The 52,107-nt window shown below is 44.5% G+C and overlaps 1 long non-coding RNA gene across 3 annotated transcripts; it reads right to left on the reverse strand.

Moving 5' to 3' along the window:
* Positions 1 to 22,548: 22,548 nt before the first annotated feature.
* LOC108398228 (uncharacterized) lies at positions 22,549 to 45,617 on the reverse strand. Of its 3 annotated transcripts, none has more exons than XR_012128702.1 (6): positions 45,417 to 45,617; positions 44,736 to 44,779; positions 43,697 to 43,873; positions 31,539 to 31,622; positions 23,264 to 23,357; positions 22,549 to 23,169 (listed from the first exon to the last, which is right to left on the reverse strand). It is a non-coding gene; the product is annotated as an uncharacterized lncRNA (long non-coding RNA). The 3 variants fall into 3 exon arrangements; XR_012128701.1 differs by having other exon boundaries at positions 23,264 to 23,483; XR_012128703.1 differs by lacking the exon at positions 44,736 to 44,779 and having other exon boundaries at positions 23,264 to 23,483.
* Between the last annotated feature and the right edge of the window lie 6,490 nt (positions 45,618 to 52,107).

A 52,107-nucleotide genomic window follows, 5' to 3' on the forward strand; every position in this document is an offset into this window, starting at 1 on the left:
TTGTGTGTGTGTGTTGGGGGGAGGGTATATATAAAAGTCACCATTGAGTTTTTTTTGTCATAGATTATTTTAAAGATATTATCTAAAATTGGGCAAAGAAATGCCTAGGTGTGGGAAAAGTAGAAGTGTTTAAAATACATAAATCTAAAATTTCAGAATATAGGACAGTAGCAGCTTTCATTTGTGTAGAGTTCAGTGTATTTTCTTTATTGTATTTTTATATCCTTTATATATATTACAATTTTGTATTTTACATTTTATATATTATGTGTATTATTTTACTTATAATACTTTTTACATTTTATATTTATACACTACATATTTTATATTAAACCACATAGTGTTTTAGATGTGTTTTAGAGTAGACTGCAAAATTCAAATACATGTTTTTGAAAAAACTCCAGATTTCAAAGAAGTATTACATTTGCAATGGATGTCCCAAGAAGTCAGCCACTCAGATACTACACTATAAAAATAAGATTAAAGTAAGTGAAGAAGCAAAGGACAAACATGAATAGAACATACATGCAATTTTGTAAAAATGGAAAAATATTATATTAGCATATATATATATGGTTAGTCATCTTTCATGGCAGAATTGGGTGATTTTAATTTTCTTCTGTGTGCTGTATTTTTATTTTTCACATTTTCCACAAAGAACATTTGTATTACTTATATAATCAGAAGAAAAGTACAATTCCCTGTAAAGTTTTCCATACAGTTTCCTATTTACTCTACTTAATTACATTTGTAAATCTATTTTCTACATGATATTATAAGCTCCTGGTTTCAACAACACCTATTGCCAAGGGCACACCATTTCCCACCTCCAGATCTGTCATTATGTTCCTACTTACCGTCTGGCACTCAGATTCTGCTTGCGTTGTCCCGGCAGACACTCCTCTAGCTGAGAGAGCGTTCAGGTGTGCGTGACTCTGTCATCATGCAGTGAGTAATTGGTGTTAATTCCAGGGATCTTTTTGAGACAGTCTCGGAAATATTTGCTCTAGTGTTTCGAAATAACAGTGTTTGATCTCGTTAAGCTTCCTACCATAGAGTTCAAGGGTATGTCTCCCTTGGCAAGGTTTGAAATGTGAGCTCACCCAAGGAGTAAAGAATAGTTAATAAATTGCAACCTAAAAAATTCTGGTGCCTGTTCATCTGGTCAGGTGCCAGGATCTGATTTTCTACACATAGGGAACTTGCTAGAAGCAGTGGTGGTGGCCATACTTAACTGTGGTGTTATAAAGTTACCACCAGGGACAGCCCCCCACTTTGGGAAAGATGGCTAAAGTCAACTGGAAAAACAAATTCCTTTTTACCTCCTCTTGAGAATTTCATTAAGAGTGTTTATTCTTGAATGATGGGGATTAAGGGAAAAGGTATTTCAGATGTTGGTGCAGGGCTGGAGGCTGAGATGCTGGCTTTCAGCTTGTGATGAAATAATGCACACCTTTGTAAGAGCTGCTTAATTCCTCCTAGTTATGGATCTTGCTAACTAAAACCAGGCTTCCTTATTGATACTTGTGAATATGCTTTAGTAGTCTTTGCTTCACATTCTCTCTCTCAAAATTCTATCAGGACAATTGCTTCCAGCAATTCTTCACAATGGTAAGATGAGAAAGATAAGGATTTCCTCCCATTGGGAGGGGATGAATCCAAGCACCAAAAGGGGAGATGAGTTTCTAGGAGCCAATGTACAGTCAGATATGACAACTTAGAGGGCAGGTCCCCCTTCTCTTTCCAGACACTGACTCATACCACTGCATGCCCACCACATCCCAACGCAGCCAGATCAGAGTGCTTGCACACTGGCCTGAAGTTTGCTGCAATGGCAGCATTGCCAGTGTGACCTGGGACCAATCTTTTTCCAATTTCGAGTCTCCCAAGAGGGGAGAGGAAACTGGCTCCTCCTGGGGATACCTGTTCTATGAGAGGTTCATACAGGGTGTATGATATCTTTCATTTCTTCCAACCTGTCAACTTGACTTCAAGGTTTGCATTAAAGGTGAGTGAACTGAGGCTCAGAGAGGTGCAGGGAAAACCCAGTCAGGATTCAACCTCGGTATGTTTTGAAGCCTGAGCTTTTCTCTACATACCACGCTACTTGCTTTTCTAAACTTGTCTTTTAAATAGAAATAAAAGGAAACTAAGAGAAGGTGAACCCAAGAGAAGTGTTCAATGGGCAAGATAGTTCCTCTTCCCCCTTTCTAAGTTAAGAGCCTTAAACAGAGTGTGAATGTATTGGTCATATCTAGGCCCAAACTGTACACATACAGGACCAGTCCAAATTCAAAGCAGAGGAATCATTTCCTCATCTGTAGGTAAGGATGGCCTAATCCTTATCTCATGTTATCAAGTTCTCTCAAGACCAAGCCTGGAACAGACTTGCTGATTCCTGAGGACGAGAGTTTTTGTCATCACTATTGTTTTTACAAGTCTTGGCCTTTGCATGGGTGCAGGGAGAAAGGCAGCCAGGATTTCCTGTACACAGCTTAAGAGTGAAAGAATGCATTATCTGGTTTTATTAAGTCCTAATTAGTCAAGACACAAAATACACATCTGGATTTTTTCAGTGATCAAATGTGCAAGTAATTAACTTTTCATTATCTTACAGCAGAGATAGCTAGATGAAGTTGAACAGAAAAATGCAGCAGCACTGAATTCCTCAACAATCCAGTCTTCCACAAGAACACAGAACCCGGGAAGAGGCTCTCCAGCTTAGCTTTTATGGCCATGCCACAGTCTGGACAAATCTTTATACAGCCACACACATCTTTCGTCTTTCAGGATCCTGTGTAGAATCTGCATGGGGACAAATGATACACTAAACATGCTGGGTCCTGGGAGCTGAGGCTGGGTGTGGGAGGGCAGACGTGTTCCAGTGGGCTGTGTCAGAAAGAAAAGAGGCTGAGAGAGAGATGGAGGGCCTGGGGGATGGGTGGATTCTGAGAGGGAGGTGGAGAGAAAAAGCCCTACGCAAAGGCACAGTCTAGAATCAAGAAGACACCAGACTAAGCCAGAGGGTTTCGGGCCACCCAGAGACTCACCCTGCAGAGGGACAGGAGCACCACCTGCCAGATCTGCAGCCTGGACAAGATGATGGCCAGGCAGCGGGCAGGAACTGGAGAGAAGTACGTCCTACCACTGCAGGGAGCTCCCCTTCATGAGACCTGAGCCGGGGAGCACCAGGCGGCAGCCTGTCCCCCAGAGCCAGCTGGGGTTGCTGGGAGGACAGAATGAGCACAGCAGGCATGCTGGCCAAGCACAGTCCAGCCCTAGCCCTTCTCACGTGGCCCTTCTGCTCCTGCTGCACCTCTGCAGCCAGCCCATGGAGGCCCCCAAGAGCAGGGGGTCCTCTGAGTCATTGGCCCCCAGAAAGGGGCAGGCCCTGGCCTCAGGGCTCAGAGGTCTGAGGATACCTGTAGGCTTGATGCAGCTCCCCTAGCAGCTGGGCCCTGAGCACCCACCTGTGATGCACTTACTCCCTGAGTGGATCCCATATGATGTCACCATGGGGAGACCAAGATGAGTAAGTCTACTTACCCTGAGTGCATAGCCCGTGGGAGACAGAGACCCACAGACCGGCAGTGCTCATGAGTGTGGCCTGTGCTCCCCTTCTGCCACAGGCCCGGCTCTCTAACTGTCCCTGCAGCAGGCTGGGGGTGCAAGGAGGTCCACCAGACATGGAATAGCAGAATCTTCAGGTGATTTGGGGGCAGGAGTGGGGGTAGTTGGAGGAGCCAGTAGCATCAGGCAGAGGGCCCAGCATAAGTCAAAATGCAAGGGCACAGCCTGGTATGGGCGATTAGCTTCTAGAGCCCAGAAACTCAAAGCCGGGGGGAGACACCAGAAGTAGAATAATGTAGAACTCGTATGTGTGCCCTGCTCCCATCCCCATGCACTGCTCCTGTCTTACATGGGCAAGTCTTGTCCCTGCAATATCGCTCACTGCAGAGCAGCATGACTTGAGGCCACCCTTTGGGGAAGCCGGCCATGGAGGACCCGCTCTGCCCAGACACAGAGACAGCTTTGCAAAGAGCAAACCTCCTGCCCTGAAATAAACCAGCGGTTTCAGAACCCAAGCACGAACTCGTGTGCCCTGAGCGGAAGGTCTGGGGTCTCAGTTGTCTGTGCATCCAGTGGAGGCATCAAATACAAACACCCCTCATGTCTGGGTATTTGGTGACAAATGTATGCTGCTACCACTTTTGAGGTTAAAGAATATATATGTCACTGTGTCCACTTCAACTGAAGGTTTAGGAATACATATACTTAACACAATTTTTTAAAGCATCTCAAAATCTACTGCTTTTTCATTTCAAGTATCAAATTCTCATCTGACAACTACCCCACATGCAATTTCAAGGACAGCTGCCAAAAAGTTGGTGTGCTTTTTCAAAGCTTAGAGGTGGGTTAGACTTTTCTATTTATTCATTCACTCATTCATTCAATGACTCATTAAACACATTCTGTATGCCAGGCAGCAGGCAGATTTGGGGGGATCCTGCAGTGAACAGGACAGACAAGGTTCTGGCTTGAAAGACTTGAACTTGACCAAGAAGCAGGTGGAGATGAAGGCCCGTGGAGGGTGGAGGCCCCCTGCCAAGATCCCTCTCTGGCCCAGTTTCCAGGAGCCAGGACACCAGTCATCCTCGGTACATCAGAGTCAGGGAAGTTCATTGTTCTGGGGCTTATTAGGGCCAATTCCAGAGCCAAAAGATCAAATCCTCAGAACAACAGGGAAGTGAAGAAGAAATGAGGGAAATCACAGAAGGAAAAGCCATGCACCAGCCCAGCCCTTATGAGACACCAGACAGAAGGGATGGGGTGGGCATCTCCAGCTCGGACCCTGACAGGCTCAGGCGTTTTTCTGAGGAAGAGCCTGAAAACGTGTCCCACCCTGAGCTCCTGGCTGCCTCTTCCTCAGCTACGTGTGTGGCCTGGAGGCAGCTCTGCAGAGGCCAAAGGCACAGGATGGACCCTGGGCAGGGGAGTGAACCCCCAGGGGCCTGTTTCCTTCTCTGCAAAACAAGCACCAGAATCCTTGTCCTGCAGGGTTGCCAGACGAGTGAGAAGTCCCACCTGCATGTGACCTGCACACCGTGTCCCAGAGGGTGACTGTCAGTGCCGGCCAGGATCATGGGGCCCGGGCACAGGGAGCCTCAGTGACACAGGTTCTCTTTATCTAAAATTTTGCTTTTTGTTCATCATGGATTTTCCTTCCTTAACTTTGATTTTTTTAAAATATTGCACTCAAATTTAATCTTGATTCCTGAGTTGTTTTGGTACTCCATAAATTTTTTACTATCATAAAATATATATAAATTTGCCATCTTAACTATTTTTCAGTGTAAACTCAGTGGCACTAAGAACATCCCCATTGCTGTGCGACCACTGCTAGTCCTCTCCCAGACTTGCTCATCTTCCCAAACTGCAACTGCACCTGTTAAAAACTCGGGTCCCTTTGCCCCCCGCCTCCAGCCCCTGGTAGCCTCTACTTTACCCTCTGTCCCTATGAATCTGAGTACTGCACATACCTCATCAAGTGGAATTCTATGGTATTTGTCCGTTTTTCACTGGCTTATGTTCCTTAACATAATGTCCCCAGCGTTTACCCATGTCATAGCATGGGTCAATGTTTCATTATTTTTTAAGTCTGCATAATATTCCAGCATGTGGGGATGCCACCTCTAGGTCACCCATTTGGCCACCGATGGACACTTGGGTTGTTTCCACCTTTTGGCTATTGGCAATAGCGCTGCTACAGACATTGGTGTGCACGTATCTGTGTGAGCCCCTGCTTTCAGTTGCTTGGGGTGTATACTCAGAAGGGGAATTTCTGGACCCCACAGTAATTCCATGTTTAATTTTTTGACAAACTGCCAAAGTGTTTTTCACACTGGCCACGGCATTTTACACTCCCAGCAACAACGCACAAGAGTTCCAATTTCTCCACATCCTTGCCAACACTTGCTACTTTCTGCCTTCTGAGCTTGGCAGTAGCCATGGAGTGGGCGTGGAGTGGGCACCCCTTAGAGTTTGTGTCTGAGGGGGGCCCCGTCCCCTCCCCAGTCACAGTGCTCCCAGTGGCATGAGCAGCCTGGGGAGGAGCCCCATCCCTGTGTGGAGTGGGGCTCTCCTGATGAAACTAAGGGGGCCGTCCTGTGTCCCCATGTGGACTTGCTGGCTTTGCTTGGTGCCTTGGCTAAGACCAGGGTCTGTGTCCCTGGGCTCAGAGAGCAATTCCCATGGATGTGGGTAAATCACTGCAAAAGTGGGCAGGACTGGGGTCTCGCAGGGCCAGTCCCGACCATAGAGAAACCTCAGTTAGTCAGCCTGAAGTGGCATCTTACAAACAGAAACTGCTGAAAACCATCCCTCATTTTAAAAACCATTTAAATAACGTCATCCTGTACATCCTTTTCGGCAGGACTCGGGGCAGCATCTTCCTTGGGCAGTCCTTCATGTGGATGCAGCTCCAGTTCATTCCTCTCGAAACAGAGCAGTCTGTGCATGAAGACCCCACGATCCAGCCCCTCAGGCAGACAGGCTGTTTCTGTGCCTGTGTGTCATGCCGGGCCCACCCTGTCTCTGCTTGGAGGAATTTAAGAGTGTTTCCTCTGCAGACCCTGAGAGTCCCATAGGACATGGGGACACCCCCAGCCAGACAGGAGAGACACAGGGGTGCATTGTTACCTCAAGCTCATCCACACAGCTGTGCAGTCTGCAAGGAGGTGCGTGATCACACCGCACACAGCCCCAGCTCGCACTGCACACCAACTCCTGCTCACATTGCATACCTACCTCAGATCAGACCACACACCTGCCCCTGCTCGCACTGCACACCAGCCCTGTGCAGGGATGGGAAGATAGCAGAGAGAACTAGAGCGACAGATGGGAGGGGAGCAGTCAGAGCACTGGAGTGGTTGTGGGAGTTCAAGAAATCACAGAGCCAGGCTCCAAAGGTAGCCCCACTTTTGTGGGCCAGGCAGAAAGGGAAGCAAGACCAGGGTCCAAACATTCCCCTGAGAAGTGGGCCTTCCTCATGGCATGGCTGTCAAAGTGTTTCCTGTGGGTTCCTGGGGGAAGACTTCAGAATGACCTGGGCCGTCTTCCTAAGGTTCTCCTCATGCCGTGCCTGAAAGGAGACACCCAAGGCCCCTTGGGGTACCCTCCCCCGGGGAATTTAGGGTCCCCATGGCCCCCACTGCCCAGGGCCCTACTGCCCAGGGCACAACTGCCCCCTGACACCTCCCCCCTCATCTCACTTCATGGGTGTCCACCTGCTTGTCCTCCAAGGATGGACCCATGTGTCCTGCATGTGCAGCCGCCTGGGAGCGAACACGGGGTCTGCACGTGCAGGCCAGGGTGACACCTGCAGGTGGACTGGTGCTTCTCCAAGGTGGCACACACCTGCTGCTCCATCTCCTGACTCCCAGCCAGTGCCAGTCCCCGGGGCTGCCCACACACCCCTTGGGCCCCTCCCAGTCCTGCCCCTCCCCCATTCCGCTCTCCACAGCCACAGAGACCTGCACAGAGCTCACATCACACGGGGGCCCTGGCTGCCAAGCCTCCCCTCGGGTGTGGGTGATCCTGTGCCCCTACCTGCCCTCAGGGACACCTGTGCAGTGGGCCTGCTCCCCACCCCTCCCCTCCATCTTTGCCCCATTTGCCCAGCCCCACAGGCCCAGGCCCGGGGCCTTTACCCTCCCTGCGCTCTGCCTGAAGCCCTCTGGCCCGACCTCCCTGCTGGCTCCTCTTCCCTTGAATCCCAGCATCAGTGTCACCTCCTGGGTGCCACCCAGTCAGCACGTCACCGGTCACCCACTGGAACTGTCTGCAGGGCAGATGCCACCATCCATGCCTCTTGTTCTTTATCATCCGACCTGGCCCCTCACTAGAACGCAAGCCTCGCCGTGGCCCCGTGGGGCTGTTTGTCCTCCACGGCCTCCCAGACACCTAGAATGGGGCTGCACACGCGGCAGGCACTCCGCAGATGCTGACTGAACACATGGATGCCAAGTGACTCCTGAGCCGCTCACAGGCACACGGGGTCAGAGAGGGGCAAGTGTGCCGGCCGTCCCCCAGGGTTCCTTGGGGCCCTTGTCTGCCTGCCCCGCGCCTGAGGCTGACTCCCCCGCCTGACTGCAGGCCCAGCAAACGGGAGGACAGGGGGACAGAGGGTGGGGACAGCTTCCTGGTTCCCCCTGGGAAAGCCCCTCCCTGGGCTCAGATGGCACCACTCCCCTCCTCCCTCCAGGCCCAGGGGTGGGGGCAGCGACCCTGTCGCCAGCACCTGGGAGCCCCCAGCCCTGCCCTTCCCTCCCCCGGCACCCCCCTCCGCAGCTCAGGACCGGCTTCATCTCAGTCACTGAGATCAGGGGCACCCCTGGGAGCAAGCGTTTCTAGCTGGGTCTGGTCTGCTGAATCAGGCAACCCTCTTTCCTGTGTATGTCATTTAGGAATCTTTTCTCTTTATACAAATTACACGTACACATTTTTTTCTTGTCATTTACTTATTTATTTGAAGATATTTAAAAAAATTTGAACTCTATTTTTTACATTTGAGGCACTCACAAGATAACTGAAGAGCCAAGTATCTGCATTGTGGTGTGTGTGTGTGAGTGTGTGTGTGTGTGTGTGTGTGTGTATTTGCCATCAAGAGAAAATTTATTTCCACTGCATAAAATTTGGAAATGTTAAACAACAAACAGTATCTTAAAACAACAAAGGCTAAGAAAAACTACCATACTAGAAATGGTTGCAAATTCTTAAGTTTTCTTATCTATGCATTAAGGACTCAAATACTAAAAATATCTTGTAGTTTAGACAGGGTGTTCTTTTAGATTGGGGGTTTTTTACAATATTTTAAAAAGCAATCAAAATTTATTCAAGTAAATGTTAAGTTACTTCTACATATTTGTAAATATAGCCATAGCATACAGAAATGGTCTTTATTGTTTTTGACATCGCCACCCACATTAAATTTACAGACAGGTTTAAGTAATAGTGGGCATTTAATTTAAATCAATACATAATACTTGAGGGTCTAAGGGGAAATTATATATTCATGAGAATTATGTTAATGGATTTATACTTAAATGACACACCAGTGAGTCATAATGCAGTGTGGTAAGAACAAATGTGGCTTCAGCTCGGCAGGAGCAGTGACTACAGAGACCAGTAGAATCCCTCAGACAGAACCCCATGCAGGGGCTGTGCAGGGTGGCAGGTGGAGGGAGCTATGGGTGCTCAGGGCCCGGCTGCTGGGGGAGCCGAGTCAAGCCCACAGGTGACCCTGAACCCCTGAGCCCTGAGGCCGGGGCCTCCCCCTTCCTGGGGGCCAATGACAAGCAGCTGTTATTTGTCTCCAGCACTGTGGTTCCCTCCTGCTCCTGAGGTGGCGCTTTCGTCAGGAGGCTGGCTCTTCTGTGCCTCTCCCAGAGGGAGGACAATGTCCTGGGGAGACAGCCTGCCCAGGTCCGCATTCAATGCTAACAGCACAAGGTTTAATGGGGGCGGACTGTCCTCCACCCCGGGTGGCCTGAGGGCACCACTGGCTTGTGTCTTTGGTCCAGTAATGTCACTACCGATTCCACAGCCTTCACTGCAGGCACAACACCTTCTGCCCAGCGCCTTCCCTCCTCTTACAGTGGGTGTCTGGTTGCCATCAAAACCAGCACCGCAGTCTAAGCCAGGGTATCCCAGGAAAATGCATGGAGACCTGGGGCCTGCCCCCCATTGTCAGCAATTGCATCAGAGCGCCCACAGGTGCTCCAGGATCGGCTGGAACGTGAACCGGGAGGCATGTGGCAGGCCCTCCATGGCTGCAGGGGCTCCCCAGCTCGGCTTCCGAGTGCCAGTGTCCCATGGCCACAGCTGACCACCCAGAACCCTGTGAGTGTTCCATCTCCAAGGCCAAAAGGTGTCGACCAACAGGGAAGGTCAGCAGGTGGGGGAGGGGAGGCCAGCCTGGTTCCAGAAAACAGCTCTCTAACTTGGTTCTGACACAGAAAGTGGTCTCACGTGCCCAGGCCCTGGGAGAGGTGGGAGGGGCCCACCACACCTGGAGTCTGGCCCCTGCAGGCCCACCTGGCCCCACAGCGAACCTAAGTGCCTAAGCAGGGCCAGGCCATGTCCCTCTCTGGGTAGGAGAGCCAGTCAGGGCAGGGGCTGGGCCTGTCCTGGTGGGGCCCTTCTCCTCATGTGAGGGTTCCATCTGCTGAGGGAGGCGTGGTGCTGCCCACAGGGCCTGGGGGTCTCCTCCTCGGCGGCTCCCTCTCTCCTTGCGCTTGGCTCCTGTGGGTGGGCAGGGGCCCAGGACAGAAGGGTCTTCCCGACGGTGCTGAGCCCAGGTTTCCAATCCTAACAACTCAGGACACATTAACTGGAGCTAGCAGGTCCCATGATTCTGTGGACTCTGTGGCAACAGCGTGTCCCTGTTCAGTCCCTGTGGCCCTGGAAGTGGGTGAGTTGTCCTGGGGTGACCCTGTGACCCGAGCTCATTCCCTGGTGGCCTCTGTCTTGGGCCTGTGCCTCCCAAGGTGGCCCTTGAGGCTCTCGTCCACCGGGTCGTCTTTAGAGGTGATGCTCTCGGGAGTGGGTGGGTCCTCTTGTGACTCAGTTAATTTTCCACCTTTAGTCTCATTGAACCACATCTCACCCTCCTGGTATCTCTCTGGCAGAGCCGGGCTCAGAGCCTCCTTGCCCACCCCCTGGGACTTGGCCGTGAGAGGCTGATCCCCAGGCCCCTCTCCTGAGGTGGGAAGGGGGCAGCAGTCCCCAGGGCTGGTCTGGGCATCCTGGGGGGCCAGACTGCAGGCCCCCACAGCCCCTGGATGGAGGGAACAGGCTTGCAGGTGAGGGAAGGAGGTGGCCCACGGTCCTTCCTTTCCCTTTTTAATTATACTTCATTATTTTTTTAGGTTTTAGAGTGGGAAGCATTGAGAGTTCCCATGCATCCCCTTGCCTCCCCCCATAAGACTCCCTACTACTGACGTCTGGCATGAGTGTGCTGTGTCCACTGCAGCTGATAAACCAGTGTCGGTGCAGGATCAACCCAAGTCCATCACTGACATCCGGGTCACTGTGTGTGCTGCCATGGACTCACGTGTAACGTCAGCTGTGCACCATTACAGCACCGTGGAGGAGGCTCCTTGGGCCTGGTCGCCTTCCAAGGAACAGGAAAGGCCCGATTGCTGGCGGCACAGGGACGTGAGTCAGCCTGGGTTGTCGGTCCCCTCGGTGTGAGTCCCACCCCCAAGGTGTCTCATCAAAACACGTTCCCACTGGGGCTCAGGCCCGGAGCCAGGTGAACCCGGGTGACTGTCCTCAGTGACCAGGACAGGCAGGGTGGGGGGACTGGGTTATTACAGATGACTTCAGTGCACTCTCAAGCTTTAAGTCTCTTAGGGCAAAGCCTAAAATACATTCCAGTTGAATCCTGGTTGAAATTGCAGTCCAGGGTCTCTGCTGCTGGCCTGAGGCTCAAGTCCAATAGGATTCCGAGTCCTTTTCTTTAATATTTTCCTTTTTTATTGAGATATAACACCTCTACTGTAGGTGCTGAAATCTTAAGGGGTACTATGCAGGGACCCTTTACATATGTCTGCACCCATGTAACCACCTCCCAGAGCCACAGACCATCCAGGCTGGCGGGCACCCTTGTCCACACCTGGTCCCCACCCTCGAGGTGACCACTGTTCTGAGCTCCAGCCCCCCAGGTTATGGAGCCTCCTGTAGGTGGGATCATACAATCCACCCGCTGGTCTGCTTTGTCGCCCCAGCATGGTGCCTGGGACGCAGCCCTGCGTGGAGCAGGATGTTGCTGCTGTGCACCCTCCCATCACGGACTCCATGCCCACCATTTCTTTATTTTGTTCCACTGCTGATGGACACGGGGGTGGTTTTATGTCACGGTCTCCTGGTGGCCGTGGCCCTGATTTCTCTTGAGTAGACCCCCAGGGATTGCTGACTGTGGAGGTCTGTGCACACTGGACCCCACCTGACTGCTTCCCAAAACTGTGCCACGTCACATGTCAGCCCTCAGTGCGCGAGAGTCCCCACTGTTCCCACCCCTGCCAGTACTTCCTGTTGTCGGTCTGTTTAATTCCAGCCATCCTAATGGGCGTGCAAGGACATCTTCCTGCAGGTTTAGTTTGCATTTTCCCGGGTAACAGTGTGGGTACCTCTCTATATATGTGTTGCCCCTTGGATTTCCCGTAACAGAGATTTGCAGATTCTTCTATAAGCAGCTGTCAGTAAATATCTTTGGCTTCCAGGCCGTATGGTCTCTGTCCCAACCACTCAGCCCTGCTGTTGTAGAGAAGAGCAGCCATACATGATTCACAGAGATGTGAATGAATGGGCAGGGCTGTGTTCCAACAAGACTTCATTTATAAAACAGGCTGGGGGGGTTGGATTTGGCCTGCGGGGCCTTAATTTTTGGACCCCTGTGTTTTGGTAGAGAACCTGCTCAAGACTTTTGCCCATTGTTAAACTGATTTGTTTTCTTTGACTCATTGACTTGTACAAGTTCTCTGTAAGTTCTGGATCCAGTCTTGTGTCATTAATCATCTATCATGTTATGGAAATTAGAAGAAATTACGGTATTATTTCAGGCCATTACTATAGCTGTGCCCTGGATGTTTCTACCACCAGGTTCCTAAGGATGAGATGCCTGAGGTCTCAGGGAGCCTTCCTCCTGACACGTGGACCCACATTGGCCCTGAGCAGCGGAAGGTGCTGCACAGCCGCCCAGAGCCCCAGGTCCCCTGTACCAGTCTCACCATGCCAGGATAGGCTGCATGAAAAATGGCCCAGAACTGTTAAAATGGACACATTTTCCCAAAGGACCATAAACTTAGTATGGATACTGAATGTACATGCCACCAGGAATTTTTTCCACTTGACGGAAATTTCCCGGTCCTTCAAAACAAAGATGGCCAAAATGCAGAGAGCTGCAAGGACGCCCTTTCCACTGTTGGTCAAATGCTTTCCAGACTGGGCATGGGCTGACGGTGCAGTTGAGGAGAGATTGCCCAATATTTTGGTTGCTTTGCTAAGGAAATGATCATTGTCTTTGGCATCAAATAATATTTTTCATATGGAAGTGCCCCCAGGGGCCAAAGCCAGGTATGAGGGCATGCCAGGAGCCGTCGGGGTTGCTCTGCCCATGGCATCTCATTTGAGCAAACGTTACTATCTCATTTTGCAGCCAGGAGACGGAAGCTCAGAGTGTTAAATGACTTGACTGAGATCAGAGATTCAACAACTGCCCAACTGAAAATGCCCCCCTCCAAAGCCCACTCCCCTCCTGCCAGCCCGCGCTCAGATGTCCCCTGATGAAGGTCGGGCTGGAAGGGCTGCTTTGGAAATCTGGCCAAGTTCCACCCACGGTGCGCTAGAGCTCAGGTCTAGAGCGGGTCAAAGGGCTCAGCCCTCAGGTTCCCCAGCCAGCCATCCGCCAAGCTGGGATGAGAACCCAGATGGGACTCTAGGTCCAGAGCCTTCTCACAACTTTTCTTTATTTAAATAATTTGACATAACCATGTGAGCTATATCACTGCCTCTCAAGTCTCCACTTGAGACAGAGAGAGTGGTTGGATGCCCAAACATCAGCCAGGACCTTCAGAACAAAGATGGCCAGAATGCAGAAAGCTGCGAGGACGCCCTTTCCACTGTTGGCCAAATGCTTTCAGATCGGGCACGGGCTGACGGTGCAGTTGGGGAGAGATTGCCCAATGTTTTGGTTGCCTCGCTAAGGAAGGCCAGAGGAAATTCCCATGATCAGGCCTCTTTTCCTTGTATATTACTAAAATGCGAAACACACAATAGTGTGTTTCCCTTACAGATTCTCTAATGACCAAGAGGTATATCAAAATATGGGACGTTCTGCTTGTCTCACTCAACTTGGCTTTAGATGGCCAATTACTCTTACTTTCAATTTTACCCATTCTGAGCATACAGCTCCTTAGTAATGTGGGAAAGCTGTTCTCTCCCCTAAATGTGGCACTTACCAACCTTGCATTGTTTATTTTTGTGCAATTAACAACATCATTTCTGAAAAAGGACCTTCAGGACTGAATAAATGTGCTGGGTCATTTTCCTAGCAGTGAGTCCGCTCCTTTGGGCATGCTCTCATTTCATTCTGAGCTTGGTTTACGGGAAGTTTGAGTAAACAAAGCTCTTATGAGTAATTAGTATCCAATTAGAGTAAGGTTTCATGTCTGAGTGAGTCAAGGCCTCTTTTTCCAACCTCTGGGAAGAATTAAGTGGGTCCGGGCTCTGTTTACAAAGCAAGGCCTGGTGCTGACTGCCCTGGCCACTTTACAAGTTGTGGTTAGTAGCTGGACATCTAGATTAAGCTACTCAGTATTTTTGTTGGCCCTTGCCCCTAGTGAAAGGGGTAAGATTGGCCCCCAGTGACCCAGAGCCTTAGTCTGCTCATCTTGTAGGAGGTTCCAGCTCACCAGCATCACTGAGAAGTTTCATCCTGACATGAGAAGGTCATTGCTCTGTCCTCTGGGCCAAAAGCTCATAACACCGTTCTTCTCATCATCCGCTTACTGCAAATGACGAACCTGGAGGGAGAGTCTCTCTCCTGACAAGAGTTTGTGCTGATTTATTTATCCCAACTGTGTATTATGAAAACATTCAAATGTAATGAAAAGGTAAAAGAACACAGTGAACATTGGTATACCTACCACTTAGATTCACCAATTGTCCAAATTTTGCTGAACCATTTGAAAGTGAGTCATACTTTAAATATTTCTGCATGTATCTCCTAAGAATAAGGAAATTCTCCAATACAACCAAAGTAACATTATGACACAGAATCTATTTTATTTAGTTGTTCAAGTTGTTGGAATAAAGTTGCTATGTTTCCTTATTATCCTTTTCAAGTCTATTAGATCTATAGTGATGTTTCTCTTTCATTCTTACTATGGTAATTTATGGGGTTTTTTTTATTTTTCTTCTGAATAAGTTTAGTTAGAGGTTTACCAGTTTGACAGATTTATTTTCAAATAACCAACTATGGAATTCATTCATTTTTTTAAGTTTTGTATTTCATTGATTTCTGCTTTTCTGTTTATTATTCCATCTTTAGGGTTTAATTTTCTTTCTTTTTTGTGTGTTTGTTTTCTAACATTTTAAGGAAGCATTTAGATTATTTTTTGCTATATCTTAAATTTAATTTTTATTTAGTTCTAAATATTCTTTATTTTTATTTAGTTCTAATATTCTTGATCTCCCTATGATTTCCTCTTTGACCCATGGGTTATTTAGAAGTATGTTGTTCAACTTCCAGATATTTGGGGATTTTCTAGATATTTCACCATATCCTTCCCAAAATGTATTATTGTCTGTCTTTTCTCTTTTCACTTTAACCATTTTAGTGAGAAGTGGTATTTCATTGTGGTTTTGATTTTCATTTGCTGAAAGACTAATGATGTTGAGAATGTTTTCATGTGCTTATTGACCATTTGTATATCTTTCTGCAGAAATGTCTACTTACATCCTGTGTCCAATTTATCTGAGTTATTTGTTTCTGTACTATTGATTTACAAGTGGTCTTTACATATTCTGGACACTAGTCTTTTATCAGATACATGATTTGCAAACATTTTTTCCATTCTATAGGTTATCATTTCAGTTTCTAGGTTTTGTCCTTTGAAGTACAAGAGTTCTAAATTTTGATGAAGTCCAGTTTTCTATTTTATTCCTTTGTTCCTTGTATATTTTTTCTGTTAGACCTAAAAAACCATTGCCTAATCCAAAATCACAATGATTTCTTGTTTTCTGTTTTTTTTTCCTAAGAGTTTTATAATTTTAACTCCTACATTCAGGTCTAGAATACATTTCGAGCTAGGTTCAGTGTATGGAATACAGAAAAGGTCCACCTTAATCCTTTTGCATTTAGATACCCAGTTGTTCCAACACCATTTGTTGAAGCCATGCATCATTACCGTTAAGAAAAAAAAAAATCTCTTCTACTAGGTAAATGAATGACTTCCTGATTTTGTAAAGTCTTGTTTAGGCCAACCAGTTGGCCTAACTGCCAGGCCCTGCCAGGGGCCATCATTCATTCTGGGTCCATGCTCTTCTGCCTCTCCACTTAGGCCACCAACTAGCTCTGCCACTTGCGCCTTCCTGGCCGTCCTCCTCCCTGACCCACCACAGCTTAGGCCGGGCCCAACCACTGCTCCTTGGGATATTGCAATAGCCTCTTAGCTGGTGCCACACCCCTAAACTCCCCCAGTTTCTAACCTGTTGTTGCACTGCCACCAGAGTAATTTTCCAGAAGCACATATACAGAAGGACCTAATGGTTTCTGCTCTCAGAAGACACACCTCTCTGTGTCTATCACCGGGAGTCATAAATGGAACCAACTGAGAGAAAGGAAGCTTGACCAGCCTTTCAGAGACTCCCTTTTTCAGTCCAAACCCAGGCTCCTTGGTATGTCTTTCAGGGCCTTTTATGACTTGGCCCCTCTGATGCTGCTGCTCCATCTCTTACCATTCCTCATGGGATTTCATGCTCACCCCATATTAAACTAGATGGACCTTCTGAATTTGCCCAGCCTCTGACCATTCCCTTGTCATTTCCCCTATATCTACTTTATCCTTGTATCTTGTCTTCACCCACTTAACACTTACATGTCCTATGACTCAACTCAGGGTCTCCTGCTTTCAGAAGGCTTTTCTTGAGGCCTCAGTGGACTTAAGAGTCCCCGTCATGTTTCCCCACAGTCTGTGAGTCCCTACAGGTCCTTGCTATGCTGCAGTTTAGGTGTCCCTTGAGTTGTCCAACTTCTTTATCTGATAACAAACTTCCATGTGTTGCTACTCACCGTAGCCTTATACTCAGCACATCGCAGTTCGCCTAGTGCTGCCCTTCCTGAATCCATGCGAGGAGGTGGGGGAACCTTGGTTTGAAATTCGCCCGGTGGAATGCAAAAATGTTCACATGTGTCTGATGAACTGTTGAGGGGTCAGAAAGGCAACCAGCAGGAGAGATTGAAGAGTCTCCCAGGAGAAAATTCAAACTGTGGGAAAGTCTCCATGCACAAGGTTTCGTTTTACGCTATTTGTGGAGCTGACAGCCTTCTACTTCCCAAAAATCTCAGTTAAGAGGCCAGGGTGGGAGGGGGAACTGCAGAGGGAGGGAGGCTGGGATGGAAGTGCACTGTGTGGTTCCCATCCCATCTGAGGGTCAAGCTTTCCTGCTGGGTCAAGTGCCCGTGCCACACCACACAGGCATGCACGCATGCACCCTAACTTCAGGCACGTCTAGCCAGGTCTCATAACCCTTAAGTCCCATTTTCTTCACTTGGAATGACCAGCATGGAACATAATGAGCTCTCAATAAACAGCATTACAATTATTATTATTATCTCACTTCCAGGGAACAGAGGCATTAATGCTCACATGCTGACATTCATTATTTAGCATGCAACACTGAAAGCAGGTGGTTAATGTATGTGCACGTATAGGCCAACTACTTGGTGCAGCTGCAGAGAAAGGAAAACCCAGACCACCCCAAGGAAAGATCCTCTGCAGGCACCTGAAGTAGTAAAAGCAGAGCCTGCCCCTCCCCAGGAGGCTGCAGCTGTGATATAGTGTCCTTTTATCCAGGTCAGTACAAATCCAATCCCCACTAATCTCTTCAGGACAGCCTGCCGGGAAGGCAGTAGCCTCTGCTGCTTCGGCTGTCAGAGGACACAGCTCTCCATTCCTATCACTAAAGATGATAAATGGAGCTATCAATGTGTAAGCAAACCCTTGGCAAATCTCTCAGCAGTTACACACTTAGGAAGCCCAGAGAGCAAGATAATAGTGCAAAGGAAATGCCAAAAATGGCACTCCATTTCCTTCTCCACGGTTGGCATTGTATCAGCCAATTAAAAGACAATTCTTGGCTGAAAGTGTGACTGTTGCCATAATTTTTCCAATTTTAATCTATTTCAGAGAAAATCTTCCTTATTGTACCCTGAGGGATCTCATTATAATTTTTAAAAATTAAGCTATTTATGCTGTAAAGGGAAGAATTACACTATACCCTTCAGGCAATGAAATGCAAATCATTGCCCACATTTTCATTTGCTATAGCACTTTGCTTTATTATTTCATTGTTGTTTGGGGTCAGAAACTGTCCTTACTTAAAATGTAAGGCAATTTCTCTCTTTGCAAATACAAGGATGGATTCAAAACAAGTACATTTTCTAATGGCTTTCCTACAGTTTGGTTAACTCAGCCATCAAATAGTCAAAGGAGATTGTAATTCTTAATGAAACGGCCCTGAAGCCCTTCCGTTAAAGTTTAACTTTGGTTGTACTAACTTAATAATTATAAATATCAATTAATGTTTCCTGGTTTACTTATTAATGGTGTCAAAAGTGGTTTCTTTTATAAAAAACATAAAATTATTTGAATGAGTCCCTATCAATAATCTATGAGTTCTAATTGAGTGAAAACAGTGAAGTTCATGCCAGATGATGTTATGCAAAGTGAGTAACAACAATATTGACAGTTAATAATTAATGAACATATATCATTGTTTTCCATGATTCTACATACTTTTTATTTATTTGTTTTTCACTTATTTCCCATAGCCTCCCATCAGATGGGTAGTATATGTAATTGTTTACATTTTATAGAATAGCAGTAAGGGCTAAAATATTTAGGAAACTTGTCAAAAATCACTGGTAAAAAATATTGAAGTGTATTGGGTGCCTATGCAATGTGTTAGTCACTCTGTTAGGCAATCAAAGTTCTTCCTGCCTCCCTCTCTCCATACTTTCTTACCTCATACCTCCTCTACTCATTCCTTTCTTCCTTTCTTCCTTCTAGCAAATATTTATTTAGTGAGTGCTCTGTGTTAGACATGCCTTCAGGTACTAGATGGTAGAATGATAAACAAGACAGACAAGGTCCTTGCTCTCATGGCAATTAGTCTCTTACAGGAGTCAGATACATGTTTAGTTAAATGAATACGCACAGTCCTAGCCACAGCAATCAGACAAAACAAAGAAATACGAGGAATCCAGATTGGCAAGGAAGAAGTTAAACTGTGATTGCTTGCAGATGACATGATATTGTACATAAAAAACCCTAAAGAATCCACTCTAAAACTGCTAGATCTAATACTGAATTCAGCAAAGTTGCAGGATACAAAATTAATACACAGAAATCTGTTGCATTCCTATAAACTAACAATGAACTAGCAGAAAGAGAAATCAAGAAAAAAATTCCATCAAAAAGAATAAAATACTAGGAATAAATCTAACCAAGGATGTGAAAGACCTATACTCTGAAAACTACAAGACACTCATGAGAAAAATTAAAGAAGATACCAATAAATGGAAATACATCCCATGATCATGGATAGGAAGAATTAATATTGTCAAAATGGCCATCCTGCCTAAAGCAATCTACAGATTCAATGCAATCCCTATCAAAATACCAACAGCATTCTTCAACGAACTTGAGCAAATAGTTCTAAAATTCATACAGAACCATAAAAGACCCTGACTAGCCAAAGCAATCCTGAGAAGGAATAGTAAAACAAGAGGGATTACGCTCCCCAACTTCAAGCTCTACTCCAAAGCCACAGGAATCAAGACAATTTGGTAGTGGCACCAGAACAGATCCATAGACCAATGGAATAGAAACAATGGAGAGCCCAGATATAAACCCAAGCATATATGGTCAATTAATATATGATAAAGGAGTCATGGACATACAATGGGAACATGATAGCCTCTTCAACAACTGGTGTTGGCAAAACTGGACAGCTACATGCGAGAGAATGAAGCCAGATTATTGTCTAACCCCATACACAAAAGTAAACTCAAAATGGATCAAAGACCTGAATGTAAGTCATGAAACCATAAAACTCTTAGAAGAAAACATAGGCAAAAATCTCTTGAATATAAACATGAGCAACTTTTTCCTGAATGCATCTCCTTGGGCAAGGGAAACAAAATAAAAAATGAACAAATGGGACTACATGAAGCTAAAAAGCTTCCATACAGTAAAGGACACCATCAGCAGAACAAAAGGCATCTACAGTTTGGGAGAATATATTTGTAAATGACATATCCAACAAGGGGTTAACATCTAAAATATATAAATAACTCACAGGCCTCAACACCCAAAAAGCAAATAACCCTATTAAAAAATGGGCAGATGATATGAACAGATGTTTCTCCAAAGAAGAAATTCAGAAGGCCGACAGGGACATGAAAAGATGCTCCACATCACTAATTATCAGGGAAATGCAAATTAAAACCACAATGAGATATCACCTCACACCAGTTAGGATGGCCAACACAGAAAAGACTAGGAACAACAAATGCTGGTGAGGATGTGGAGAAAGGGGAGCCCTCCTACACTGCTGGTAGGAATGTAAAGTAGTTTAACCACTGTGGAAAACAATATGAAGGTTCCTCAAAAAACTAAAAATAGAAATACCATTTGACCTGGGAATTCCACTCCTAGGAATTTACCCAAAGAAAACAACTTCCCAGATTGGAAAAGACATATGCACCCCTATGTTTTTCACAGCACTATTTACAATAGCCAAGATATGGAAGTAACCTAAGTGTCCATCAGTAGATGAATGCATAAAGAAGATGTGGTACATATATACAATGGAATACTATTCAGCCATAAGAAAAAAATAAATCCTACCATTTGCAACAACATGGATGGAGCTAGAGGGTATTATGCTCAGTGAAACAAGTCAGAGAGAGAAAGACAAATACCAAACGATTTCCCTCATTTGTGGAGTATAACAATGAAGCTAAACTGAAGGAACAAAATAGCAGCAGACTTATAGACTCCAAGAAGGGACTAGTGGTTACCAAAGGGGAAGGGTAAGAGAGGGTGGGTGGAGAGGTAGGGAGAAGTGGATTGTGGGGTATCATGATTGGTGCACATGGTGTGTGTGGGGTCACGGGGAAGACAGTGTAGCTCAGAGAAGATAAATAGAGACTGGCATCTTACTACACTGATGGACAGTGACTGTAATTGGGGTATGGGGGGGACTTGATAATAAGGGTGAATGTAATAACCACATTGTTTTTCTTGTGAAACCTTCATAAGAATGTACATCAATATACCTTAAAAAAATAAATAAAAAATAAAACTAATATCCACATAAAAAATGAATATGCACAAAGCAGATAGTAACAAAGGCTATGAATCAATTGACCTTATAGACCCTGGTGGCTACTTTATGCTAATTAGAAAACGCCAAGTTTTCTAAAGCAGTGACAGTTGAATGATAGGAAGGAGCAACCATGGGATGGTCAGGAGGGAAAAGGATTTCAGTGGTGGGGTGGTGGGGGTGGGGGGATAATTTAATCCTCTTAGTAACCTTATGAGATAAGAATTTGTATTCCCACTGAAAATAAAAATGGATACTCAAATGTATTAAAATACCCAAAGCCACAATCATGAAAACTGTGTGCTGTAGTGTTAACATCAGTTAAAGACATGTTGAATTCTAAAGTGTTATTTTTGCCAAATTACAGAACTACTCCTCATGTCACTGATTTGATAATCACACACACACACACACACACACACTACACATATGAAATATATACAGAAGGGGGCAAGACATAGGGATAGAGTTGTGTGTATACATGGGTGAGTTTGTTTACTTGTATGTATAGAAGCGCCAGCAGAGGTTTGGTTCTGTAATACCATAATTTATAAATCTGCCTCTTAGAGAAAATATTATGCATAAAGCTAAAAATGTCAACATGGCCGGAGCTATTAATAAAAAGAATAGGATTTGTAAAGGAACAGCAAATTAGCAGTAAGAGTTTGTTTACAAATATCTACCTTGACTTTCTTTGCAAGTAGTAACTCTTTCATATTACAAGCAAAGATAGTATAGTGCCAGATCACTTGCTTAAATATTTGTTTCCTGAGAGGAAAATGCTTATTAATTCATTAGTAAAATGAGAAGGAGTTCATTTTTCTTTGAGAGAAACAAAGCAAAGGATGTTTGGTAAGCTTCTGGAGTTGGGGAATTGGAAGCCTAGTCCCCAAGACAGGCAGTTGGGCAATCAGGAGCCCTCTGGCTGCCGTTCTAGGATAAAATAATCACAAAGGCATTGACAAACATATTTTATGGAGCACCGCTTATTTTTGTTACATTTGTGAATTTTTCCATTAGAGGATATTGGCTGCCTGCAACAACCAGGCATTTTTACATGGAACTCTGCCTATTGTTCCATTTTGTCTGGAAAAATAGTCCCCATCCTTGTATTTCCCTTTCAGCTCCTACTAAAAATCTGCAAGAGGGGGATAAGAAGCCAGGGTGTGCTGGTTCAAACCCTTTGTGAAGGATTTTTTTTTTAATACTCAAAAAAATATTTCCACGAAGATTCTGGTGGAATCCAATTAGGGTCAAGGTTTATCATATGCATTTAGCATTTATATTTCTCAAGTTTGGGGGGATCAGAGTAGTGCACATATAAGAGAAAATATAATCAGAATAGCCTTAGTAGTTTGTTGCTTTTATTGATAATTTATTTTTTAGAGCAGTTTTGGATTCACAGCAAAATTGAGGGCAGGCTACTGAGATTTCCCATATATGCCTTGTTCCCACACATGCACAGTCTCCCCTATTTTCAACATCCCTGACCTGAGTGATACATTGGTTGCAAGTGATGAACTTAGAATAACTCCTCATCACTACCTAAAGCCCACAGTTTACATTAAGATTCACTCTTGGTGCAGAATATTTTTAGCAAAATGCATAATGACATGTGTCCATCATTATAGTATCATACAAAATAATTTCATTGCCCTAAAAATCCTCTGTGCTCCACCTGCCCCCTCAGCCCCTACCAACCACTAATATTTTCCTGGTCTCCATACCTTTGTCTTTTCCAGAATATCATATAGTTGAAATCATACCGCATGTACTCTTTTCAGATTGGCTTCTTTTGCTTAGTGATATGGTTCTGCCATGTCTTTTCGTGGCTTGATTGTTCATTCCTTTTTATGACGGAAGAATATTCCATTGTCTGGTGGTACTACCATTTATTGACCTATTCTGAAGGACATCTTGGCTGCCTCTAAGATTTGGCAATGAAGAATAAAGCTGCTATAAACATCCACGTGCAGGTTTTTGTGTGGTTTTCATCTATTTGAAAATATGAGTTTATTATTATATTAATGTATAGTGAGGCCAACAGATGAGGAAATGATGGGTTTTGCAAAGATAAAATGTTACTTACAGTTCCCAAGAGGCGGGATATGCCATGTCATGCAGGGCCATGCGAGGAAGCCCCAGGGTTGGTCGGAAGGCAGGAGTGAGGGCAGCAGCCTTTGCTGTGGTTTTCAGGGAGAGGAATAGGAGAGGCAGGTAAACAGATCAGGTAGGTGTAGGATTGGTCACTTTGGATAACTTCACTGGGCTCTGGAGCACAGGGGCTGTTTCTCGTCTGGTATCTGGCCCTGGAAGGATTAGGGCAGAGAAATATTGCCTCCTAAAGTATGAGAGCCAGATAGAGATGGTGTTTCGAGTATGGGCTCTGGATTGGTTAGTCTGAATATGAAAGGCACACTTCCAGGCAGGGTGTTTGCTATTTCTAAGAATAGATAACCCTGCGAGGGGCTGTCTCTCCCTAATCAATAGGGTCCCAAATGCCAGAGCATCAAATACAGAAAATAAGAAAATACAGTAGTCCATAATTTAGGAGCAAATAAAATGAAAGTCTGTTCATTTTCTATTGCTGTATAACAAATTACCACAGACTTAGTAACTAAAAAGAACAGAAGTTTATTGTTTCACATGGCCATGATTCAGGAGTCCAGGCACAGAGTAGCTGGGTCCTTTGCTCAGGGTCTCATTAGGCTGAAATCAACCATTCAGCCAGGGCTGCAATCTCAGCAGAGAGTTGGGGTCCTCTTCCAAATTCACCAGTTGTTGGGAGAATTCGGTTCCTTGTAGTTGTAGAACAGAGGTCCCCATTTCCTTGCTGCCTGTTGGCCTGGGGTTGCTCTCAGCATTTCTAGGCCGCCCTCAGGTCCCAGTTACATGGACTGCTCAACAGGCAGTTCAGACATGGCCACCTGCTTCCTCCAGGCCTGTGGAGTGTGTCTCTCTTTGACTTCTGTCTCAGACCTTATGACCCGGAGAACTCACCTGATTAGAGAAAGTCACCCTAGACAATAGCCTTTTCATTAACTCAACAGTGTAGGGACCTTAACTGCATTTGTAAAAATCTTTTCTACCTGTATTGTAGCACAATCAGAGGAGTGATATGATCTCACAGTCACGGGTTTTGCTCAAACTCGTGGAGGGCATTGTTCAAGGACGTGGGTCACTGTGGGTCATCTTAGAATTCTGCCTTAGAATTACAGAAGAAAATGGCTCCTCTGGGGACACAGCTGAAAAAAAGCTTTCATAAAGCCTTCCTTCTTCCCATTTGGGATGTTTTCTGTATTTGAAGTGGATTTGTCTATTGAAAATCAATATTAAGTAATTCATGGCTCACTTCCCATATGCAAATATCCCAGAGGGGTGGGGAGGTCTCCCCTGAAAGTTTTCCCAGTGGCTTTGCTGCATGTGAGCAGCAACACTTTAAGCAACAGGTGATGTTTTCCTATTAAGGGAACTGGTTACTACTGTGGACTGAATATCTGTGTCCCCAGAATTCATATATCAGAACCCAAATCCTCAACATGATGGTATTTGGAGGTGGGGCCTTGGGGAGGTAATTAGGTCACAAGAGTAGAGCCCTCATGGACAAATTAATGCCCTATAAGAGACAATGAGGGAGAGAGAGAGATCTCTGCCATGTGAGGTGAGAATGAGAAGATGCAATTAAGGTCCCTGAAAAAAGATGATAATCAGCTGTCCACAAACCAGGAAGCGGGATTTTTCAGGACTGCATTTCCTGTCAGATCAGCAAATCCCAAATAAGCATAGTATGTGTTCCTCACTTTCATTTTCAGGAGAAAAGATACAGTTCCATCAAATGAACTGATAGAAGGGATTCTGTAAACAGAAAGAAATATGCTCCTGGGTCTGACAGAAGCAAGTCAATGCAGAAGGACTATGCTTGAACCTAACGTGCCTACATGTTCCCAGCCTCCAGAACTGAGAGAAATAAACATTTGGTCTTTAAGCTGTCCAGTCTGCAGTATTTTGTTATAGGAGCCTAAGCTGAGACAGGTGCTAAGGGTGTACTTAATGGAACAGAAAGGGGACACATGTGGAAGATGTGGTCTGAGCCAGGCAGACCCTCCACCCCCTGACTGGAGTTCCCAGACATGCATTCCCTAACTCCAGGAATTATCCAGCCTCTGGGGTTCTCATGGTCAGTCATCACGGATTTTCAGGCTGCTTGCTGCTAACAGTTTAAAGGTGAAGGAAAGGAAATATGGAAGGAATGGGGTGGGCAGTCCATGTCCACCTTTACTGTGTGGAAGATTTTGGAGTTTTAGTCTTTCTCATTGTTGCTTCCAGAGCTCTAGGGTCTCACTGAAACTGTTGCATTCAAAGTATGGAATGCTATTTTAGGCTGTTTCTGAATTTCCTATAAAAAATATTGAGTGAGGCATAGAAAAGCTGTGTTTACTTATTAGACATGTTTTAATGGTCCTTCCCACATGGCATCATCATCATCACTCTATCCTTGAGCCAATCTGAGAGGCTATTTCATGATTAATCTTAAATAATTTGGGAAAATTATTAGGTCAACGCTGGATCAATCCAAAGATCTAAGAGCGTTGATTCAATTCCAAAAGTTTTATTGGTTCTGAAGTTATCAGACTAAAGCCAGTGGTTCTCCATAAGAGGTAGTTTGGCCTCCTAGGGGACATTTGGCAATGCCTGGAGACATTTTGGGGTGTCACAACAAGGGAGGTGCTCCTGGCATTAGTGGTGGAGGCCACGGGTATGGCTAACATCTGACAGTGCACAGGACAGCCCTCAAGACAAAGAGTTAACTAACACAAAATGTCAATAACACAGAGACTGAGAAACCATGAGCTAAATGACGCTCTTGGGCCTGCCCAGCACCTTTAGGTCCACCAAGGCAAAGCTCGCCCTGTAATGCCAGGACACAGGGAGACTCAGCTTCCAGAGCTGTGGACACTTCTGCTCTGCTCATACCCCTTCCCCAGGAGGTCCAGATGCTCCCTGTCCCCAGTGTCAGCCGCCTATGGGCCTACCCTGTAGAAGTCTGAAGACATGAGGCCTTGAGCCCAGCCCTCCATAGGACAGGATATGGATGAAGACAAGTGACTTTCACTCCTGGGTAGGTGACCTCTAGGGGAGGGTGGGAAGAAAGCAGCAATCCAGGAGCTTAGCTGACGATCATTTTTTTTCAGGACTGCATTTCCTGTCCATCGGCAAATCCTGAATAAGCATGGTATGCTCCTCACTTTCACTTTCAGGAAAAAAGGTACAATTTTCCATCAAATGAACTGATAGAAGAGATTCTACAAACAGAAAGAAAATGTGCTTCTGGGTCTGACAGAGGCAAGTCAATGCAAAAGGACTATGCTTGAATCTAACATGCCTTACAAACAACCCTATACTGTGCATTTGTTTTTGGCAAGTTCCAGAAAAAAAGAAAAGAAAAAGAAAATATTTTTTGTTTTGGGGGATGGAGTCAGGGAGGTTATGGCTGCTGAAAGCACAGATCCTGAGTGTTTCTGGTCATTCACGTCCCTGGGTAACCTTGGGTGTGGTGCAGTGGTCTTGGAGCCATACCAGCTGGGTGTGATTCTTATCTGTGTATGGCTGTGTGTCCTTGGGCATGTTACTTAACCTTTCTGTGCTTCGGTTTCCTTGTCTGTTAAGTGGTGATAATAGTGCCTCTGCACAGAGGCAGGGTGAGAATGAAGTGAAGACAAATTCATAAGGTTATTATCACAGGGCCTGGCCTTTCGTTAATGTTGGCTCTATGTCTGCTTGGTAATTCTAAAGTCTTTTTCTCAGTTGTAACAAGGATCCTTTTCTGTTGCTATCTACTATATCATGTAATAAAAATTTTGGCCATAAATGCTGGCCCTGGAGGCCATGCCTCATTCAGAACCAGTAGATATAGGACCATTATGTCCCCTTTGCCAGGCCTTCTAGGCAGCACATAGCTTTAGGGGGTTTTCATCAAGGGGGAAACACAAAGGCCTTTTGGTTAGGCCAGGCTTTGCCAGAAGTTCAGTTCACTGAACTCAGGTCCGGTGGCATTTTCCTTTGAGGCTTTCACTGTTCCCACTAGATGGCATGTCACATTATCTACTTGTGTTTCTGCATCCTCCTGTTGTTCTTGGGTATAGTTTAAAGTTTGTGCTTTGCTTGGGAGAAAGGCTGGTGCTGGAGAAGTTTCTAGAAGGAGTGTGAAAGCAGTGAAATCTAACAGTTGCCTTTAGCCCTGGAAAGACTCAGGCCTGGGGAGGTGTGGGACTCGTCCAAGGACTGGTCAGCCTGGAGTGGCACAAACAGGCCAGTTAAACTCTGGACCTGTCAACAGAAATGACAGGCTGATGGGGATCAGCCATCGGTCCTGCTCCCTTCCTGGTGAGAAGATAAGGGCCCCCTGGCTAGCCCTGAAGACCCTGAAGACCCTGCAGGCATTGGGAAGAAAGCACAGTCTCTTTCCCTCCCTTGTCACATTCTGCATGGCAACCCCACCAGGACTGGGGCTGCCAGCTTCTGCCCTCCCAACCATGCAAAAAGGATCCAGCCCAGCTCACTAAGAAGTACTCAGGGCCAGCCCCTTCCTTCTGTGTCTTGTGGTCTCATAGCCTCCTCTGCTGGTGGGAAGTGACAAGAGTTTGTCAAATAGGAAGGATGATGTGTGCCCACGTCCACCTGTCGTCCTGGCACAATTATCCTGGCACAATAGCCCCTTTCAGTCTATACTCACCCTCCACACTGGGGCGCTTTTGAGAGTAAAAGGGACATCTCCATATCTCCTGAAATTCTGTGGCTGGGGAGGGACACACATGCATCTTGGAGCATGGACATTAGGATGTCAGGTGTGGCTGTGGGTGGGACAGGGCTGGGGCCTGGAGGTCTCTGCCTGGGCCTCTGCTCCAAGAGCTCTGCATAAGCCTGGCTGTGGAAAGCTCCTGGGGCCCCTGCCCCTCTTTCCCCAATGGGGCAGGCAGTGGCGGGCACATACATGGCATGGTGGGTTGCCCCAGCGCTGGCACTGTGGTGAGAGAGGGATAGCAGGCAGGGCCAGGCACTATGTTTCGATGGCCAAATTTCCCCAAGAAATAGAGAAAAAAAGGTGAGCTCTGCCTCCAGGCAGTCAAGGCAAGAATCCTGATCCATCTTTTCAGTCTTTGGAGGAAGACAAGGGAGGGATAAGGTCTGTATCATGCTTTGCAGACCTGACTGCTCTGCACCTTGGCAGGTTTACTGTAAGGTGGCCTGTGTTACTCTCATTGCACAATTAGTATCATCGCATTTCAGGTTCCATGGCTCTAAAACTTTGAGATCTTGGTGGGACTTTGCGGTTCCCCCAAAGGGGAGCGGCATAAACCAGCTCCTGCAATAGAGGTGTTAAATTGACCTTTGGGCTGGTCTCTATCCAAATGGGCCCCCTAACTGCACGTGTGTAAAGCAAGTGCCTCCTCCCAAAGGCCCACTTATGTTGAGTGCTTTCATGGGACTGGTGAGGCTTTATGGAGTGAAAAGCTGTAGGCACACTTTTCCTTTTGGATTCACCAAGACCCATCTGAGGGGTGAGCGACGCTCAGGGATGCGCTGCAGGAGGATAAGCAGGGGTGAGGACAGGGTTTGTGCCAACCCTCTGGGAGGGACAGAGGAACAGGCCAGCTTCTGCAGACCCAGCACCAGCACCTCAGAACTAGCTGATTTTCCCCTGCTAGATATAATCTGTGCTGTCCTCAACCAAAAAGGTGGATATTTTTGTTAAAGTCCTACCTCTACCCACCTCCCCAACCTAGACCCAAGCCCCATGAGGGCAGGGAACCTGTCTTGCTCATCCCACTAGAGTAGTGTCTGGTACCTGGTCAGTGGGGTGATGGGACAGACCCTGCATGGGGCAAGACCTGCCACCTTTCACCTGCCTCCCTGGCCGGTGTGTGGGCTCCAGCAGAGCTGCTGTAGGGAGTGAATTCAAAGGCTCTGGGTCCCACTGGACAGTCACAACACAAAGGGAATATCTGGAGCCATGACGGCGCGCTGGGATGGGGGCAGTGCTGAGCTCCCTTGTCACCAGTCCCAGGTAGCAGAGGGGACCCATGTGGGCCACAGTAGGGGCTGCCCTTTAGGGAACTGTCAGCTCTTTGTGTAACCAGATTTGTCTAGCTGCACATGAAGGACAGGACTGGAGATAACCAAGAATATTTGAACTGTAGACTTTGAAAAGATTGAGGTTTCCTTTAGCCAGCATCAAGATATGCATATCAATGTAATATGTAAACTGTACTAATGTAACATAATGCAGTAGTCATGTAATATGGCATGTGTTCTTAATGTGATATGCAATGTATGCTAATGTGACATGTTATCAATGCAATGTGTAATGTAATCATCTGATATGTTATGAATGCAATATGTAATGTGAATAAATGTACTTTCTCAGTCATGTAATATGGAAGGTGTTAATAGTATAATAGGCAGTGTGCATCACTGAGATAGGTAATGTATATTAAGATGGTGTGCAATGTGTTATTAATGCAATATGGAATGTATTAATCATGTAATATGTAATGTGTTATCAATGTCAGATGTAATGCATGTTAATGTAATGTGCACTGTGTGTTACCGTAATCTGTATTAATATGATATGCACACATATTAATGTACTATGTTAGTGATAGAATATGTAACATGTATGAATGTAACATATCAAGTATAATAATATAATACATAATGTGTATTGGGGTGAAATGGAATATGTTTTTAACAGGACTTGTAATCTAAGTTGAATGTAGTTGGAATGACTGTGTGGACATTCCCAGATGACCTGTCCTGGCCCAGGTCTTTTCTGAAAGGCTGAATGGGGACAAAAATTACAGGTACAGGATCTCAGGGAAAGACCTGGACTTTCCATAGCCAAAGGGAAAATCCACAGGAACCGAAGCGGCAGCCAGCCACACACACACACACACACACACACACACACACACACACACACACATACACACACACCCCCACACACACATCCTCACCACTGTATTTTCAAAGATTGATAACTTACAACTCACTGTGCTAACCCTTTGATAAAGGTTATTTCTAAAGGTTTTGAAAATAATGAATACTTCAAAGGTCTTTTCAAAGATTAGACCTCCAGCTGTCTGCTAAGATGAGAAGGAGAATATAGACAGATGACAGATGAGAGACAGGGAGAGAGCTGATAGATAGACACAGATAGATGAATGGAGAGATTTAGTATTTACATGTCTATGATATGCGTGGGTGTCCTGTGCTTTCTCTTCACTGGGGTTTCCAACCTCAGCACTACTGACATTTGGGGGCAGCTTGCTGTGGGGGGTGTCCTGTGCCCTGCAGGCTGTTGATCAGCTTCTCTGGCCTCCACCAGGGTGCCAGTAGTCGGCCTCCAGATGTGACAATCAAAGCCGTCTCTAGGCCGTGCCAAATATCCCCTGTCAAATGCAGAGTCGTGGCCAGCTGACAGCCCCTGGTCTGCATTCTCAGGAGGAGCACAGCAACCCACGTAGGAGCCCCGATTCCAGAGCTGGGCACCTATCTGTGTCCTGATGTCCTCATCTGTAAAATGGGAACAAGAATAGCAGCTCCAACACTGTGCCTTGCTTAGTCTGAGCACTAGATGAATTAAGACATGTAAAGCATTGGCTGCAGATCTTGTCACAAAGTAAGAGCTTAGCTTTATTATTCTAAATCCCCAAACAAGCAGAAGGCAGAGGAGAGCAAAAAGTGTTCTGCACCCACAAACAATGAAGAACAAAGAACAGGAGGAGGAGAGGATCCGGATGAGTGCTTTTATTCTTAGCCAGAAGCACCTGTGCCTGTCACCTAACAGAGTTCATGTGGAATCCTCCTTGAATAAGAATTGGATTTAGGAAAACACAAAAAGTATTTCAATAACAAGAGTGCTTTGCCGATGGGAGATGTGTAGTGCTTGGCAAAGAGCTAATTTGCTTTATGCTAAATCTCTTGATCACTTTTTTTTTAAATTACTGGCATGAGGTTTATTCCACAGCCTGTCTTAACCAGACCCTCCCCTCACTCTCTCTGGCTGAGGGTCTCCATTACCTTCTGCTGATGATCCCGTCTGGAAGATATATGTCAGTGTCCACCTGTTGTCCTGGCATGATTATTCACAATGTCCTTTTTACTTGAAAGTGCCCCCATTTGGAGGATGAGTTCTGTGATTCATCCTGCACTTTGCATCTCCTGAAATTCAGGAGCTGGGAGGCACATTCATGCCTCTCGGAGGGTGGATGTTAGGGATGTCAGGCGTGGCGTGGGTAGGCGAGAATGGGGCTTGGAGGTCTCTACCTGCATTAGAGCCAGACATTGAAAGGAACCAGACTTACCTGCAGGTTGGCTTCACCATTTCGTTTGCTTTGGAAAATTGGGAAATTCTGATAAAAATGTGGGTTCATCTTGAACATATCTCCCTGGGCAAGGAAAACAACAGCAAAAATGAACAAGTGGGACTATATTAAGCTGAAAAGCTTCTGTACAGCAAAAGACACCATCAATAGAACAAAAAGGAACCCTACAGTATGGGAGAATATATTTGTAAATGACAGATCCGATAAAGGCTTGACGTCCAAAATATATAAAGAGCTCACATGCCTCAACAAAAAAAAAATCAAATAATCCAATTAAAAAATGGGCAGAGGAACTGAACAGACAGTTCTCCAAAAAAGAAATACAGATGGTCAACAGACACATGAAAAGATGCTCCACATTGCTAATTATCAGAGAAATACAAATTAAAACTACAATGAGGTATCACCTCACACCAGTAAGGATTGCTGCCATCCAAGGGACAGACGGCAGCAGATGTTGGCGAGGCTGTGGAGAAAGGGGAACCCTCCTACACTGCTGGTGGGAATGTAAATTAGTTCAACCATTGTGGAAAGCAGTATGGAGGTTCATCAAAATGCTCAAAACAGACCTACCATTTGACCCAAGAATTCCACTCCTAGGAATTTACCCTAAGAACGCAGCAATTAAGTTTGAGAAAGACAGATGCACCCCTATGTTTATCACAGCACTATTTACAATAGCCAAGAATTGGAAGCAACCTAAATGTCCATCGGTAGATAAATGGATAAAGATGTGGTACATATACACAATGGAATACTACTCAGCCATAAGAAGAGGGCAAATCCTACCATTTGCAGCAACATGGATGGAGCTGGAGGGTATTATGCTCAATGAAATAAGCCAAGTGGAGAAAGAGAAATACCAAATGATTTCACTCATCTGAGGAGTATAAGAACAAAGGAAAAACTGAAGGAACAAAACAGCAGTAGAATCACAGAACCCAAGAATAGACTAACAGCAGTTCCTGAGTGGTGACCTCCAATGAGTTTTACGCAATGGTATAAAGGGCATGTCAAAGTGTGGCCAAAGGGTCTGTTTGTGTTTATACAGAGGATCAAACCCTACTTTGGCTACCCAGAAAATGAACTAAGATACGATATGAAGAAGAACTTTCAACATCAGCACTCTCTGGAAGAGTCATACCAGAAGATGATCATCAAAAAACCTCAACAAAGATCCTGGCACTGCTGCAGTTGTAGCTGCAGTCATCCCACCGGTTCCTGGACTTGCCATGGGAATGAAGAAGGAGATATCTAAGCTGGCCTGTGCATACAGTAAAACAACAAATTTGACTGGATCTATACTGTCAGAACTCAACCAAGAATTAGGAGAAGTGCAAGTGGTAGTGCTCCAAAATCTTACAACTACAGACTATCTACTGTTAAAAGAACATATGGGATGTGAACAGTTCCCAGGAATGGGTTGTTTTAATTTGTCTGATTTCTCTCAGACTGTTCAAGTACAGTTGGACAATATCCATTATATCATAGACAAATTTTCACAAATGCCTAGGGTGCCTAACTGGTTTTCTTGGCTTCACTGGAGATGGCTGGTAATTATAGATCTGCTTTGGTTATGTAACTGTATTCCTATTATGTTAATGTGTGTGCGCAATTTAATTAGTAGTTTAAAACCTATACATGCTTAAGTTACTCTACAAGAAGATATGTCAAAGAAATAATCAATCCTCCCATGTTTTCTTCCATCTGTTACCTCTATAGCTTTTCTTCTTCCTTCCTAATTATAACCCTTAAATAGAATTCATGCCTCATATCAAATTCACCGAGTATCATAATTCCTCCAAGTGGTAAAGATACCTCAAGACAAATGCTGGGCATAGAAGCCACAGGGCATAAATCTGCAAAGAAGTAAAAAGCTAACCTTTTCAAACAATATGGCTTCTCTCTCACTTACCAACTTTACATTTCCCTGTATGGCCCCGGAAGATGACTGGTTAGCCAGAGACAGGTAAGATTCCTCAAGGGAGGAACAACCTAAGACAGGCACAGTTGCAGGGGGGCTATCAGGTGAGAAATTGGGGATCAATAGACGTGAGGCTTAGAACCTCACCCCCCCCCTGTTTTGAGAGAAATCTTCTGCATCCGTGGATGTTTTATTGCCCTTGTCTAGCTTGGATTAACACATAGTCTACAGGCACACACCTGATCATCTACATTTGCTCTCTTACAACACTAAACTATGTTTTCTACCTTTATCTTGCATCTACCTACCACTTCAGCATTTTATTTAAAAAAAAATAATAATAATAATAAAGGGAGAAATGTGGGATTCACATATAAATCAAGTATAAAAATCAAACAAATATTCATATTTGATCTGATTGTTTATAGTTCATAATGAGTGATCAAAACCGAAAGTTTCTGTGATGACTGCCCTTGTGCTGTTCTCCATGTAAGAACTTGTTCGCTCTGCTTCAGAAGATTGGAGACTGATGAGAATTAGGCTGGGGGTGGATTAATGGTTGTGCATTGAGCATTGACTCCCCTATACAGAATTTTATTGTTGTTAACCACCATTTGATCAATAAATATGAGATACCCTCTCAAAAAAAAATGTGGGTTCAATTTCAGCACACAGCTTCCTGCTAATTGTTGCACCCCCTGCCTTTGCAAGGGAAAAGCATAGCATTCAGTGGACCCTGAGTAACAAGGAAAGAACCCGTAAATGTTGGAAGGCGACTGGAGATTTATGGCATTCAGGCTCCTGTGAGATGCTCAGAGGCCCCTCAGTGCTAATGTGTTTTAGCCAGCAACACCCTAGCAAAAGCCTGAAGAGGAGAATGCTGCCCTGTTTCAACCTGGCCTCCAGGGACATGAGGTGACAGAAGCGTAAAGGACCTCTTGCCCCAGGGAAGCTTTTACTTTTCAGTGGGTGCAAAATTACGACACTCCAATGGTAAGAGCTAGCAGGATGTTGCAGACTAGGGGTATGTGTGTGTGTGTGTGTGTGTGTTTAAAAAAAAATCCAAATACCGCAATTAGTGGTAAAACATTTAACCTTTCCTGGAAGATACAGCTCCCGGGGAGGATGAGGGGCTCATCAAAGGCCAGTGTCACCATCTGGGCTCCAGCCATCTTGGCAAGGGAGACACAGAAAGGCTGGTCTTTAATACAATCAATTGCTTTTGGAGTGCAGACGAAAATGAATTAAAAGGAGCCAAATTTTATAATTGCTGGTAAATCTGCTGATGATCAACTTTGAAACCTTTGAGGCTCCTTTCTTTCCATTTATCACCATTTGTCATATTCTGCTTCCCATGCTTTTTGAAAGATAACCAGATGAAAGCCGGGCAGAAGCTGTCAGACAGGTGCGAAACAGACGGCCCAAGGGGAAGAAGCCAGAATGCGGGCGGGCGGGAAGCTCCAGCGGGCCTGCCTGCTCAGGCTCCGGGGCCCAGGCGGGCTCCAGAGGACCAAACCTACGCTGCTAGGAGGTCTGCTTTGTCCCTGTCGCTCTATCAGGGACAGGGCACAGGTCACCTTTAGCCAGCGAGGAGTGTGCCAGACTGATGGGAAAGGAGCATGCCACGTGGAGCGAGCCTCCTAGCTGCCAGCAAGGCTGGCTTCCAGGGGGAAGCAGGTGACACACCTGTTCTTCTGAGACCTCTGAGCCTTTCTGTTCTCTTTACTTCTAATTGTCTGCCTATTGTCCTGTAAAAAAGAAATGGGGTCTTCTGTATCCCCACTCCTTTCTTCCTTGCAAATCCCTTGACAGTAAATGTACAAGTGCACATACAGTTGTGGCACGGCAAATTAAATGTGTGATTCCATCCTCTCGGGGTTGTGAGTTAATCACGGTCATTACTGGAAAGGAGAACTCACGGCTTAATAATGATGCAGAGCACGGATTCAGCAAAGCTACGTCCCGTAGCTTGAGCCAATCACTTCACTCTTTGTGGGTCCTCAACAAAGTCTTCTGGATTGGATGGCATTAGACTTGTCAATAGCCCATCAGGAAAAATCGGCAGTGACAAAACAAAATGAGAAGATTGTCTCTCAGGAAAAACTATTTCTGAAATACAAAACTGGACCTCAGTTCCGCCTGGTCTGCCAGGTTTCCCTGCCTTGTTATCAAGAGGCCAGCCACTCGGGGATGTTGAGCGTAGCAGCTCAGGAATAATCTCATCTCTCCCAATGAATTAAACATTTCTCTTTGGGTTATTTCCCTCTGCCTTGGCTGGGGCAGGAGATGCTTTCAGGTGTTCAACCCCCCCGAGGGACGGCAGGGGTCTCCGCTGTCCACAGGGGAGGGGAACAGGAGCAGGTCAAGGATGAAAGGAAAGGGCGGGAGGAGCAGACAGTGGGGCACCCACGGCAGCAGAGGCGCTGCAGGGGATCATTCCTTAACAGCCCCTTCTTGCAGGGAGGAGACTGGCCTCTGGAAACCTTGGTCTAAATACCAGCTCTGTTAATTCTTAACCGTGAGATCTGTGGTTAGTTACTCCATCTCCCTAAATCTCAGTTTTTGCCACACAACATTATCAGGGTAGAGGAGCAGGGAATGTCATGAAATGGGGGGAATGGCCCGAGGATGGGGCAGGCAGACCCCATCGCCTGCCCAGCTCACAGCGAACGGTATTGTGGAACCGCGGTGGGGGTTAGCCCATCCTAGGCTGCCATTATTATCATGTTCTGCACTGGCCCCTAAACCCAGGGTGGGGGAGGGAATGGAAATTGGTCAATACATCCTCTTGCACTTAAAAGCAAGCCTATTTTAAACAATTTGGACAGCAATACTTCCAAAATACCTCGCACAATTTTTGTAAATTTGTAAACTATGGCCCAATGGAGACAGTGAAATTGTTTTGAAAGAGTAGGTCCTCAAATTTGTAAGTAAAATGGAGAAGAGGCAGGGAGAGGAGGGGGAGGCAGAGAATGGGGTGAGATGAAGCAGGAAGGATAAGAGGAGGACCTTGGTCAGTCTTGGGTCAATCATACTACCTTTAAATCTATTAAATCCAGAGAGAGGCCTGTGCAGAGGAGGAAGGACATTAGGCAGAGAACCAGGGGAGACCCAGAGGGACCACGCCCTCAGGCCTCCTCACTGTCACGGGGAGCACTGTCTGCAATGCCCGGGGTAAACAGGCAGCCAGATGGGTGAGCAGGGGGCAGTCTGCCCAATAGCCCGGTGCAGACCCCATCCAAACACCAGCCCAGAGCCTGCAGAGTGCCCTGGATAGACGTCATCCTTTGGGGAGTTCTGTGAGAAAGCACCTGGACAACCGTGTTTGGGAAGTGCCGCAAACCACGTTTCCCTCTTACAGAGTCAGAGGTTATTATTCCTGAGGACCCGGGATTCCCTGGCCGCAGTTTGGGAATCCCTAGATGAACAGCAATGTAGAAAGATAATGCCTCACATTTGTATACTGCTTTAGGGTGTCCAAAAAGTTTTCACCTTATGTAAGTTTAATCTTCCTGCCCATTCTATGAAGGAGGTGGTATGACCTCATAACTCCTACTTTACAAATTAAAAAAAATGGAAGTTCAACTGTTCAGATAACTTGTCAAAATCACTCGTGAACAGGAAAGCTAGTGCCAAGGCCTCCATCCCCTAACACTTTGTCCTGTTAAAAGAGTATCTTCGGTTAACACAAAGTGATGGCAAAGCCTCTATTCTCAAGGGATTCATTTATTTTCTTATTCATAAGTCACATTTATTCTTAGACGTTAGGAGACTGGGACAGGCTCTGAGCCTCCAGAGATTATAAAAGGGGATCCAGTCTTTCAATGAGAAATGTCCAAAGGGCAATAGTTAACAAAACTATAAAAACAATTTACTGAAATGTAGTTGATGTACAGTATTGGTTTCAAGTGTACAGCACAGTGATTTTGACAATCATGTATGTTACTAAATGATCACATTAAGGGTAGTTACCATTTGTCACCATGCGAAATTTTACAATATTATTGACTCTATTCCCTATGCCATACTTTCATCCTGCGACTAATTTATTTTATAACTGGAAATTTGTACCTCTTTAATCCCCTTACCTATTTTGCCCATCCCTCTGCCCCTCTCCCCACTGGCATCCACCAATTTGTTCTCTGTGTTTATGAGTCTGTTTCTGTTTTGTTTGCTCATTTTTTTTCAGATTCCACAAATAAGTGAAATCCTATGTATTTGTCTTTCTTTGAGTTATTTCGCTTAGCAAAATATCCTCTAGGTCCATCCATATTGTCACAGATGGCAAGATTTCACTCTTTTTTATGGCTAACAAATATCCCATTATATACACATATATCACATCTCTTTATCCATTCATCTATTCAGGAATGCTTAGGTTGCTTCTGTATTTTGGCTGTTGTAAGTAATGATGCAAAAAGCATAGAAATGCATATATCTTTTCAAATTAGTGAGATTGTTTTCTTTAGGTAAATTCCAAGAAGTGGAGTTATTGGACCATATGGTATTGATTCTTATTTTTGTTTAATTGGCTTCCTCAGAATTACAATTTAGCAAAAATAATATTTGGTGAACATGGACTTTAGGGAGTATATATAATAGTCACTCAAGAAACAGACTTTGTTTTGTTAATTGCATATACCATATATTTCAAGAACTAGGTGCAATTTAACATTAACTTTGGTGCAAATTATTTGCATTGATTGAGTTGCACACATTCTGTCCTGGGTAAGCAGGTGCATGTGCCATACCTTGCCCTTCTCTCCAGATCTTTCCCAGCTGCTACACATTTCGGAAGCCTATTGCATCATTTCATGCTTCCTAAGATTTAGTTATATATAGCTACAGATTGGAAGGTCTGATACAAACCCATTTGATTCAGAAGTCTGAAACACTTAAAGTAATGACCTTTCTTCCACAAACCTCTCACACACACTAAAAATAGTCTATTTCAATTGGAGTATAAATACAGGAGAGAAAGGACTGAACATAAAAGGGACTGAATTTTTTAAAAAGTGAGCCTTTGCAATTTCTGGTGAGTCTCATGGGAGTCAGCTAAAAGAACTTTCTTTAAAGACGTGTAACCACCTTCCCCAGTAGAAATTGTCAGCACCTCTCTTTATCAACCATTCCCAAACTTCGCTCCAGAAACCAAACTAGTTAAATGATATATATCCATTGCCTGGCAATGAACTCAGGGTGGCTCAACTCTTTATTTTCTATGTCATTGGTGCCCCCTAGTGGCCCAGAGGGCTTTCCCTCATCCACGAGGTGGATGGCCTCAAGCAGATCCAATCAACGAATTGTCCCTTCAGTTGGGGTTTTCTTCCCAGTGGTGCCCTCCATTGCTTGTGAGACCACTAGGGACTGAGGACTGAGATTGGGGGTGGAAGAAACTTCACAGGCTTGTGGACACACTATGATGTGCTAGGCATTTCCAGTGGCTTGTCTCATTCTATCTTTAAAAATCAGGAAGAGGTACTATGAAACTTGTTTCTGCTGTAGGGTAGTGGAGGCGCAGTGGGGTCATTTGTCTAAAGAAACATGGCTGATAATTAGCAAAGGCAGGATTAGAATCCAGGTTGGCCTGAGCACAAAGTTCATGCCTTTTCCCAGCACACTGCAAAAGCATCCGGAAGGGAAGGGACAGGTAAGAGGCTGGCTGCTGTCAGTGCAACGTGGCTCGGTGGAGGAGCTGCCCCAGCTGGGCCACTTCAGGGGCCTCTTGGCCAGATCAGCTCACCACACACAGTGGTCTCTGTTTGCTGAAGGATCCTGGCACTTTTTCCAATCCTAGTCTGAAATGAGCTGCAGACTGCGATGAGAACCTGGGAGTAGGGGAAGTTTCCTTTGCGAGAAGTATTCTGGCAGCATTTTATTTTCAACACCTGCCGACTTAACAGTCAGAGCTGTTTTCCCTTTTAGAAAAAAGAAATCCATCCATAGAGAGGTATCTGTCTTTTTCTTCTTCCCATACTGCTGACCACATGCAATGAGTTATTCCTCGAATCCTTACAGTAACACCTTTCATGGTCTATGTCATTATGGAAATTAATTTTCACATTAACCATACAAGAAGTCTATCCTGAGGGTGGTGGAGGCCACATGTGCTGGGCTCAGATTGTTGGTTGTAATTGGAGCATATTGAGAGTCTGATAGGACACTTCACTCTTCCCATCCTGACAGAAGGGGTGAAGACCAAGATGTGTCATTCAGTGGTGTAGAAACTGGAGAATAATTAGCTGGAGAGACTTAAACAGTGAGAACTAAGTCCAAATGCTAACAGGTCCATTTAAAACTCTGGGGCTTGTTCTTGAGTCATCATAAAACTTTCCAAAAGTAAATTGTTTCAGAGATAAAATGCTGAAAAGTGAGTCAGCATCATGATATTTTGACGAGAAAGGCATATTTGAGTCTGAGGACATCTTGATTGTCTTGCCAATGGATTTCAGCCCTGGGCAAGTTCACTATGGATTCAGTAAAACTGAGGAATCACAATGGAACATTCTTGGGGTAAAAGGGTTTATTACCTGGCTTTATTCTCCCAGCAATAGGTCGAGCACTAGAATCACATCCACATCCAACAGTCTGCAGGTCTGTAATCCTCCTCAGCCTCTGTCCTCAGAGCTGCCACCACTACATTCTCTGCTCTCCTGCAGCTGTGCAGCCCAGAGCACTGGGCAGAGCTCTTTATATAGAGTCAGTAATGATGTACTGCCCACACATGTACAGTGAGCCGCCAATTGGGGGCAGGCGAGTGTCCCAGACAAGGAACTTCCACTTTCTGCACATGGTACTTGTAAGCTCTGCCTCAGAGGATGCCAAGGAAAGATGACTGAATCGATCTGCTCCAGGAGGGGTGGAGGCCATGGAGGCTGAGAACACATAGGCACCACGTGCCTGAGTCCCTGGGAGCTACCACAGGATGCAGGGTTCTGCCACGGGGAGGCGGAAGAGAAATCACCTGCAACCTTAGAGTTACTGTTCCTTTCAGCAGCACAAGACGCAGCTCTGCTGCAGGTAAACTGTCTCTAGACAGATAGGTGTTGGCGTCTCTACACAGATCAACCTCTTGAGAAGCCATGACTTTGCTTCAAAATAGACCAGAGCCCACCAAGGATGTAATTCTAAGAAGGCATTGAGAAGTGTTTTCTATGGTGTAATTCATATTTGGAAAAGCTGCCCATGAAAAATTTGTCCTTCATGCACTTATATTTGTTGAGAGTGCAATGACTGTTGAGTATTTAGAAGAAACCAAGGTCATCCCACATGCGCAGTGAGGCTACACCCTGCACGCCGGGCTAAGAACCCCAGACTGGAGGAGATCTCACTGACCAGACACCAGCCCAGATTCCCTGCCTGCTCCTAAACCACAGACAGAGCCAGTGGGAAACAAGACAGATTATCAATGGCTTTAAATCAACAGAACCCACCACAACCACTAGTAGATTAATTTTCTAGAACCAACTCAAAACTCTGTATTTTCTAAATCGCTAGACATGGAATAAAATTGCAACATTAAAACACTCCTAGAAGTGAGCAGGCAGCAGTGTGAGCTCACTTGGAATATGTATACAGAAGCTCAGCAGCACACTTGGCCCTAAAGACCCTCAACTTCACTATGACATCGTTAGATATGTCATTTTCTGGACGGGGTTATCTTTCCTCCCTGGGGAGTGTTCTTTGTCTCCTTTCCTTGAGCCAGAATCTGCATTTCTCTGGACTGCCAGCCCCACTACCCCTTCAGATTTAAGTTTCTAGAAAACTCTCATCCTCTAAGAAGCTTAAAGAATTATGAATGTTTTGCAACACAAAATCCCACTGGGGGGCCACAGGCAGGCCTCAGAGATATTGCGGGTCAGGTTCCAGACCACGGTAATGAATACTGCAATAAAGTGAGTCACATGAATTTTTTGGTTTCTCGTGCATATAAGAGTTACGTTTGCACTCTAATGTATTCTATTAAGTGTTCAATAGCATGTCTACAAAAATATACATACCTTGATTAAAAAATATTTTATTGTTAAAAAATGTTAACCATGTTCTGAGCTTTCTTTTGGCTGGTAAAGAGTCTTGCCTCAATGTTGATGGCTACTGACTGCTCAGGGTGGTGGCTGCTGAAGGCTGGGGTGACTGTGGCAATTTCTTTAAATATATATATGTTATATAAACCTAAGAGGAAGACAATGATGTTTCCCACATCAATGGATTCTTTCTTCCACAGACAGCTTCTCTGTATCATGCCATGCTGTGTGACAGTGTTTTATCCACAGTGGGACTTCTTTCAAAATTGGAGTCAATCCTCTCAAACCCTGCCACTGCTTTAGCAACTAAGTTTATGGAATATTCTAAATCCACTGTTTTCATTTCAACATTCTGCACAGCATCTTCAACAGTTTCAAGAAATCACTTTCTTTGCTCGTCCATTAGAAGCAACTCCTCAGCCACTCAAGTTCAACTGTAAGACTGCAGCAATGCAGTTACATCTTCGGGCTCCACTTTAAATTCTAATTTTCTTGCTATTTCCACCATCTGCAGTTACCTCCTCCCCTGAAGTCTTGAACCCCTCAAAGTCATCCATGAGGGGCTGGAATCACTTTCTTCCAAACTCTCGTTAATGTTCATATTTTGACCTCTTTCCATGAATCAGATATGTCCTTAATGGCATCTGCAATGATGAATCCCTTCCAATCTATTTTGTCCAGATCCATCAGAGGAATCACTATGTATGGTAGCTTCCTCTCTGGTAGCTATAGCCTTGCAAAATGGATTTCTTAAATAATTAGGCTTGAAAGCCAAAATGACTCCTTGATCCATGGGCTGCAGAAGGGTGTTGTGTTAGCAGGCATAAGCATTAATCTTGCACATCTCCATCACACCTCTTGGGTGCATTGTCAGTGAGCAGTAATATTTTGAAAGGAATCTTTTTTCTGAGCAGTAGATCTCAATGGTGGACTTAAAATATTCAGTAAACCATGTGAATAGATGTGGTGTCATCCATACTTTTTTGTTCCACTGTTAGAGCACAGCCTGGGTACATTTAGCATTGTTCTTAAGGTCCCTAGGACTTTCAGGATGATAGATGAGCAATGGCTTCCACTTAAGGTCATCAGCTCCATTAGCCAAGAGTCAGCCGGTCCTCTGAAGCTTTGAAGCCAGGCATTGACTTCTCCTCTCTGGCCATGGAAGTCCTAGATAGCATCCTCTTCTGATAGAAGGCTGTTTCATCTACATTAAAAATCTGCTGTTTAGTGCAGCCGCCTGCATGAATGACCTGAGCTGGATCTCCTGGGTGACTTGCTGCAGCTTCTCCATCAGCAACCTGCTGCTTCACCTGCACTTTCATACTACAGAGACAGCATCTTTCCTTAAACCTCATAAACCAACTTCTGCTAGTTTCCAGCTCTTCTGCAGCCTCCTCACCTCTCTCAGCCTTCACAGAATTGAAGAGAGTCGGGGCCTTGCTTTGATGAGTCTCTGGCTTAAGGGCTGTTGTGGCTGGTTTGCTCTCCTATCCAGACCACTCACACTTTCTCCATATCAGCAAGAAGGCTGTTTTGCCTTTTATCATTTGTGGTCACTGAAAGAGCACTTTTAATTGCCTTTAAGAGCTCTTTTCCTTTGCATTCACAACTTGACTAACTGTCCGGCATAAGAGGCCTATCTTGGTTTTTGACCTGCCTTCCTCAGTAAGCTAAGCCATTTCTAGCTTTTGATTTAAAGCGAAAGATGTGCCCCTCTTCCTCTCACTGGAGCACCTAGAGGACATTGCAGGGTCATTAATGGCCCAATTTCAAAATCGCTGTATCTCAGTGACTAGGGAGGCCTGTGGAAAGGGACAGTGACAGGGGAATGACCAGTGAGTGGAGCAGTCAGAACACATACCACATATATCAATTAAGTTCACTGTCTTATCTGGGCGTGGTTCATCCACCCCAAAACAATTGCAATAGGAACATCAGCGATCACTGATCACAGACATCATAACAAGTATAATAATCATGAAAAAGTTTGAAATTTTGCAAGAATTACCAGAATGTGACACAGAGACATGAAGTGAGCAAATGCTCTTGGAAAAACGGTGCCAACAGATATGCTTGATGCAGGGTTGCCACAGACCTTCAATTTGTAAAAAAATGCAATGAAGTGAGCTGCAATGAAGCAGAGTATGTGTGTGCTTTACAGAAAACAAGAAAAGATGAGCATCAATTACCTTCTCATTGAGCTCTTCAACATGCTGTATGACCTTCCTTTCTCCAAAGTCACTGCTTGTTCTCTAACTCAGAGTAATGCTTCCACATACCATGAAATGGGCTGATGAATCAGGAACATGAGCCTCTTGGGGGTCCCCAGGATGACAGGAAATGGAATCAAAAGATTCTGTACGACACTGGAAAAGGTCCACCAGAGCATATGGTCATTGTAATGGCACTATGAAGTCCTGCCTGGAATACTTGAGCCATTCCTTTATCTTATCACAAGCCTCAACATCAACCTTGTCACTCCTAGAAGCATTTCCCAGCCTGTCTCCTTACCCCAAAGCCCCACTTTTATTAGGAGCACAAGGCAGAATTGTTTCTGGAAACTCGGAAGAGATAGATTGTCACTACATAGCTCTGAAAATTATTGCAATTTCTTAAAACCTGTTTACCTATTTTGGTAGGTGGTATGGCCAATACTGTCTTTGTTTAAATAGGATGATGATGCAAATCAGATGCAGAATTATTAAGCTTTTGAAAATGTCTAGCACACATGAAATATATTTATGCAATGAAGTACTATAGGAATTTTTATTGATGGCAGCTTTGCAGTTAAGTTCACTAAATGTGGAAACAAATGAGAACAATAAAAAGAGTTCTGAGGGAATTGCCACAGCCTGGATTGAATGGACTTATCCTGGGCGGGGACTTTAGGTCTTGGCATGGGCATCTTCACTATTCTAGAGGAACTTTCTTGATTTCCAAAGTCTGCCTGAAAAGTACAACAGCATTGCTTTAGAGCAAATGGTACATGGATCTGTTGACAATGGCAAAATAAGTCCTTATAACACCCCATTCGGAACCTAGTGTCTGTACCCATCATACGGATTCTTATTGCCCACTGGATGAAAGCCCAGAGGCTCACTCAGGTCCCCTGGCTCTAGTCCCTTTTTTCCAGCTATCCAAGTGCATTTGATGTTCTCAAATGCTTTGCTGATTCCTGGCTCTGTGTCATTATTAAGCCATGCTTCTGTCTTCCTAAAAAATACTCACCTGTCACTTCTCCACGAACTCATATCCTTAATTCTCTTTAATGTCTGCCAGAAAAGAGGTTTCCAAAAGGTTTCCTCTACCTGCCCCATCATGATTTTCCATTCCATTCTTTATTTACTTGCTCCAGAATTTACGATAATAATTTATAAAATAAAAATATTGATCCTGTTTACATTTTACTGGAAATTGCTTCTCAATTTTTGCTATGTATTAATTTTAGCTATCCAATAATTTCTCTGAAAGCAGAGTCTGTGCTACATCACCTTGAAATGCTACTCTGTTTCTCTGTTTTCTTCACATTACATCACAATTACTCCAAATTGTGTGTAAGTCAGTCTTTTCTCTCTTACTGCACATTCTTTCTCCAAACTATTCCATTCCAGATTTTGGAAACTACTCTAGTTAAGATCACAAGGAGCTACCTGGCACAGATTACACAGCTGACTACTGAGGGGTGCCCCCATCACACCCACACCTCCTCCTCACCCCTCCTTTTCCCCAGAGTGTAAATCTGGACGCTCATGGCAAAAGAGAAAATGGAAAAACAATCCATCTCACCAAATCCAGTGTTGAATTCTCATACTGCATCTCATTACAACTCTTATCAGTATTTGACACAAAAAACACTGTCTCCTGTTTCTCAGGACTTTCAAAGGATCGTACTCTGGGTTGTTTTCCCACCTTCTCGGTTTCATTGGCTGCTATCTCCTCTTCTTCCTGACCTCTAAGCACTCTGTAGTTCTGATGGGAACATTTAAGCCGTTCCTTTGGGCTCACTGCAGGTCCCAACTTCAGCCCTCAATCCTAGAAGCATTTCTCAATTGCCCCACGATCCAGTTTTTCCCTGAATTCTAGAATTGTAAATCCAATTGCCTACTTGACACTTTCAAGTTGGATGTGTTTGTGTTCACTGGCAAACTTCGGACAAATAGTCCAGAAGTATTTTGTTATCTCCCTCTTGGCTCACAAGGTCCTATTCTCTCCCTCTTTCCTGTGTAATGTGCTGCTTTTTGGCAAACAGCTGAAAGGCTGAGAATTTTATCTGCCAGGCTCATCTGCCTTTCAGTTTCTGGTTGCAACTGTGTTCTCCTAATAAATTACACAAGTGAGAGATTTTTGAAGGTAGAGGGGAAACAATATATTCTTCTTCCCCATGCATCTACATTAGATGTGCAAGCTTTGGCAGATATGAATTTTTGCAGTAGCCTCTGAATAGTTCATTGTGATCATTCCTCTCAGTGCTGGGCGCAGCTGTGACCATCACCAGCAGCTTCCTGTAGATTCTTCATCTCTGGATGGAAGCAACAAGTTCTAAATTCACAAGACCAGGCGGTGGTGGCAGAACTGGGTACCTCCTCTAAACTGTGTTTCTTCAGCTCTTCCAATGTTTTGGAAGCACTCAATTCCTATATTAAATGTCTTTCTGCTTAAAACACCTAGAGTGATTTCTTTTTTTCCTATATGAACCCTCACTGATAGAATTCCCCATCTTCTCAGTTGGTAACACCAGCATTTATCCAGCGGCAAAGAACAAAAGTTTAAGAGTCATTTTGGTTCTTCATTTTTCTCTTTACATCCAGGATTCAATCCAGCAAAAAATCAGGCTGGATTTTCCTCCAAAATAAATGCTGAATCCCATTCCTTCACACTCAGAAGATTCTCGTCTCAGATAAGATCCAAAACCCTCACTCTAGCCTGCAAAGTCCTGAAACCCTAATCCTCTTCCACCTTAATGAACTCTGTCCCTTAATCACCTCCCTGCTCCAGCTGTATTCATATCCTTCCTTTTTAATGAACACACCAAGTTAATTCCCACTCTCTATGTGGTTACTATTTCCTGTGCCTGGGTCCCTTTTCCTCCATTCCTTCCTATGGCTTAGGCCTTCAATTCATTCTGGCCTCTGTTCAAGAACTGCCTCTTCAGGGGTGGTTTGGAAAGATGGGGTCCATCTTGCCTATGATGAAAAATGTTGAGATATAAACAGTATAGTAAGAACAAAATGGACCCCATCTTTCTAAACCACCCCATCCAAAATGGCCCTTCAAATTTTCTTTGCCTGATTCTTTACCCTGCTCGTTTTTCTTCATAACACTTATCACTATCTGAAATTTATCATTTATTTAGCAAATTTCTCTGGGACTATTCATGTTCTCCATTAGACTGTTCACTGAGAGATCTTGATCAGCTAGTTCACTCCTGTGCCTGTTGCTTAGAATTTCACTTAGCAAATAGTAGGCATTCTATGAAAGTGGTTGAATGCATAATTGGATTACTTTGCTCCTCTCTTCAGAGAATTTGAGTTTCCCAAGAGGCATGGTTAGATGATTTTCTCACAATATTCTCTCCCTTAGCTAGCTATAATCATAAGACCCTGGCAAAGTCAAAAGGAAAATTTCAAAACTGCAAAGTTATTGAGGACACAAAGTATTCACCTTGAGGTAGGGCAGGGAGATGGGACAAGCATCATGATTAACTTTTCTTGCCTATGATGAAAAATGTTGAGATATAAACAGTATAGTAAGAACAAGATGGGCCCCATCTTAAGGCTAAGATTCCATTTTAAAAAGTGGAGAGTTGACAGGTAAGATTTCTAACATAATCTTTGGTAATCAGACAGTAACCCACCCAATCTTAAGACAAGGCGAGCAGTCTTAACCGAGATGTCTCCACTGCTTGAGAGTAACCACTCTCTTGGAGAACAACAGGATCAATAAATCCCTTGTGTTGTTTATCTTACAGAATTATCTAGTGAACTGACTGCGGATGAGGACAGAGTGTCCTTCACTAGAGAGAGACATCACGAGACCACAGGTCAAGTCTGCGTCCAACAACCCCCTCCACCTTTCGCCCCTCCTTGAAAGCCTTAAAAAGACAGAATCCCCAGCCTTTCTGTGAAGTACATACTTTTAAATAAAACTTTCTCACAGCTCAAATTTTTGCATTTTGTCTCTTCGTTATTTCATTCTATTTCCAAGTCTTCACTCCGTCTCCGCTTTACTCCTGTTAAGTAGGGAGGGGCTTCTGAGAGCTCAGATTTGGGCCTGCAAGTTCCCGTCACCTGGGTGACCCAGACAGGACTGCAGCTGTGCCATCTGCTCTCAGTAGCCTGCCTGAGGCATCAAACCAATGTTGAAAGAAGTCCTTTGACTTGAGCAAGGAATCAAAGTGAAGCTGGTCACATAATACACAGTATTAATTAAGTATGAAGGTACATGAATACATATAAATGTATAATATTAATTATAATAACTGTGGACATTATTAATTCTGCCCTCCAAGTATTTCATTTTTCCACCACCAGGCACATATTTGACTTTTTCTCCTTTCTTTGGGAAGTTCTCAGAACATAATTTCACTCCATCCCATACTCAGCAGCTCCTCCAAATACTGGGGTGGTAGGGGCTAGTCTCCAGAGTGAGCAGCTCCAAGCAGACACAGGATGCCAGGTGACCCTTGGCAAGGGAATCTGCCCTAGGCCGAGAACTTTCCCTCCGCAATTCCCTATTCTCTGTTGCCTGAGAGGCAGCTGTCATTCCCTGCTGTTCTTACTTTAATGAATTCCTTCTTACCTATATTTGTCTGACCTGCTCGAGAACGCTTTCTTGTTCAGAGTCAAGAACCACCCCCAGGTTGAGGTTTCACCTGGTGCACAGGGAGAGCCCTCCGCAGACACAGCTGTCTGGAAACAACCTAACATATACTTAAACTCTTAAGGGGGATACTGAAAATAAAGAAAATCCATTTTAATGTTTTTGAGAAGCATTTTCTCTGGGTATGGATCCTAAAAAGTTGCTTTTAATACCTTAGTGTATCTGTATATAACATTTAAAAATTGACAGACATGACCCACACTTTCCTGGGAGAAGTGCACCTAATGGATCAACCTTTGATGGGATGTATATCATGTGTCAAGATCAATGTTGTACACTCTATGTGTAAAGCAATGGGCAGGAGAAAGTCAGTGGGGAACAGAGAGCAATGAAAAATTACAAGTTAAGAAATAAAATGATCTGAAGGCCAGTGAAACTTATTAGACTGCCAGTTTCCTGCCCTGGTGGAATTATTTCTGAGGAGCCAAAATTAGCAGGGGAGGTTTGAAAGGCATTGAGCAAGAAGTTCAGAGTGAACTGTAAGAGATAAGACTTTCCAGACCTAATAAATAAAGGTATATTTGCATTTTAACTATTCCCTGCCACCACCAAGAGGATAATTGTTTCCATATTAAAGGTCCTTGATATCAGCCCAAGATGTTAAACTGTGTCTGTCTTCTTGGATACTGATGATCTCATAGTTCAGGGCTGTAAATGTGGGAGGAGCTGAACCGTGTTATCTTTGCTAAGCCAGATGGCGAAAATGTTTCCTGTAGGAATCATCAAACCAATGTTGAAAGAAGTCCTTTGACTTGAGCAAGGAATCAAAGTGAAGCTGGTCACATAATACACAGTATTAATTAAGTATGAAGGTACATGAATACATATAAATGTATAATATTAATTATAATAACTGTGGACATTATTAATTCTGCCCTCCAAGTATTTCATTTTTCCACCACCAGGCACATATTTGACTTTTTTCCTGCCTCCCTTAAGGTCTCATTCACTACTTAAGTATTTCCAACCAATAAATTCTGAGAAAATGTGAGGTATTCATCATTGCAGTATAACCAGGTCTTTCCTACCTGGGATAAGCCCTTACTAAGTGGTGTTGACTTTTACTAACTCATTAATTCTCACAACAATCCTGTGAGGTAGGTATTTTATTATCTCTATTTTAAGATGAGGAAACTGAGGCCTAAAGTAGTGAAGTAGTTTTCCCATGATCCCAAAGCTACCACTTGGCAGAGCTGAGATTTGAACCTGTGAAGTCTGGCTCCAGGGCGTATGTTCTCAATCACTCCAGTGATGAGAAGGCCTTTTGCCTGGGCAAGGAAGCAAGGTGAAGTGATTATCTGCGGCAAGGACCCAACTGGAAAGTACACAGTAGCTTTTTATTTTAGAGTTAAGAGGGACTTTATTAAAGTTTTATTTCATCAATCCAGTTGCATTAGTCAGGACTTCCAGAGAAAGAGAGAAAGAGAGAGAGAAAGAAAGAAAGATATAAAGAAAGAGAGAGAGAGAGAAAGAAAGAAAGAAAGAAAGAAAGAAAGAAAGAAAGAAAGATAGAAAGAAAGAAAGAAAGAAAGAAAGAAAGAAAGAAAGAAAGAAAGAAAGAAAGAAAGAAAGAAAGAAAGAAAGAAAGAAAGAAAGAAAGAAAGAAAGAAAGAAAGAAAGAAAGAAAGAAAGAAAGAAAGAAAGAAAGGAAGGAAGAAAGGAAGGAAGAAGGAAAGGAAGGAAGAAAGGAAGGAAGAAAGGAAGAATGAAAGAGAAAGGAAGAGAAAGAAAGAAAGAAGGAAGGAAGGAAGGAAGAAAAGAAAGAAAGAGTAATTTATTATAAGAAATTGCCTCACACTATTACAGAGGCCAACAAGTCCAACAGTGCAGCAGGGAAACCGAGGGGAGCCAATCCTGCCGATGAAGTCCAAAAGCAGCCTTCTATGGAATTTTTCTTTTGCTCAAAAGAGCTGGTCTTTTTGTTCTAGTCAGGCCTTCAACTGATAGGATGAGGCCCACCCACATTATGGAGGGCAATCTGTTTCACCCAAAGTTCATCAATTTAAATTAATCTCATCCAAATATGCCTTCTGTGTTGACACATAAAATGAATCACCACAGGAATATAAGTCCTCAAGAGGTTGACTCAATAGTCTAGGGCTACTGACAATGCCCACACCGTGGCTCAGATCCTGTTTCCCCATCAGCGTGACGACAACACTGCACTGCCTCCCTGTGAGCCATGAGAGGCATCTGCCTTCCCAAAGGGCAGGGGTAAGGAGTGAGCTAAGATGCCCTGTTCTTCTAGTACTGCAGTCACCTGGCAAGAGCATTAAGGAACTTGAATTATTTCTTGTCAATTATTTGATGTTTCAAAGAAAAGATTTTATAAACAGCAATGTTCTATTATTTACTTTAGAAGGATGGTAACACAGGAAGCATAAAAGAGGACTTAAAATTAGGTAAGGTATATAATTCTCCAAAGGTACAGCCCTTGTATTTATAAGAACTGGACCCCCTCAATTAAGAATGATTTGATCTAGCCTGTGATAAGGAGTGGGAGACAGATTGAATTTGAGCTCATCTGAAAATTGCATTTTAATTGCTCTCTGTGTCTCAAGAGCTCTGTGGCTTCTTCCAATACAACTCTTCTTGTCCCACGTGCCACACTTCATGACATCACCAGAGCAGGTATTGGCGATCAACTCAGACTCTCAGAAACACATTATTTTGCTCAAGGTTGAAGGCATTGTTTTACCATCTGCACATGGAAGATGAATGTAGACATGAGCTGGACAGGAAAAACCTCAGGACACAGATTCTTTCTGTACAGAGATGATGTAATCAGGACGTCTACGATAACTGAGAGGGTCAAGATGTTTATCCAGAGTCAACCTTAAGATTCCCAATGCCACATTACCCATATGCCAAAAGCTACTAAATGGAGTACCTCCTACCACTGAGCGCTTGCCAAGCATTGACTGGTTTTTCTCATGCATCCTTGAACTTGCTATGATTATGCCCAGTTTACAGATGTGGCAACTGTGGTGCAGAGAGGTAAACTTACTAGCTCAGTGTCACCCCATAGTAAGTGTTGGAGCCAGAAAATGAACTTCTCACCATCTAGACTAAGGGTTAGCAAATATTTTCTGTAAACAACCAGGTAATAAATATTTCAGTCTTTGCAGACAATATGTTCTTTGTTGCAACTACTCAACTCTGCTTTTGTCACAAGAAGCAGCCATAGAAAACGCGTAAATGAATAAGCATGGCTGTGTTCCAATAAGACTTTTATGGCCATTGGTGAGTCACACGAAACAAGCAGCTGGCTGGATATTTGGCCCACAGGCTATAGTTTGCTACCCCTGATGAAAACCATCACAGGTTCTGGTCTGAGAGCTAATTGCAGATTGAAACTAAAAATGTGGAGTGAAACACGTTCTTTCTACCAGCCTATCATAAAGCTGTAATTATTAAGTAAAAGTTTGGAAATAAAGACCTTATCTCCACTTAAGAGTGGAAATAGGTGAAGGAATAAAGAGACACAAATCTCAATCATATATAAATTAGTCACAGGGATGAAAGTACAGTGTGGAACAAAGTCAATAGTTCTGTAACATATTTCTATGTTGGCAGTAGCTACAGTAGTTGGGGAGAGCATTTAATCATGTAGGTAGCTGTCGAGTCACTGGTGTATACTTGAAAACAACATAATATGGTATATCAACTATATTTCTGTACAAAATAAATAATGTTTTCAAAGATTTTTTTAAGTGGTTTT

The sequence above is a fragment of the Manis javanica genome, chromosome 3 (assembly GCF_040802235.1).
Source record: "Manis javanica isolate MJ-LG chromosome 3, MJ_LKY, whole genome shotgun sequence".
Taxonomy (NCBI): domain Eukaryota; kingdom Metazoa; phylum Chordata; class Mammalia; order Pholidota; family Manidae; genus Manis; species Manis javanica.